The following is a 70,480-nucleotide window of genomic DNA, read 5'->3' on the forward strand; positions in this document are numbered from 1 at the left end:
CTTTGATCCACTTTGACTTAAGTTTTATGCATGGTGATAGATAAGGATCTATTGCAATTTTCTACATGTTGATATCCAGTTATGCCAGTACCATTTGTTGAAGATGCTTTCTTTTTTTTCCATTGTACAGTTTTGGCTTCTTTGTCAAAAATCAGATGTTCATAGGTGTGTGGATTAACGTCAGTGTCTTCAATTCAATTCCATTGGTCCACAGGTCTGATTTTATGCCAATACCAAGTTGTTTTTATTACTATAGCTCTATAGTAGAGCTTGAAGTCAGGGATGGTGATGCCTCCAGAAGTTGCTTTATTGTAAAAGATTGTTTTAACTATACTAGGTTTTTTGTTCTTCTATGAGAAGTTGAGTATTGTTCTTTTGAGGTCTGTGAGGAATTATGTTGGGATTTTGATGGGGATTGCATTGACTGTGTAGATTGCTTTGGGTAAGGTGGTCATTTTTATTACATTGTTCTACCTATCCATGAGCATGGGAAATCATTCCATTTTTTGGATACATTCCTCAATTTCTTTCTTCAAGGACTTAAAGTTCTTGCTTAGTTAGAGTTATTTTGTATTATATTATATTATTTGTGGCCATTGTAAGGATGATGTTTCTATGATTTCTTTCTTAGCCCATTTATCATTTGTATATAGGAGAGCTACTGAATTTTTTTGAGTTAATTTTGTATCCTGCCACATTACTGAAGGTGTTTATCAGCTGTAGGAGTTCCCTGGTAGAATTTTTGGAGTCACTTATGTATTCTATCACACCATTAGCAAATATAGAAAGTTTGACTTCTTCCTTTTCAATTTGTATTGGACATCCCCTTGATCTCCTTTTGTTGTCTTATTGCTCTAGCTAGAACTTTGAATACTATAATGAATAGATATGGGGAGAGTGGACAGTCTTGTTTTGTTCCTGATTTTAGTGGAATTGCTTTGAGTTTCTCTCCATTTAATTTGATGTTGGCTGTTGGCTTGCTATAAATTGCCTTTCTTATGTTTAGGTATGTTCCTTGTATCCTTGATCTCTCCAAGACCTTTATCAGGAAGGGGTGTTGGATTTTGTCAAAGGCTTTTCCCTAATGAGATGATTTTGTGTTTTTTTTTTTCTTTCATTTTGTTTATATGGTGGATTACATTGACAGATTTTCTTATGTTGAATCATTCCTGAATCTCTGGGATGAAGCCTACTTGATCATGGTGGATGATTTTTTTTTTTTATTTTTATTTTTTATGTGTTCTTGGATTCGGTTTGCCAGTATTTTATTGAGTATTTTTGCATCAATGTTTATGAAGGAGACTGGTCTGTAATTCTCTCTTTGTAAATTCACAGATTCTTACCAGCAATTTTAGATCAAGCACATCATTCTATATATGCATTCATGTGAAGTATACAGTCACAGCAACAGATGGGAAGCAACCCAAGTACTCACCACTAGGAGGCAGGAATAAGGGCATGCATCCATAACAGAATGTCAATCATGCAACATTTATTTGTTTACTGAAAATATCTCTTAAGTATATACTATAATCCAGCCATTGTTCTAGGTACTTAGGATGCATCAGTGAATGAAACAATGGTAGTTTGTTGGCATGGAGCTTAGTGTAGTAAACATGATAAAAGTTACAAAGCTGCTCAAAGGTTGCTGCAGTCCTTAAGTAAAAAAACAAAGCTAAGTCACACACACACACACACACACACACACACACTGGGTTTGAACCTGGGCTCTCATGCATGCCAGATAAGCATTCTTATCTATTGAACTACAAGCCCCCTCCCCAGCTTCCCCCAGACGTAAAAGCTATATTATTAAAAACAAAAGTCAGAGGCTGAGTGTGGTGGCACATACCTTTAATCCTAGCATCCTAAAGGAAGAGGCAGGAGGATCTCATCCAGAACCACATAGCAAGTTCCAGGCCAACCAGAGCTACAGAGTGAGAACCTATCACAACAACATCACCAGACAGACATTGTGTATAAAATGTATCTTGGGATTGGAATAGAATTTTTTTTTTCTGGAAGGAGTAATGAGAAACTGAATTAATGATGCCCCCCTGAGAAAGAGGGATGAAGGGTCAGTTTAGGAAGGGAAGAATTACTTTTACATTTTAAGGTTTTTTTTTTTTTTTTTTTTTTTTTAATTATGTGGTTATATTTTTAGTCTCCTTGCCTGTTGAGACCAAGCATTGGATCAACCAGGAGCAGGAGTTACAAGTACCAAACTCAGGTCCTCTGAAAGAGCAGGAAGTGCTCTTAATGGCAGAACCATCATCTCTGCAGCCCCAAGAGTTACTTTTCAGTATGTGTAAAGTGGGAAATTTCTTCCATGCTTGTCTTATCTCAAAATACAAAATAAAATGCAAAACTCAGCCAATTGCCTCCAAACTCTATCTTTAACCCTGGAGGCCAGGATTTCTCAACCTTGATCCTTTGGACATTTGGGACTGGATAATTTTTGTTGTCATTGATAATTTGGCTGTCATTCAGTAGCACCCCTGCCCTCTACCACTAGATGCCAGGAACACCACTCCCTGGTTTTGGCAACCAAAAATGTCTTCTGACATTGTAAAATGTCCATGGGGACAAAAGCATATCTGATGGAGAACCACTGCTTTAGAAGAGCTGGGAACCTGGGAGTGGGGATTGCTGTCCTATTAGACAGGTAAGAAAATTAAGGTTCGAAGAGGCTATATTTTTCTGTTTGTGTGCTTGCTTTTTATTGTCATCTTTTTCAGGTATTATTTTATTTTATTATTTGTTTGTTTTCTTTTTCTTTTTGAGAGTGGTGGTGGTGGTGTGTGTGTGCTGCATGAATGTTTGTATACTCTTGCTTTTATGTGTATATATGGAGGCCAGAGTCTGATGTTAGATGTTAAACTCTTGCTCTCCACCTTACATTTTGATGTAGAAGCTTTTGGCAAGACTGGCTGGTGAGTAACTATCTGGAATCTGTCTGTCTTCATCTCCTTCTGCCCTCCAGTGCTAGGGTTACAGGCAAACATCACCACCCATGGCTTTTTAATGTGTGTTGGGGATCCAAACTCAGGTCCTCACGTTTGTGCAGCAAACACTTTACTCTCTGAGTCATCTTTCCAGTCTTTTTTGTCTTTTATTTTTCTTTGAGCAGGATCTCTTGCATCTCAAGTTAGCCTAGAACTTACTGTGTAGCTATCTAAAGATAACCTTGAACTTCTAATTCCTCTGCTTCTGTCTCCCAAGTGTAGGCACTACAGGCTACATTATTTACTTTTCTGTTGCTGTGGTAAAACACCATGACCAAAGCAACTTACAGAAGGAAGGAATTATTTTGGTTCTGATTCCAGAGGGATAAGGGTCCATCATGGCAGGAAGGCATAGCAACAAGCAGTAAGCAATGGCAGGATCAGGAAGCTAAGAGATCACATCAGGAGGTAGAGAGAGTGAACAGGAAGTGGGGTGAGGCTCTATACTCTCATATGTCCCCAATGACATGCTTTCTCCAAGGCCACACCTCCTAAATCTTCCCATACAGTGCCACCAACTAGAAACCAGGTGTTCAAATGAAGGACATTTCTCATTCAAATCACCATATTTCCACTCCCTGGCCCTATAGGCTCGTGGTTATATAATGCAAATGTATTTAGTCCAGCTACAAAGTCCTCATAGTCTTCAAAATTTTTTAAAAATCCTGTTTAAAAGTACAAAGCCTCTTCTGAGACTCAAGGCAATCTCTTAATTGTAACCCCTTGTAAAATCAAACAGCAAATTACAAACCTCCAACAGACAGTGACAAAACCATACATTACCATTCCAAAAAGGAGGAATCATGGCACAGTGAGGAGAAACTGGACCAAAGCAAGACCAAAACCAAGCATGGAAAACTCTAAATCACATAGCTCTATGTCACTATAAAAAGCACAGATGGCTCTGCCCCTCCTGGCCTCTCAGAGTCCTCATGAGGGGCTCTGCCACATGTTGCCTGGCCTCTGAAGTGTCTAAAACCACAGAGGAGGAGTCCACAACCCTTTCACTCTCAAGTCCTTCATGTTTTTAAAGCCGGCACCATGTGGAGGACATTGCCAAGTTCAGTTGCAAGCATGACATGAACTCTGGCCCTCTTGGATCACATTAGCAGCAGCTTTTGTATTCAGTTGTTGTCTAGGAGCAGAGAACACCCCAGACTTTCAGAACTCAGAAGCTTAGCTGGGTGAGATCTTGGCTTGAGGGTACCCTTCCACTTGTTCTGGTGGAGAGCAGATCCCTCCTTGATGACACTAAACTTTTCAATAATCACAGCCTCTTCCAACATGAATCTTGGCTGTAACATTAAGCTTCCCAGTGCTCTTTTTCTTTCCAAACTGTACATTTATATTTCATTCTGCCCTATTGCTCTTTTCCATTGCATACCTGCATAAAATTATCAATTAAAAAAAACACCACACCATAGACTCAACATTATATAGCCTTGACATTTCCTTCACCAAAGAAATTAGTCCAGTGCTGTTAAACTTAATCTTAGGCAAGTTCTCAAGACACTGGCAGAAGGCTGCCAGATTCTTTGCCCAAATAGCACAGGAATAGCTTCTAACTTAGTTTCTGATATTGTTCCTCTCTGAAACCCATGGAGCTTGGGCCTCCAGAGTCCACATTGCTCTCTTCCAGGGTTCTACCAGAATAGCCCTTTAAACTCTGCTTGTAGCATCCAACCACTTTCTAGTCTGAGATTTCAAAGTCCCCCACCTTTCTCTGAAAAGTGACATGGTCAGGTTCTTCACAGCAACAACCTCCTCTCTGGTCACAATTTCTCAATTAGTTGCCTTTCTGTTGCTGTGCTAATACATTATGATAAATACAACCTATAGAAGGAAGAGTTTAATTGGGCTTATGACTCCAGAGGGACCAAATTCATTATGTCAGGGAAGCAAAGCAGCAAGTAGCAGACATGTCATTAGAAGCAGGAAGCTGGGGGATCACATGTTTAGCTGCAATGCCTGTCCCCAAGGAGCAACTCTTCCAGCAAGGCCAGACCTCCTAAACCTCCCCAAACAATGTCACCTAATGGTGACCAACTGTTAAAATGCCTGAACTTAGAGGGGACATTTCTCTTTCAAACCATCACAGAAGCATGTGCCATCACACTCAGTTTACTGATGCAAACTTTTAAATACATAGTGCTCCACTGTAATTTTCTACCTTTTAACAATCTAGCAATATGCAAGTGTCTGCACAGAAGCAGGATAAATAGGTTTCTTTTGCAACTTGACCAATTGTTGGTAATGCTTTAGCTACACTGAATCGTTTCAAAGGCATTGAGTTAGCCAGCACACCAATCACTTACGAGAATAAATGAAACCACCTCTTCTAAGACTTGAAGGAGAGACTGGGGAGATGGCTCAGCTGGCAAAAGTACTTGTTGCCCAAACCCCAAAACCTGAGATCTATTCTCAGAATCCTCAGTGGGAGGAGAAGACCAATCCACAAAAGTTGTCCTGACTTCCACATGCTGCAGCAGGGTGTGTATGCCCACACACAGTAGGAAGCTGAGAGATCACATCCTTAACTGCAGGCATGAAACACAGAAGGGCAGGGAAAGATGGAGAGCTTGGAAGTACTAGTAAACTGGAAGTGAGGTAAGATTATGAGCTCTTAGGCCATGAACACTTAGTCCCCAGTGGCATGCTTCCTCCAGCAAGGCCACACTGCCTAAATCTCCCAAAACAGTGCTACCAACTGGGATTAAGTGTTCAAATGCCCAAGCCTATATATACACAACATATACACAGTAATAATAAATAAAATAAATTAAATTAAAAAAGAATTAAAGGGAAAACTCACTAAGTAGATAAATGGTGTCTGAACAATTCATTAAGCACGTTAGATTATCAAGTCTCTTGCTTTGTTTCTAATATCCACTTTGCCCTCCAACATTTGGAGTTGGCTCAGCTTGCTTTTCCAGTTGGATTATCACTCATCATTAGGGTATGACTCAGCCTTCTCATTCTTTTGTATCCCATTGTGCCCAGTGTAGTTCCCAAGGATGTTTACAATGAAGGTACTCAGCAAGATATGGACAGAACACAGTCTTAGATCTGGGACACAGATGGAAACTGGAGGGCACTGTTGACAACCAAAGACTTTGAAAATATGAACTTTAGGGGCTGGAGAGATGGTTCAATGGTTAAGACCACTGGCAGCTCTTCCAGAGGTCCCAGATTCAATTCCCAGTACCTACAAGGTGACTCTCAACCATCTGTAACTCCAGTTCCAGGGGATCTGACTCTCTTTTGGCCTCTGTGGGCACCAGGTACCCTACTGGTGCACAGGCATACATGTGGGCAAACCACTCAGACAAATAAAATAATAAATGAATAAGTAAAAAATAACTTTAATGTGGCATTTCCTCCAAGCCTCTAATATGTTACTTGGCCTTGGAGGCTGGCCAAAGGAATAAGGGGGGCAGGTTATGTTGGCCAGGAAGGGCTTTGCTATGTTGCATGCAAGCATCACAGAGACCAAGTAGTGAAGCCAGCCTTAGTAGTTCCAGTGGTGGGACTGGCAGACCCATACTAGGCAGTGGCAGGTTAATGTGGTTAGTGCCATGATAAGGTATTCCGGGGCCCTAAAGGGGTTGTAAGGACTTTCTGGCAGAAATGATGCAAAAGCTAGGCCTGAAAGTTTGACAGGTTTGTGCCCATCTTTTTCCTGTCGTGCACTTGGCTCTGTCTAGTCATTCTGGTACAGAAATCAAATGGACATGTTGTCATGACAGCCTTCCATGACCATCTCACAGAAAACAGACCTCTGCTTTCATGCAGTTTATTTTCTTCGATGTGCTTCTCAGTGGCTTGTTCTCTTTCTGTATTTCCCACCTGCTTGTTTGTGTGGCCTCCTTCAGAGTCCGGAGTCCTCTGTTTCTCACAGCTGCATCCCTCAGTCCTACAGTGAAACCTAGTGCTTGCTAGCTCCAGTGAACAGCTTGCTAAGAAGAGGGCATTCCCAGGACGCAGTGGCCTATCAAAGGAGAGATCTCTAGCTTGGACGCTTCTGTGAGGGTAGATGAGAGGCTGAGCATGGGGAGAACTAATATAAACAACCCCTCTGGAGAAGGTTGAGACAGGGCAGACAAACAGGTAGGAGCATCAGTGTCTTTATCAGGAATAGAATGTTTTAGACAGAGTCAGTAGCTCTTGAAAACCATGGACAGAGGAGGATTTCTGGACTGAATCCCTTGGGGGAAAAGGAGGGAGAGGGTCACAGAGCCCCAGTGAAATCGTTTTTTTCCAACACCGCAAAGTGCCTGCTCTACATGTCCAGAGGAAGAGAAAGTGTCAGTTATAGGCACCTTTGAGCAGGATGGGAGGTGTTGGGGAAGATTTCCTGCCACTGACCAGCAAAACCTGCAGCTATCAGAGGTGGGGAGAGATGGATGGTGGGATAGAAGAGGCTCGAGGGTGGGGAGAAGGAGGATGACAAGGGACTAGAGGGGAAAAACGAAACAAAAAACAGTGCAGAAGGTGAGCGAACAGCACGCTTCTCATGGGCAGAGTTCAGCCTGAGGGATGGCACTGCCTCCTGTGGTCCAAAGACCTGAAGGAACTGAGGCGGAGTCTCTGGAGATGACTGTGGAGCTAGTAGATGGTTATGCATTACACAGGTGCCCCTGGGGGCCAAGAGAGCTGGAGTGCAGAGAGATAGAAGTGAGGTCTTAGACTTCAGAGAGACCACAAACGAGCTGTGCACCTTGGTGGGCTACACCAAGAGTGGCCAAGGGGAGAAGCAGGATCATACAAGTCCATCACTCTCAGGGAAAAACCAGGCTTAGTTAAGGCAGGAAGTAAAGGTGTGTGTGTGTGTGTGTGTGTGTGTGTGTGTGTGTGTGTGTGTGTGTGTGTTTTCTCCTGAGTCTGCTCCTGGAAGTATATAGGCTAAGGGGGGGGGGACATAGAAGCCAGAGCAGGGGTGGGGAGTGGGGCCCAAGGACAGAAGGCAGGCATTTGAGATGGTCTCATCTGGGGGACAGGAGGCAGAGTTGGCTGGCCTCAGGCTCCCAGAGCCCCTTCCAAAAGTCAATGGGTACTGTCTGGACCCACCAGAGTCTCCCAGCTGTTGGCTGAATTCCGTGCTGATTCTAGGGGAACAGACACGGGAAAGCGGAGTCAGTGGCCTCTACCTTGAGTGGGAAACTGCTGCCCAGTCTATGAGGGCCTAGGCCTCTCTGAGTTGACTTTGGACCCCAATCTAGAACCCCCAGGCCCTGCCTTCTCACTGTGTGATCTCGGGACCTTGGGAGGTTTCCAGCTTCCCTTTTCAGAAGGGCAGGCCTGCCTGTCCTGGGAAGCATATCCTAGGATGTCTCCTGAAGCACAGATTAGTGGCAAGGCAGAAACTGCAGGAACTCCAGATTCTTTGGGGGACCTCGCAGGGTACAGGCGGCCTGGGCCTGCTCCACCACCAGGGGACGCCTGCAGCCCTGCAGGCGGTCAGGAGCCTGAGTTGGTGGGGTGGGGACTGCGGGTGCGGTCCCCTACTCGGCCCAGCAAGAGGTGGCCCGCCCGCAGGGCTCAGAGGCCCTGCGGGGGCGGGGCGAGGCCGGCGGGGGCGGGGGTAGGAGCTCGCCGGGCGGGGCGGGGGTGGGCGCCCTGCTCCCCCTCCCTCCTTCCTTTTCTTTCTTTCTTTCTCGGCTTCTCGCTCTCTTTCTTTGCCTCGGCAGCTGGCCGAGGGGGCGGTCCTTGCAGTCTTTGTTGCCGGAGGAGCGAGTGCAGCTGCCAGCCGGCCAGAGTCGGGACCTGGACCTTGGGAGCTGCATGCGGCCAGGCGGTCCTGAGTCGGACCCCGGCCCGGGCTAGGACGCAAAGGCGACAGACGAAGGCGTGCGCTAGGGATCGTCCCGCGGCCACCCCACTCTGGCCATGCACCGTGGTACGAGTCTCCTCTTGATCCTGTGCGCTCTAGCGTCCGACGTCCGGGGACCTGCATCAGGTGGGTGGCTGAGCCTCTGGGACCCGCCTGACCCTGCTACCTTCCCCGCATCCCCAGGCGCTTCTCTGTGCACCCTGCGCGGGACGGGCTCCCCCTGGGGTTACTAACGGGCCAGGACCGGTAGGCAGATGAGCGAAGCTGTACCCACCGGGAGCCGTCCCTCAGTCTTCGCCTCAGTTGGCGTCTGGGACTTCCCCTGGAGCGAGCTTGTACTCTTTGGGCTCCAGCTACCCAGCCGCGCGTGCAGCGATACGCGCATCTCTCCGTAGAGAGCGCTCCTCTGATGGGGCTGGAGGAATCCTGAGAGACTCCTGTTTCTCACCCACTGCTTTGGGGGACTCTCCTGGAAAGCAAGCTGGCCAGGACACTGTCGGGGACCGCGCCAGGTCGCAGGTCTACTGGGGTGCGTCGCCGCGCCTCCCAGCTTAGCGGCGCGGGGGTCCGAGTCCCCACCGCCCTTGCATTTCCTGCCTCCCCCTCCCCCAAGTGTTGAAGGCACAGGGAGGCGAATGGGGAGCCGGAGCTTCTTCCTCCGCCCAGGGTTAACTCTCCCAGCCCCGCCCGGCCGGCCGGCCTCAGACGAGCCTCTGGCGAGCGTCCAGGCTCTTGTTTGGCTGCGACCTGCGTTGCAGCGCGCTTCTGGAGAGTCCCGAGCAGCGGGCCTGGGACTATGCGAGTCAGGGATGTGGGAGACTCCAGGCCTTGTGCTTAGGTAGCTCCAGATCGGCTGGGGGCTGGCCAAGTATTAGGGGATGTATCTGCAGGTGAGGGATGCAAGGGTATTGCCGGGTAGATGGACTGGAGGGATGGGTGAACTCTGGATAGATTGGACCAATATGGAGCGGGCAGGAGTGACCTCGAGGAAAGTCTGCCCTGGGCGGGGTTAGGCTACTTGCCTTCCTGGTGAGGATACTGTATCTCTGGGCCCCGAATGTCAGGAACATTTAAACCACTGAGCGGAATGGCTGGGAGAGCAGTGTTTTAGGGTTGAGCTAACAGTAACCTTCAGGAAAGGCGGGGTGCGGTGTGTGTGTGTGTGTGTGTGTGTGTGTGTGTGTGTGTGTGACAGAGAGAGAGAGAGAGAGAGAGAGAGAGACAGAGAGAGAGAGAGAGAGACAGAGAGACAGACAGAGAGAGAGAGAGAGACAGACAGACAGAGAGAGAGAGAGACAGAGAGAGAGAGACAGAGAGAGACAGAGAGAGAGAGAGAGAGAGACAGAGAGAGACAGAGAGAGACAGAGAGACAGAGAGAAATCATTTAGTGAGCACCTACTCGGACCCGGCCTTACTCATTCTTATTTCTCACCATCTCGTAGTAAACCTGCAAGAAAGCTGACACACACATGAAAACCTCTTCTGTGAGGAAACAGGTTCAAAGACTAGCGTGAACTGCCGGTTTGGGCGGTGGAAAGAGAGGGCAGAAACGGGCTCTGGGGAAGTGTGTGTGGTCAGGGAGAGGTGTGCCTTTTAGGATTTTTATGAGGACTGAAATACTGAAGGTCAGTTGCTCACTGCTGGGCAGTGACTGCCATGCAGCAGTCATTATCTTTTATTACTCTTCCAGACAGACTCCATCGGATTTCAGGATGCTTTGATGAGGCCTGCTATTTGGACTTGTTGCCCGGGGTACCAGCAGGCCAGCCACCCTCCCTTCACTAATCTGGGGACACCCCCAGGGCAGAGTGTATGTCTCTGGATTCCCTCTAGATATGTAGTGTGGGGCCCTGCTGTTTCTGCTCTCAGAGTCTCTGACTCTGAGGCTGTGAACCTCTTTGTCTTTTTTTTTTTTTTTTCCTAAGCCTGGACTCTTGCCACTGAATGGTACCTTAAAGAGCATGTCCTAGGCTCACTTTTAGAAAAATGTATACTATTTTTTTTTTCCCTCCTGGACTCCCAGGTTGCTAGGCTCAGTCATGACTGCCCCATTCCCTCACAGAGGCTATATTTCGCTCTGCAAGCCCCGGGTCAATGTGCTGTGGTGCTGCAGGTCATTTGAAGGGCTGGATTGTAATTTAGGTTCTTGATAGGGAGGTGAGGGTTAGTCCAAGGTTGGCATTTCTCTGGCAGAATCCTAGGAGTGATATGAAGAGCCTTTATCACCAGAGTGTGTGTGGTGTGGTAGGTGCTCAGTCCCATCAAGGCAGCAGACCTTCTGACCTGGCAGAACACTTGGCCATGAGCCACTGGCACCCTGCCGGCTGGTGCCAGCTGCCATTCCAAGGGAATTTCAGCTCTGATGATCTGCTTCCCTGTAGGTCCACGTTGGTGAATGTATTTGAACCTGCAATTATCCCTTACTGCCAGTAGGTGCTGATGGTTTCGGCCACCAAAGTCTCTACGGGGGTCTTCCGGTAGGGAGGCATTACTGAGAATTGCTTATCTTTTAGCTCATCGTGCTTATCTTTAAGATGGCTTAAGGTTAGAGAGATGGCTCAGTTGTAAGATGCTTGCCCAGCAAGATTGAGGACCTGAAGTTTTCAATGGGCTGTCTCTGACGAAGATCTCTTCATCCCAGCCAATCCCAGTCTAAGCAAGCTGCGTCTTGGGGGCTGTGGATGCCTTGTGCCAACCCCTCTATTTTGGGTGTTTTTTGCATTTCCCTGGACTTTAGAACACTAAATGATTCCAAACAGCTAGTAGCCGAGGGCACTGTGAGTACACCAGGTACTGTGAACCTGGCATTTCATAACAGAAATGAGCAAACAAGGCTGGTGGAGAGACATTTTATTTTATTTTATTTTTTTTTAAAGAAACAATGGATTCTTAGCCTGTTTATTGCTTTTCCTAGTTTGGTTAGAGATGAAGTTTTTTTATTGAGTGAAGAAAATACACACATGATGGCTAACAGGCAACCTATGTATACTCAGTCTTAGTAGTAAGCAGTGGGGACAGAGACAGATGGGGAACACAGGTCCTCCAAAGAGGACTTCCTGCTTTCCTCCAGCCACTTTTGACAGGTGGAAATTTAGGTCTCATGTGTGTAGATGACAAGATTTCAAGGAAGGCTGGGAATTGAAATTTTTGTGTAAAGATCATATAATTCTTAAACATTGGATATTGACTAATTTTTTCAATATATGTGCCAATAAATAGAAACAGGCCTGCAGTCTCTGGTCATGGGGTAGTAGTCTCAAAATACTCCTATTAGGATGCCAGCGTAGTAAGCATGCTATCTCCCAAAAGAACCCCTGGAAAGATATGACTACACACTATATGCATCTTGGGACCCTCAAGCTCAAGACTTACAGAATAGCAGTCTGTGGGCTAGGTCCTAGGTGCCTGTAGCTTTTCAAAGCTCTGTAGGTACTTGGTCAGTTAGCTAAGTTCACTCCCAGTGGGAGTGGGAGATTTCCATACTTCCTCAGAGTCCAGTTCCCTGAAGCTTTTTCTAAAAAAAAAAGAAGCTTCCTCCTCATCCTCTTTCTTGGAGATGCTGATTCAGTGAGCCTGGGATGGGGCCTGGGAATTTGTTTTTAAGAAAGTCTCATCCAGGAAGTCTGGGAACTCTTTGCACTTACCACCCCTGAAGTTCATTGATTGGAAATACTTGCTCAGAGCTACACAGCAATTCTTCCCAGGTCACTCGAGCCATGACTCTCAGAGAAGGCACTTGCTAGCAGGGCAGCCATGGGCAGAGGGCAATGTCTTTTTTTTTTTTTTTTCTTTATTAAGAAATTTTCTACTCACTCCACGTACCATTCACAGATTCCCCCCTCCTCCCTCTTCCCCCCCCCAGCCCTCTTTCCCAAGCCACCCCGCATCCCCACATCCCCCAAATCGAGGTCTCCCATGGGGAGTCAGCAGAGCCCAGCACACTGAGCCTAGGCAGGTCCAAGCCCCTTCCCACTGCACCAAGGCTGTGCAAGGCGTCACACTACAGGCACCGGATTCCCAGAAGCCTGGAGGGCAGTGTCTTGAGCAGAGGCACACCACTGGCATGTGAGGGCACCCTGCATGAGTTCTGGCAGCAGACAGAGGGAGGATTTTGGTTCTGTAACATGGCCATAGTCAAGCCTCTGAGTAGGCATAGCCTCCCAACTTGGCAGGTGGTAGCAAAGAGAATTCAGAATATATCTGCAGGACACTTGAACCAGAATATTTCTGTGGACCTGAGGGGTCACTGCTATGATCAGCCAGGTATCTGAGGAGTAGCACCTGGACTGGATGAAACCTCAGTGAATCAGAGCAGTAAGTTTCCTAGCTGTGCCTGGAGTTCAGTCACTTCAGAGATGGGTAGGGCTAGAGGACAAGAGCAAGGACCCAGAGCACCAATGTAAGCAGGTATGCACAAGAGGTTTTTGTTCTGTTATTGTTGTTTTGAGAGTCTCAAATAATCTAGTCTGGACTCAGCCTCCTTATGTAGCTAGGGATGACCTTGGATTTACGATCCTCATTCCTTCCCTTCCTGAATGCTGGGATCTGTGTATGTCACCAGGACAAGTTTTGGCAAAGTTGGTGATTGCCAAAGGGCTTCATATATATGCTGCTCATCACTCTACCATCCAAGCTGTACCCTCAGCCCTCTGAGATTTGTTTTGAAGTCTAGTTATTAACCTCTAGGAAATGTATCTCATCAAATTTCTTTGTATTGACGGTGGGGAATACAGACCTCTGAGAGTACAGTGATGTTACTGAGAAGCCACTTGGGAAATGGGGTCAGGTCTCAATTCTCTCACTCCAGTGTATGGCTTTAGCTCACTTTACCATTCTGAACTCTTGTTTGCTTTCTTACCTGGAAAGTAGTCTGACACACTTTATTTTTGGTGCCCTAACCTAGAGACTTCAGCCTAAGGGACCACAAGTCCCAGGAAGCTGGATTGGAAAATATTATACCTATGGTGTTTTTTTGTTGTTGATATAACCCAAGTGATATTTAGCATTTTCTTTAATTATGAATATGGCCAACACATTTAATTTACAGAGGGTGAATATTTAATTATGAACATTACCAGGGAATCCTAATATTACCACATGTGTGTAGAGGCCAGAGGATGGCCTTGGGAATCATCTTTAGGAATACCATTCACCTCCACTGAGAAGGTGTTTATCATTTTCCTGGAGCTTGCCAACTTAGCTGGGCTGCCTGGCCAGCAAGACCCAGGAGTCCTCCTGTTTCTACCTCTCCAATTCTGGGATTACGAGCATGTATCACCCAGCCTGGGTTTTTATGTGGCTTCTGGGGATTTAACTCAGGTTTGTAGGGTAAGCGATCCTCCTCAGCTCTACAAATAGTTTTTTGTTTTTAACTTAAAAAAAAAAATTTAGTTGGGGAGTGGTAACTCATGCCTTTAATCCCAGCACTTGATAGCACCTGTAGAGACAGGTGGATCTCTGTGAGTACAGGCCAGCCTGGTCTACAGAGTGAGTTCTAGGACAGCCAGGACTGGCTACACAGAGAAATCCTGTCTGGAAAAACAAAAAACAAAACAATAACAACAACAAAAGATTTATTTTATTTGTATATTCTAAGTGTGTGTATGTGTTTATGTGTGTAGGAGTCTGAAGAGGCCAGAAGAGGGTGCTGGATCCCCTGGAACTGGGATCACAGGTGGTTGTGAGCTGGTATGTGGGTGCTGGGAACTGAACCCGGGTCCTCTGCAACAGCAGTATATACTCTTTTTTTTGTTTTTGTTTTTGTTTTTTTTCGAGACAGGGTTTCTCTGTGCAGCTTTGTGCCTTTCTTGGAACTCACTCTGTAGTCCAGGCTGGCCTCGAACTCACAGAGATCCACCTGGCTCTGCCTCCCGATTGCTGGGATTAAGGCATGTGCTACCACTGCCCAGCCCAGTGCATACCCTTAACTAAGGAACCTTCTCTCCAGCCCCACATTAGTTTTCTTGTCTCACTGATGCAGATACTTTGAAATAAACCCTAATGCTCATTGCTGCTTCAAAACTACTACACCATTGTTAGACCTTGCTTAATGATCCGGTGAATGACCACACAGTTCTGCGCTCCACTTTCAAGGTTATCTTGATAGCTGTACTTCCATACAGTGGACTTTCTTGGTTTTCCTTGTATCTTATGCATTTACAAATGTTTCTCTGAGAAGGGGTGCCTGGGAAACAACTAAACAAGCAAGCAAGCAAGCAAACAAACAAAAACAAAATGTGAAGAATCATTTTCCTTTCTGGGCAGTGTAAGAAGACGGAGTGATACAGAGAGTGATTTTCAAACCCTGAGGGCTTGAGCTGCGTGAGGTCTTTGGACATTCTTCAGCTCAGGAGCCCTTGCTTCCACATGGACTCTTTCCAAGAGAGAAGTCAAGGATGCTCGACCGAGACAGGAGTAGAAAGGCACCAGAGAGCCCCATCTGGGTGGTCCTTCTCCCCATCCCGGGAGGCCAATAGACACTGGCACATCCCACAGGCATCTGAGGACACATTTTCTAATCCACGAGGCTAGTAACAATCCTAACGGTGTCTGCTGAGTCCAGTGGGCTAGGCACTGCTGTTGGTGAAATTATTAAGGCCACTCCACGTAGTTAAAAGGGAGGTTTATTTTGTGGGGTAACTTACAATTGAAGGGGTAGGTTGCAGGGTCTGGCAAAGGTATAGCGCAGTCCGGCAGTGTTCTCTGGAGAACGTCCAGGGTCCCGGAACCAATTGAGAGACCTCTTCCCGATCCTTGGTCTTCCGCTTCCTCCTCTGCTCTGCCTTGTGGGCGTGACCATTACCGAAGCCTCAGTGGGGGTTGGAACTTCCAGGCCAATGCTGGGATGGCTATCCACTACACACTGCTGTGTGTAGGGTGGCTCAGTACATTCAGTCCTCAGAACAGCTCCTGACATGTAAGTTCTGTTGTTATTTCCTAAAAAAAGAAAAAAAAAAAACGACTAAGTTCCAACCACTCTAACACTTGAAAAAAATTTCCTCAGCGAACAATATAAAGATTCTTACCTTCTTGGAAGTGATGATATGGGAAGGAGAGAGAAAACAAAAGAACACATAATAAAAAAAAGTTAAGCGATGGCATGTATCATCACTGCTGTGGGGGGAAATAAGGCAGGAAAGGGGGACAGAGAAACCCAGTGAGTCACAGTAGTAATATAAAATGGCCAAGAGACCTCACAGAGAGATGTTTGAACAAGGGCTTGGAGGAGGCTGTCATGCGTGAACCATGGCAGAAACAGACACAATGCAAGAGGTTACATCAAGTTTGCTGGCTGCAATTCGCTGAGCATTCCCAGTTTCACTTGGTACTCCTGGTCCGCAGCAAACAGGTTTGCTGTCTGCATGGTGGGTGTGCACTTGTTAATGTATGTGTGCACACTTGTCTGTGAATTCACGCATGTGGAGGTCACAAGTAGATACTGTCTTTCTTTGATTGCTCTCTACCTTAAGAGACAGAGCTTTCCACTGAACTCAAAGCTTGCCGATTCACCCAGTCTGGCTGGTCAATGCCCTTCAAGGATCTGCCTTTCTTCATACTCCTTTCCTCAGAGTTGGGTTACAGGTATGTGCCACTTCACCTAGCTTCATATGTGGGTTCTGGGGATTTAAACTAAAGTTCACACTGTTGTGCAGTGGTCTCCAACTGAGCCTTCTCTCCAGCCCACAAAAATTGTTTGTTTGTTTTTTTCTGAGACAGGGTTTCTCTGTGGAGCTTGTCCTGGAACTCACTTTGTAGACCAGGCTGGCCTCGAACTCACAGAGATTCACCTGCCTCTGCCTCCCGAGTGCTGGGATTAAAGGTGTGCGCCACTGCTGCTCAGTGAAATAGGTTATTTTATTCTTGTTATTTTTTAAAACATGTAGGTGTGTGTGTGTGTGTGTGTGTGTGTGTGTGTGTGTGTGTGTGTAGCATGTATGTACATGTGTAGAGGTCAAAGGGCAACCTCAGGTGTCATCTTAAGAACTACTGTCCACTTCCTTTGAGACAGGGTCTCTTCCTGGTGTGGACCTCACCAATAGGCTAGAATGGCTGGTCAGGAAGCCTGTTTTCCTGTCTGCCTGTCCAGTTCTGGGATTACAGGCCACCACACTTGGTTTTTTAAAACCTTGGTTTTTGAGATTGAACTTGGGTCCTTGTGCTTACATGGCAAGTACTTTGCCAACTGAGCCACCCCTCCAAGCCCCTATTCTCACCTTAATTCCTAATATTAACTCTCTGCTGGCACATTATACTTTGCCCAATAATGTCTAAATGTTACAGAAAAGGTTAAAGAGGCATCCAGCTTCAAAGTGGGACCAAATTAGTTTCATGAACTGCAAGACCACAAGTCACAGAGCTGTTCAGGGTTCAGAGTTAGCAAATACAGGTCCAGGTGGCAGAGGTCTTGAGTGTCAATTTGAAGGGGAGCATATGTCCCAGAGATGTTCAGGGTTCAGAGTTAGCAAATACAGGTCCAGGTGGCAGAGGTCTTGAGTGTCAATTTAAAGGGGAGCATATGTCCCTGACAGGAAAAAAACAAAAACCAAACTTCTTGATCTGAAGTCCCAGGATAGTTGAAAGTCTCTCATCATGGCAGTTTTCCTAGACAAGGCACATGACCTACCTGGTGGTAGGCTAGAGTGCCTGCTACATCTCAATCTTGGGGATCCTTTAAAGTTCAAAGTGAGAGGATTCCATCTGGTCTGAAACACGTCTGGTGTTTCTGGTATTATTTTGGTATAGCCACATGTTTCTTTATTGGCACAAATAAGTTGTCAGTTAGTCCTCATGATGGGCTGGCAATAGCAGTTGTTCACTTGTATAAACAGGAGGTAGAGTCATTCTATCTTGACACTTGAACTCAAGATGGTGTGACTCTTGGTGAAGACTGTTGGACTAACTGAGGGCCAGGTTTGGCTTGAAAACTGCTGTTCTGACATCATGGTACTTCCGAGTAGAGGTGAAGGGAGATGATGGAAGAACAATACAAAATCCTGAGGTGACACATCTGGCCTGCTGAGGGACATCAAGGGACGGGGGGGGGGGGAGGGTGTTCCAGTAGAGGGAAGTAAGGAGTAGGTGGAAACGAGATTGGAGAAGTCTCCTTGCCTAGGGTCTCATGGGCCACTGCTATGAGGTTATGTTTTGTTTTAAGTGAGATGGGAGTAGCTGCAGTATTATGAGCAGAGTGAGATCGTGAGTCCTTCTGGTTGCCATGTTGAAAGTGAGTTGACAGAGGGCTCCTGAGATGTAAGCAGGGAGACAGATGAGTTAAAAGTCACTGTAAGAAGCCGGGTGGTGGTGGCACACACCTTTAATCCCAGCACTCGGGAGGCAGAGGCAGGTGGGTCTCTGTGTGTTTGAGGACAGCCGGGACAGCCAGGACTGTTACATAGAGTAACCCTGTCTTGAAAAAAACCACTAACAACAAAAAGTTACTGTAGGAATTCAGACAGAGAAACTGAGGCATGGAGTGTGGTAAGAAGCATAGTGAGGGGTTTAGTTTTGCTCTTCTGAGATAGGGTGCTGTTATGTAGTGGGGACTGCCCTCCTACTTCCTGTATGGTCTCAGTCTCTTGAAACTCCTCAGTGCTCAGGTTACAAGCCTGCCTCACAGTGCCTCGCCATGGAGGGATCCTGACCCCAGCTGTCATTTCTTAGCCGCCCCCTTCTCTAGTTCCTGGTGATCGTCTAGTACAGTAGTTCTCAGTCTGTGGGTTACAGCAGGAGTCGCCAAAGACCATTGAAAAACATAGATATTTATGTTACGATTCATAACAGTAGCAAAATTACAGTTATGGAGTAGCAATGAAAATAATTTTATGGTTGGGCGTCACCACCACATGAGAACCTGTATTCAGCGGTTGCAGTATTAGGAAGGCTGAGAACCACTGGTGTAGAACTTTGAGTCTGACTTGGACCTGGATGCTGCTTTCTCTCTGCAGGTCTTGCAACCAAGGGCCGGTCGGCTTTGGATATTGTGCACCCAGTGCGGGTGGATGCTGGAGGCTCCTTCCTGTCCTATGAGCTGTGGCCACGGGTGCTGCGCAAGCGAGACGTGTCTGCCACCCAGGCCTCATCCGCTCTCTACCAGCTGCAGTACCAAGGGCGGGAGCTGATCTTCAACTTGACCACCAACCCTTATCTCCTGGCACCTGGCTTTGTGAGTGAGATACGGCGTCGCAGCAGCCTAGGACATATGCACATCCGAACCCGTGTCCCCACCTGCCATTTGCTTGGTGACGTGCAGGACCCAGAGCTGGAGGGCGGCTTCGCAGCTATCAGCGCCTGTGATGGCCTAGTGAGTTCTCTGGGATACGTGTGAGGGAGGGCCTGGGGTTGGCATGCCGTTGACGCTGCCTGGTGGCTTTGGTCACTATACTTTTCCTCTTCCAGCTTCTGTGTTCACGAGGGGAACAGAAATGACAGGGCAGCCCTTCTTGTTCTGAAGGACAGAACGTTTGAAAGTTTTATGTGAGCCAGATGCCAGTTGGCCTTGGTTTTTGTCAAGGTTTGGACCCAATTCTTGAACTTCTGAAAATGTCCCGGGTAGGATAGAAGCTGCTGCTCCAGAGACAGCCCCCCTCCACTCCCCATGGAAGAGAGATTGCAGAGGCCAAGTAAGCCGCTGGGTGCTTACTTCTCTGGGGGTGTCAGTTATGATGGAATCTCTGCAGACTCTCTTAGGCATGCACCCCTTGCCTTTAGCCTTGCAGCCCAGATTAGGGGATCCCCTGAAACCTCTCTCTTCCTACCCTTGTCAGCCTCTAAGACAGTTCTGCCACTGCTGCCCTAATTGCCTGTGGGCTTCCACTGCCAAAGACTAAACGGGCTTCCACTCCAGGCAACATCCCTCTGCTTTCTGCAACGTCAAGCACCCTAGGGTCTCTAGCAGGACTGGGGGTGTGCACACACAGCAGCCATCCACGGCTTTCAGAGGGCTCGCAGCCAAACCGGCTCAGGTGAAAACTATGGGACCAGCAACAAGCACTATGAGCTGCAGAACGCCTAGGCTTGAGAGGCCTGTCAGTAGCATATTCTGGTTTAGGAGCCCATGCCTGCTTCTCAGGTTCAGTTCCTCTCGTTGAGCCTGCCTGGCAGCTGAGCAGAGAGCTCCTTCCCATTCTGTAGATTAAGACACAGGCTCCCAGAAGACCTTGCCTGAGGTCACCAGTCATTCAGGGATTTTGGAGGCTGATTCAAAACCCCTAAAGCAGGGGTACTTTCTAGTATTCTGGACTTCTTGACTCTGTGTGACCCAAGGGGTCTCATTGGTGCTAGTGGGAAAGTCTAAAGGAAGTGACACCTTCTCTACTGAAGTCCCAAGCTTGCTCCGGAAGTTTCGGGTGCCTGGCTGCTTCCCATGATCCTCTATTCTCTGATCTCTGTGCCAGGCAGATGTGCCCAAAGCGCTCCTGCCAGCTTCATTTCTCTGGCCAGCTGTGGATCCAAGAGACAGGCTATCTTGGTGGTCATGGCAACTCTGCGGCTTGGGTATGACAGAGCTGCCTTTGGAGTGATTCATTGCCTCAGGGAGACTGAAGAGGTCAATGAGAAGTAATGGCCAGCTGGGAGGGGGCATGGTGGCTGGCAAAGGAGATGCAAAACATCTCGAGGGCCTGGCCATGGGCCACCGACTCAGGAGGGCTGTCTGGGACTGTGTAAAATGTCATCTTGTCAGATTCTGATGCAGACCTCTTTCTCCCTCCTAATTGTGGTGCTGGTGGAGCAGAATCCTCGGAGATGTCTCAAGAGGCTTCTAGTAAGGGTCAGAGCTTTGCTTTGAAGCCTTTGGCTGTGTAGAACGGCAAGGAAAGAATTAGCAATAGACCAGCAGGAGGGAGCCGCCCTATCTGTCTGTGGTGGGTTCAGGTTGGGGAGGTGGGGCTTGGCTGGGCCAGCCAGGCCTCTGGAGTATGTGGAAAGGGAACCAGGTACCAGTCCTTCTTCTGTGACCCTGGTGCATCGTCCCCAGAGAGGTGTGTTCCAGCTCTCCAATGAGGACTACTTCATTGAGCCTCTGGATGGAGTTCCAGCTCAGACTGGACATGCCCAGCCCCATGTGATATATAAGCACCAAGTCTCTGAGCAGCGGGCCCAGCAGGATGACTCAAGGGCTCCAGGCACCTGTGGGGTGCAAGGTATGTACCTCCCTATGGAGTTGTGGCTAGGGATGACCTACAGACACATGTCCTTTCTAGAAGCCTCTCTCAACATCTCCATGCCCAGCTTCCTTGGATTAGAGGGACATAACATTCGAGCAGACACACCACTATAGCCTTTGATGTCTCATTAACCTGTGGCATGGACTTGACAGTCCCCTGGACTGTCTCTCCTGCTGCTGCTTACCTCCTTTGCCCACTTTGACAGACACTGCATCTCCCTCTGCTCTCTCTACATATTGCTTATGGTGTCTCTGGCTCCATCAATCATTTTTCCTCAGGTGGCTGGGCTGTCCATAGCCAATTCCAGCAGGGGTACTGGTGAGGAGCCTCCTGCCTCTCTTTTCTGCTTCCACTCCAGACTAGCCAACCTGTGCTATTGGGGCCTTACAGCTCAGTACCTGGGGGGAATCTCACCCACTCCATCTCTGCCCTTCAGTGTCCCCAGAGCTGGAGCGTCGGCGAGAGCGTTGGGAACAGCGGCAGCAGAAGCGGAGGCAGCAGCGATCAGTCAGCAAAGAGAAGTGGGTGGAGACCCTGGTGGTGGCTGATGCCAAGATGGTAGAGTACCACGGGCAACCCCAGGTGGAGAGCTATGTGCTGACGATCATGAACATGGTGAGGTTGCTACACTTGCTGCAAGGGTGGTGGGGGTGCATGGGAGGGGGCATTGAAATGGGACCCAAAGGGAGAGCTGTGTAGCAGTGCCGACAGGCTGGCTTCCAGACAGAGGGGCCGATTCCAAGCATGAAGTAGGTTTCCAGGCTCCAAGTCTAGAGAGAAACACAGCGTGGCAGGATCTCTAGAAGAGTGCTGTGGCATAGGACATGGTTGTAGGGCTTCTTGGACCTTGAACTGCATTTCAGTACCCCTCCCTTGCCCCAGACTATCCAGAGTGCTGAACAGTAGGTTGTGCCACCCGGCTGGGAGGGTGAGTGAAGGCTGGGCCACCCCAGCCTTGTGCCTGCCTAAGAGCGTGTGGTCTGGTTGTTTCACACGCTCTGCCCCGAACAAACCCCTTCCTGCCTTATGTCAGGATGTGTACTGAGTGTTGAGAACAGACACACCCCATTAGAAAAGCTCCACCTGAGACACCTACATACCTTAGAGATGGGAATGTCTGCTCAATTTAAGGTCTTCTAGCTGGTGACCTTGGGCAGGTCTGTGAGCTAGGGAGGACAGAAACACTTGGTGGACTGGACACGCTACTCTTGACTCCACCTAACAGTTGAAATGACAGGGCCTCTGAAATGATGCATGGGCTTAGCAAGTCCAGGTAGGCAAGACAGAGCTATACAAGGTAGTCTGGGTCTCTAAAGGCCCACCCAGTGGGGACTGTGGCTGATCCTCCTGCCTCAGATCCCTCCTTGAAGGGCAGATAGGAACCTGCAGGCCACCTTGTAGCCCCTCAGGAGAAATGATCTCTGTACTGCTCTGTCTGTCCCCTAGGCCAGGGCTCACTTGATGCCACCTTAGAGGAAGTGCCTCTGAGGTCAGCTAGGATGGATGGCTGTGAAGCCAGGGCTCAAAAGAAGGGGCTGCAGCTGTGGCTGATGTCCACCTGCTAACATCACAGTCCCATTGTGTGAGTCTGCGTGAGCGAGTGGAGTCCTGTCGTAGCCTTTCCTGGCTTGGATACCATCACTGGCTCCTTGCTCTTTAGGGAACAAAAGGCCTCTGCTTCAGGGGCCTCACTCAGGCTTTTTTTTGCTGAACCTGGTCTGCACAGGGAGGTGACCACTGAAGGCCAGGCTGTAGGGGGCTATTGCTGAATAACAGGGCTTGGCCTCAGGACAGGTGAGGAAGGGCAGGGTAGGGTTATCAGCCCCGAGGTCCTGTTCTTCTCAGTGTTACCTCTTACAGAGTCAGCTATGGTGGAACTCCCTATAGTCAGCAGTAGAGTCTCCTACGGTCCAGACTTATGCACAGTGAGACCTCCCCAGACTTAACAGGCTCCCACAACACCTTTGGGTGACCAAGGATCAGGCATTTTGCTTCAGGGCTCAGCAGGTTCTATTGGGAAGAGGTGGGGTTGGCCTTCACATTCTCCTGTAGGTAGTTAAGGGACTGATACCCAGTCTGAATACGGGGTGACGGTAGCCCCTGGCATCACTGTATCTTCATTTTTGACTTCGGGAGGCCATCTACCCACAACATTCCTCCTTTTCCTTAAGAATTATGTCTAGGGCCTAAGAGATAGTCCAGTTGGCAAAGTGCTTTCAACCCCCCCAAACTCACATAAAACGGCCAGATAAGGTGACACGTGCTTGTCACCCCAGTGCTGGAAGGCAGAGATGGGTAGATCCCCAGGGCTCGCCAGCTAGACAGCCTAGCCTAACCAGCAAGCTTCAGGTCAAAGAAGAAGCTGTCTCAAAGAAGGCGGGGCTTTGAGAGAGAGCCTAGCAGGTAAAGGCACTTGTCTGGAAAACCTGAGCATCTGAGTTTGATCCCCAGAGCCCATGGTAGAGGGAGAGAATGGACAGATCCCTGGAGGTTGGCCTCTGACCTCCTCACATGTGCATGCTACACGAGTGCCCACATGCACACATTGTGTCTAAGCAGGCTAATAATAAATCAATTAAACAAACAAAATAGTTTCTGAGACATGATAGCCAAGCTTGACCTCTGACCTCCACACACATGCACACTCCTTCCAAGTCTCCCTTCCTATTTAGATACTATTTTTCTTTAGGTACTATGAGAAGTCACAACCAACCTGCCATCTGCCCCCTGCGGACTTGATAGCTGACCCCAATTGTGACCTGGCCTCCTCTTTTCTGTGGGCATTTTAAAGGGGCTGGTGGCCATTGGTATTCAGTTCTCTGCACTCTGGTACACTTTCTGTCGTTAGGGGAGGCCCTTAGAGCACTGTCAGTAGCCATTGGGGCCTCTGACAGATAGGAACATACTCACCCTCATTTCTCCAGAACTACCACCGTCAGAAAGCACAGGAAAGCAGAGTGGTGGGGGCTCCATGTTGGCACCTGACCCCCACCTTAGCTCTCAGGATCCGTTCATATCTGCTTCTTGAGAAGGCTGGTCCTGGTTTCCCCAGGATAGAAAGAGAAGAATCAGAGCCCATGTTATGCAGCTGATATTCAGTGCTCTGGGCTGCTATTGGTTTTGTTTCGGGGGAAGTGTGTGTGTGTGTGGGTCAGTATCTGCAAGCAGATCTCAAGTTAAATTGTTCAGAACAGTCCAGAGCCCTAGGAAGCTACCTGGAAGGATTTTGTGTGTGGTCGGTCACTGCTGAGTGGGGGCGGTGTGAGTACAGGTGTGGAGTTGGGCAGGCACAGCACACACACACACACACACACACACACACACACACACACACACATCCACAGTAATGTGAGCAGCTGGTGTGCACCTGAGAGTGATATTGTGTGTGATCAGATGTGCCTGTTCCTGGGTGCCTGGGGTGGGCACTGGGTTCCATATCCCACATCCTAGTTGTAGCCTGATCCCCTCTCACGCCCTCTCGGATAGGTGGCTGGACTGTTTCACGACCCCAGCATCGGGAACCCCATTCACATCACCATTGTGCGCCTTATCCTGCTGGAAGACGAGGAGGTGAGACATCATATAGTCCTAAACTGTTCCCAGCAATGGCCAGAGCTCTCCTGCCCTGTGCCTTGAGTACCCCACATGCAAAGACATGCTGAGGCCTCCTTGGCCATCACAGTATCCTCCGACACCTCTGGCCCTTGAGACACTTTCTGTCAGGTCACAGACAGAGGGGTGGAGGCTGGAGAGCCTGGTTGCTCTGTCCCTTACCTCTCTGACGCCTGTCTCGGTGTGGAGGCAAATCAGGCTTGTCCCTCCGAGCTCCGTATGAGGCATGAGCCACCACTCTTTCTGTCCCCAGAACGACTTAAAGATCACGCACCATGCAGACAACACTCTGAGGAGCTTCTGCAAGTGGCAGAAGAGCATCAACACCAAGGGGGATGCTCACCCGCAGCACCACGACACTGCCATCCTGCTCACCAGGTACCTCGCCAGGAAGGGAGGGAGGGCCTTAGAACTGAGGGATCTCACGTTACTGTCATACAGAGACACCCTGAAGCCACCCAGGCTCCCCACCGTAATGTCTTGCCCAATGAAGCTTAGATAATAGACACTCTTATGCTGTTTATTTTCTATTGCACTCTCCCACTCTCTGGGGCTCTATTTTATTTATTTTTTCCCAACTTTTAAAAGTTATATATATTTATTTACGTGTGTGTGTGTATGTATGTGTGTGTGTGTGTGTGTGTGTGTGTGTGTGTGTGTGTGCATGCCATAGCACATGTGTGGAACTCAGAGGACAACTTGCAGGCATTGTTTCTTGTCCTCCATCGTGTAGATTCCAGAGATCTAACCTAGGACGTCAGGCTGGCCACCAGTGCCTTTACCCACTGAGCTGTCTCTTTGGCTCAGAGCCCATATTAGCGTGTGTTACCTTCCCTCTACTGGGCTATGGCAGCTGGAGTCGTACCAACATTGTTTGTCCTAGGCACACATCCCTTTCTGGGGTCCCGGTGTGTTGGAAAGGTTGTATGTGAGCAAAAGCACCTGTTTCTAAAATGGCTGTGTGTGGGTCCGATGTCAGAGTGGTGAGAAGCGCCACCCTTGCTACCTGACCTGGGGTGGCCTGGGCTGCTCCTGGCCCTCTTGGCATTGGACTAAGCCAGCCTGTGACCGCTTCTTTCTTTGCAGGAAGGATTTGTGTGCAGCCATGAACCACCCCTGCGAAACCCTGGGCCTGTCTCACGTGGCTGGCATGTGCCACCCTCACCTCAGCTGTAGTGTCAGTGAGGACACTGGCCTGCCACTGGCCTTCACTGTGGCCCACGAGCTAGGACACAGGTAACTCACCTGCCCCCACTGCCAGGCAGAAACCCGACTTTACCTTCCCACTCTTGGGCACCAGCCAGGAAGGATCATGGGTCACAAAACCCCAGGGGACAATACTGTCTGAGATGGTAGTCCCAACCACAAAGCCCCAGGACTGCCCCTGTTTCCTCCCGTAAGCGGGAGAGAGGCCTGCTGGGGCATCTCTGAGGCCCATCTGCAGGGTGTCATGTGAGAGGAATGGAGATGGCCGGTCAGTGTGTGGAGCCTTGGCCACCCCCTTTACTGCCCTCAGTGCTGGCATCTGTGACGTCACTTGGCTTCCATTCCTGCCCACTCTGTGACCCTGGGCAAGTGCCATGTCCTTCCTGGGCCTCTGTGTGCTCCTCATAGACAGAGGCCACTGGAGTCAGAGTAATGTCACCTCTGCCTGTGGCTCCTGTGTAGCGTGGCCTATGCCCTTCGCCACCTGTGCCGGGGTTGGTTATCTGCTGAAGTGGCTTCATGGCAGGCTCCCAGAGAGCTCTGTGAGCCAGAGGATTTGGGCTGGGTCACAGCCATGCCTGTGTTAGTGGCCCTAGCCCTTCTGTTCTGGCTGTGTTGTTGCTCTGGCTAGTTCCTTGTCTCTGAGGCTCTCTGGGGGTGATGAGGGTTAAAAGTGAGTTAGTAGTTGGCATGGTTCCTGGTTCATAGCTGCTGCTCAGGACTGTTTTCTTGGGCTCTTCATAGGGTAGGGATGGTCTCTTGAGATCTTCCTGGGAGGTGGTAGCTCAGACCTCTTGACTCAAGTTTACAGCCTGAAGTCATCCTGGGGCCAATGAGGATGTAGGGCCACAGTAGATTCTCATCTCTATCTCCTGGATTGCTATTCTTGGCTAGCTCTGGGTGCAAGGATGGGGCTGTGATGGTCTCAAAACAGGTTCATTTCAGGCTCAACCTGGTACATGTAGATGGGAAACCCAGGGCATTCCACTATCGTCCCCATATTGTGTATTAAAGAAACGGGCTCAGAGAGGGTGTGTGGCTTTCTCAAGGCCACATAGCTATGACGTGACAGAGCTAGCCCCGGGAGTTGGGATTGTACCCCTTGCAGACCTCCCATGGAAGGAGGCCTGGTGGCCTCCCGCTGCTCACCTGCCCCTGGGGCCTGTGCTCTCACGCAGTTTTGGCATTCAGCATGACGGCAACGGCAATGACTGTGAGTCCATTGGGAAACGGCCTTTCATCATGTCTCCACAGCTCCTGTATGACGGAGGCATTCCGCTCACCTGGTCCCGCTGCAGCCGCGAGTACATCACCAGGTTCCTCGAGTAAGTCCTTCCCGGGGCCTGGTGGTCTCTGTGGTCATTGTCCCATGGCGGGGATGCAGTGCCAGGTAGTGGGATGTATGGGGTGCCTGGTAGATGCGGGGCCTCGAGTCCTCTGGAACAGTGCACCTGCGCTGTGGTGCTGTGCCTTGGAGGACTGGCAGGGGCTCCTGGGGGCCCAGCTAGGAGAGGTGTCAGGCTCCAGGGCAGGGAGGTGAGACCGCTACAGACAGGGAGGGCTGTTACTGTATGCAGTCAGGAAGATGCTGGCCGTCAGGGCCGGCAAGGGATCCTGGAGGATGGGTGGCCAGCTTCACAGCCTAGTGAGGCCAAAGAGGAGCAAAAAGTAGAAGGCTTTTCCTTCAAGCTCTTACTTTGTTGAGCTGTTCTGTATTCCTTCTTAATAGTCTAAATAAGAAAAGGGTTTAAATCTAAATTATTTTTGACACTTATTTATTTATTGGGGTGCACATGGGTGAAGGTCAGTGGACAACCTGTGGGCACGGGCTTTCTAGATTTGTCAAGCGTGTTCTGGGGCTTGAACTCGGGTTGTCAGACAAGTGTCTTTACCCGCTGAGCCATCTTCCTGGCCCTAAATTCCCCCCCCCCCCCCACCTCTTTCTTCCTCCTCTTGTTTTTAAAGTTAAGATCTCTCCCTCCTCTTCCTTCCTTCTCTCTGTCTCTGTCTCTGTCTGTTTCTGTCTCTGTCTGTCTCTCTCTCTCTGTCTCTCTCTCTTTCTGTCTCTGTCTCTCTCTGTCTCTGTCTCTCTCTGTCTCTGTCTCTCTCTGTCTCTGTCTCTCTCTGTCTCTGTCTCTCTCTCTCTCTCCCTCGACAGGGTTACTCTATGTAGTCTGGCTGTCCTGGAACCCAGGCTGGCATCATACTCACAGAGATCTGCCTGCCTCTGCCTCCTGAGTGCTGGGTTTAGAGGGGTGCGACACCACACCTGACTCACGATCTCTCTTTTTAAAAATTATCAGGGGGGGGGGGGTTGGGGATTTAGCTCAGTGGTAGAGTGCTTGCCTAGCAAGCGCAAGGCGCTGGGTTCCGTCCTCAGCTCAAAAAAAAAAAAAAAAAATTATCAGTGTGTATATTTGTGTATATGTGTGTGTGTGTGTGTGTGTGTGTGTGTGTGTGTGTGTGTGTGTGTGTGTGCATGCACATGGAGGCCAGAGGACCACTGTGTGCAGTCAGTTCTCTCCTTGCACCTCTATGTGAGTTCCAGGCATTCAGTTCAGGCTGCCAGGCTTGCATGGCAAAAGCCACTTAACCTGCTGGACCACCTCACTGGGCCCCTACCCAACTTCTGAGCACACATTCTACCATTCACTTTTGCTTTGTGCAGGCCACATGTGTGGTACTGCTGTTCAATCCCAGAGCCTCAAGCATGGCCAGGCACGCTCTTGGAGACCTTGCTACATGCCCACCGCTGGTACCAGTTTGATCTTAAATGCCACTGTCAGCTTTTAACACGCAGAATGATCGCAGCTGCACAACTGGCCTTTCTGGGTGATCTTCACTAGGGCAGCAGAAATAGTGAATGAAACTGTTCAAACTACTTGTTATTGTTCTGAGTGCTTTCCTCGATATGTGCATTCATTCCCGATGGGCCTCCTTCTGCTTACTGACAGGGAACAACCCCAAAGAAAAGATCACTGTGGGGCCCATCTTGTCCTTTCCTCTTCTTGCATCCTCGCTGTTTGCACAGTCATTGGCCGATGCAGGGATGTAACCTGAGCAGGAAGGGACGTGGGGGCTCCTTAGTTGGCCCTGTTTGCAGCACCAATGCTTCTTTCTTCATTGGAAGCAAGTTGGGGTTGGAGTGACAGTACAGCCTCTGGGGCTGTCCATACTCCTCTCTCTCTGTAGGCATGTCTGCGCCAATTCCCTTCCCCTTTAGCGGTGGGTCCATCAGGAGGATCCTGTGCTTATGAAGAAGAGTGAATGCCACATACAAATAGAGTGACAAAGAACATTGGACGCAGACACTGTGCGTCTCTTTGGCTCGTGCACATGCTCCTGTGTCCTTTCAGATCTCGCTTATGACGCTGAGGTTCAAAGACATTGAAAAATTAAAAATGTCAAGAGTAGAATCTTAAGAGGCCTCCTCCTTTCTCTCAAGACAGCTGCTTTTAACCCTAAATCATGCAGCTTCTTTCCCTAGCTGTACTTTCATGGAAGCATCTCTAGACTGTTGTTTTTGGATTTTTCATTCTAGATCTTAGCAGGACAGTTAGCTCTCTTGCATTAATTCCTGTATTCATACTTGTTTCTCCTACATCGGCCCCAAATAGCTGTAACACATTTCCATTAAGTAGTGTACTGCTTGTCTTATTACTGTGAGCAGATCCCTGGTGAAACAATGTAAGGGAGGAAGGATTAATTCTGACTCACTCTTTAAGGATGCAGTCCACCATGGGTGGTAAGGGGTGGTGGCTGGATTGTCTTTGTCCAGATAGGTGAGAGCCTGAGGCAATTTGGGATGCTGCAGTGGGTTGAAGACTGGGTGGATTATAACCCTCAGGACACTCACCCAGTGGGCTATATGCACCCTGTAGACCCAGTGTCTCAAGGTTCCCTAATATCTCCAAACAATGCCACCTGCTGGGGACCAGGTGTTCAAAGCCATAAGCCCATGAAGGACAGTTCAAACCATAGCAAGTACATATTAAATGTTTCCATTATTATGGCTTTATGCTTATTTTTTTCTGAACCAAGTATTATAACAAGATGAAATAAAAATTTTTTAATTATTGTATGTGTATAAGGGTTTGTCTGCATGTATATCTATGTATCATATGTGACCTGGTACCTGTGGAGGTACGAAGGCATTGGAGCCCCTGGGACTGGAGTTACAGATGGTCGTGAGTTGCCATGTATGTGCAAGGAATTGAACCCAGGTCCTCTGGAAGAGCAGCCAGTGCTCTTAACCACAAAGCCATCTCTCTAGCCCCTATATAACAAGTTTTTTTGATTTGCCTGGTTTTCTTTTCTCTTTTAAGCCCTTCCACATCTAACCGTGCCTCTTTTGAGAATGTGGCTTTTCAGAAGGTTATCCCTGTCACACAATTTATTATTTTCTGTCTTTTCCACATCTATAACCTCCCCACCTGTCTTAGTTAGGATTTCTATTGCTGTGACGAAATACCTAAAAAGCATTTTAGGGAGGAAAGGGTTTATTTGGCTTATACTTCCACATTGCTGTTCATCACTGAAGGAAGTCAGGACAGAAACTCAAACAGGTAAGAACCTGGAGGCAGAAGCTGATGCACAGGCCATGGAGGGGAGCTGCTTACTGGCTTGCTTTCCCTGGCTTGCTCAACCTGCTTTTTTTTTTTTTTCTTCAAGACAGGGTTTCTCTGTGTAGCTTTGGAGCCTGTCTTGGATCTCGCTCTTTGACCAGGCTGGCTTCGAACTCACAGAGATTCATCTGCTTCTGCCTCCCGAGTGCTGGGATCAAAGGTGCACCACCACCGCCTGGCTCAGCCTCCTTTCTTATAGAACCCAGGACTATGAACCCTCCATGGGCTGGGCCCTTCCCCATTGATCACTAACTGAGAAAATGCCTTACAGCTGGATCTCATGGAGGCATTTCCTCAACGGAGGCTCCTTCTCTGATGGCTCTAGCTTATGTCAAGTTGACACACAAAACCAGCCACTATACCACCCACAGCTTCCCTGTAGACTGGATACTTTCCTAGACTATCCCTAAAATTGTCATAGAGAGGCTTCCTGTTTCCTGGATTCCTTGCTTCTGAGGGATTATCTTTTGTTGTTGTTTTGATGGAGCACACCCTCAGGCATCTATCCAAAGTGGGCACATTGAGGTAAACCGTCTGTCTAAACATGCCTTTGCTCTTCTTTAACATAAGCTTGATAGTTTAATTTGGTACCTAGTCACTCTTGGAATGTGGGAAGGCATTTTTTTTTTTTTTTTTCTGATATCTGCTAGTTCCCAACATTACTGTTGAGACACCCCATACCTACCATTCCTATCCTGACATCTTTGAATGTGACCTTTTAAACAGTCTGAAAGCTTTTAGGAATCTGTGCCTTGGTCTCTTTTTATTTTGGGGACATTCATTGGGCTGTCTGCATCTAGAAACACATGTTTTTCAGTTACTGGAGATGTTTTTGTATTATTCATTTTTGATAATCTATTTTTTTCTTTCTGAAACTCTTTTAATATTGAGCTGTTTTTTCCTTAATTTTTTGGCTTTTTCTATCTTTTCTTTTCAGAGAGGTGTTGCTTTGCTTTCATATACTTCTTCTATATAGGTTTTGTTTGTTTAGAGATGGCTGCCTCATGCAGCCCAAGCTAGTCAAGGCTGATGTTGAACTCCTGATCCTCCTGCCTCCTTCCACTAAGTGCTGGTATTATACATGTATGTCTCTACTCCATTAAAATTTTGACATTTTGTTTATTGTTCTTTTTACTTCCTTAGCTTTAATAGTCCCTAAATATTCATTTTTAAGTTGTCTTACTTCATAAGTGCATTGTCTGCTCTTTCTGAGGTTCAGCTTTACATGAATTTATGAAATCTTTTTTTCTTCTTCTTTTTTAGTGTTTTAGAGACAGGGTTTTGTAGTTGGATTTTTCTTTGGGCTGCCAGGTCACAAATAATGACATGGAGACTTAAGGCCAATCTTGTTCCACTAGCTCTTGTAACTGAAACTAACCTGCTTTTGTTAATCTATGTTTTACCATGTGGCTCTTTACTTTTCTTTTATTCTGTATGTCTGACTTCCTGTGTCTCCATGGCATTTCCTGCATGTTTCAATTCATGCCTTCTTCCTTTCTCTCTCGAAAGTTCTGCCTATACCTCCTGCCTAGTTTTTTATTACACTAATCAAGGCAATACATCTTCACACAGTGTACAAATACCCCACATTTCCCCCTTTTTGTCTAAATAAAAAGGAAAGATTTTAACTTTAATACAGTAATATTATATACAATAAGAATAATTATCAAGTAAGAATTACATTTGCAATGTCCAGTCCAGTTGTATTCTATCATAACTTGTCTTACCAACCCAAAATTATCTTTTTAGATCTCAGATAATTTTCTTAGATAAACAGTTTAAACTTTCATGTCTCTCAATCTTATACACTTTACACCTCTTTTGTGAGTTTTTTTTCTGAATTTGGTAACAAGGAAAACTGTAACTACAACTATCTTGTTTTCAACTCCATCAGAGACCTGGGTAGGATATAATGTTATCTGAGTAAACAGCAAATTCAGAGTAAACAACTTCTAAAACCATAGACACGACAGAAGCAGCTGATGGCCAGACAGTCACCCAAGGTTCCTCTGCAATGTCAGGGTATCCATCTTTGGCTTATGGGCCTGGAATATCTGGCAGACTTTTCTGTGAAGCGGGATTTTGAAGGACTGTCCTATCTTGTCATGGCAAAGTTTGGAAGTTGCTTTTTGTGTCCTGCTTCTTCAATTTGGAGAGCATACCATCAGCAGTCGAGGCAAGGGCAGTTTCTTGGCCCGGTGGCTAACTGCACAACAAAAGCAAACCCCATATGGAGGTTCTTCAATGTTCATTATTCTTTTTTGAAGAAAATTGGTGCTGCCAGGAGCAGATGTGTATCACTGTCATGAAAAGTCTTATGTTATTAAAACATCTTAAATACCATATTCTGTAGGTCTCTGAAGTATTTGAAGACCATCTATCTATCTAAACTATATCTCTGTTTAATCTTGAAAACATATCCAATATGACTACAATTTTGATTATTATAGATGTCTAATTTCTAACCTCCATTTCTTCTTTTTTCTTTTTCTTTAAAAAAAATTTTTGTGTGTGTGTTTTTTTTTTGTTTTTTTGTTTTTTGAGACAGGGTTTCTCTGTAGCTTTGGAGCCTGTCCTGGACTAGCTCTGTAGACCAGGCTGGCCTCAAACTCACAGAGATCCACCTGCCTCTGCCTCCCGAGTGCTGGGATTACAGGCGTGCGCCACCACTGCCTGGCTCTTTTTTGTTTTTCAAGACAGGGTTTCTCTGTATAGTTTTGGTGCCTGTCCCAGATCTTGTTCTATAGACCAGGCTGGCCTCGAACTTACAGAGATCCACCTGGCTCTGCCTCCCAAGTGCTGGGATTAAAGATGTGCACCACCACCACCCAGCTTAACCTGTATTTCTTAATTATCCTAAATAGCTTTCAAGAACTAGAACTTTACATTTTTAAATGAGCTGCATGGGGATAATACCTTAAACAAGAATAGAAACACACATACAGTATAACAAAAATAACCTTGAATTTGTATTAACATATAAAAATTCATTCCAATGTAAAATATTTGAGATTGATAGTTGCTTTTTAGTTAAAAGTATATTCAATCTACCCTTTTATCCTATCATTCCTATATCCCCCTTTTTTTCTTTTCAGAATGAGATCCTTGAATCCAACCTCCCTTGTTTAGTTTCCTCCCTTACCATGATCATTAACAACTTGTAACCAACCCCCTCCCCAAATAATGACAGATATTCATAACCCACCAAACTTCCAAAACCACCCACCCTACTTCTTAGGAATGGCTGTTGTGTTCTCTAGTCTGCTTCCTGTTGTCTGGGGGTGATGGCATTTTTAGAGACCCTGAGAAAAATTAGGATAGTGGTCAAGCCCTGGAAGAGCTAGCTGTATTATTTTTTTGTTTAGCCTCTATTGATGGGAAAGAGTAGAGCTTACCTGAAGTCTCGGCTGGATAGTCTATGAGACTGGACCATCTCAGTAAGCAGCTTTGAAGTTGTTCTGGATGCAGAATTTTGAGGAAACTGCAACAGATGCATTCTGAGAGGCTGGATCACCTTGGCTACTTATCTTTATTGATGTCTGGTCCTTTTTTTCTTTCTGAAAACACAAACTTTTAAAGGTAACATATATATCTACATTAACACAAGTATGGAATGTGTGATGTGTACAAGTTAGCTAAAGATAATCTTTTGTTCTATGTTTGAGCAGGTAAAAAGGCATCTATTAACTTGATAAATCTGTTTGGACTGTATAACCAAATCTCTAACCATGCCATATGAAAAGATGGCATGTAATAATAAGTCATGAGGTTTCTGTAGCCAACAAGATTTATCATGTCTCATCCCGTCTCAGAGCTGTTCCCATGTTGAGGGATCAGCATATATTGAGGGATCAGCATATATGTCACCTATCCTGTAGCTTTTCTTGGTTTCTTCATGTTTGTAGCTAAGATTTTCAGGAATTCTCTCCTCAGTCAGAATTTGATCTTCATTAATTTTGAAGAGAACCATAACTTTTGTTACCTGTGGAAACAAGGAGATAACATCTCTTCTAATGCAACATATTTTCTGACTTCAACTTTGAAGTTAAGACATTCTTAAAATATGTAGGTTGGTTTAATTTAGCAGTTTCCATAATCCAGTGTCTCTCAACAGCTGTTTTTTTTTAACATTAGCATTTAAAAAATTCAGTCATCAAAGCACCATGCAGAATCCAGACACCCGTGTATTTCCCATCTTTACATGGCATATACACACATATATATTACTTTACTCTCTCTCTTTAAACACTTTTAAACTATTTATTTTTTCTATGACTGTCTATATCCATTTTCTCTTCTTTCTTCAGCATCTAAGCACATTTTTAAACACAGTGTACCCTTTTAGAGGTTTTCTGTGTCTGGACCTGGCTTTACTAAGGGCCTGCAGCATTCTCGACTGTGTGAGACAAATCTTTTTTTTTTTTTTTTTTTTCCGAGACAGGGTTTCTCTGTGTATCTTTGTGACTTTCCTGGATCTCTCTTTGTAGACCAGGCTGGCCTCAAACTTACAGAGATCCACCTGGCTCTGCCTCCGAGTGCTGGGATTAAAGGCGTGCGCCACCACCACCCGGCCTGTGTGAGACAAATCTTAAACGGCCATGTCAGCTGCTGTATGGTTCAGCTTAGTGCATGGTGCTGGCACATGGTGCTGGTGGCTGGCTCCAGCCTGCTTCAGGTCAGTGAGAGTGAAACCTCATTCCTGTGGGCCCTGGCCTAGCGCTGGTCTATCTTCCCCAGCTCTAGTAGGCTTCTACCTAGTCTCCTGCCTCCATGTAGTGCATTGCCTACTGCTCATAACCCTCATTCAAGTGCTCCATAGCAGGGTCTCTTAAAAGGCCACACCTATGTACACTGTAAGCTCCGAGCCTATTCAGAACTTTTCTTCAGCTTTCTCAGGTCTTATGTGGATTTGTATGCCATGCATTGGGCACCAAATGTGGTTGGGTTTTTCATTAGGCTGCCAGGTCAGCTCGCAAATAACAACATGGAGACTTATTATTAATTATGAAAGCTCAGCCTTAGCTTAGGCTTGTCTCACTAGCTCTTACAACTTAAAGTAACGTGCTTTTATTAATCTACATTTTATTATGTGGCTTTTTGCCTTTCTTTTATTCTGTATGCCTGACTCCCTGTGTCTCCATGCCATCTCCTGCCTTCTTGGATTCATCTCCTTTTCCTGTCTCCCCCCACAAGTCCCGCCTATACCTCCTGCCTAGTTATTGGATGTCAAATATCCCACAACAGGGTTTCTCTGTGTAGCCCTGGCTGTCCCGAAACTTGCACTGTAGACCAGGCTGGGCTCGAACTCAGAGATCTGCCTAGCTCTGCCTCACGAGTGCTGGGATTAAAGGCATGAGCCATCACCTACCTCCTGGTTTGAAATCTTTTTCTTTGGGTTACTTATTTATTTTTTTAAAGACTGATTTTATTTATATGTATGTGTCTCCATGTTTGCACATGTGAGTGCAGTACCTGCAGAGGCCAGGAAAAGGCATTGGATTCCCTGGCACTAGAGTTAGAGGCTGCTGTGAGGCACATGATGTGGGTGCTAGGAACTGAATTCTGATCCTCTGCAAGAGCAGCAAGTGCTCTTAACTGATAAGTCATCTCTCAACAGCTTGGTTTATTCTTTCTAAACATATTTCTTTCATGTTAAAGATTTTCTTTCAGTGTGTTGGTATGTTTTGTATAGAGATGGAGAAACAGCTGCCTTCTGGGAGATCTTTCTTGGTGATGGCTTTCTGAGTCACTGATGAAGGGCTTATTGGGATTCAGCTTTTTTTTGGGGGGGGGTTGCATCCTTAAATGCCAGAAACTGGGGTCATGTTTCTGAGTGACTTGGGATACCCATAGAAGACTCTAGTCTCCTGGGAGCATGTCACGTTTCTCAGCTGGCATTCGATAGGACAGGGCTGGCTGATGACTTAGTGTTCACTGTGCAGAGCATTACTGGCTCTTTCTGCATAGGTTCTTCTGCTGTGGGCCTTTGCCTATGATTGCAATTCCTAGGCCAGATCCTCCTGGGTCTCTTTTCTTCTGGGTAGGGTGATGGTAATCACCTGGCCACACAGGGTTGGAGTGGAAACCTTCAAATTAGCTCCGTCCTCAGCCCTACTAGCCCCCAGATATCTGAGGGTCCCTGAGCTCCCGATTCCTGAGTCTTCTAGGGTTCTGTTTCTCCCTTGTTTCTCTGCACCGGCTTTAGCTCTCAGCTTCTGTCACTTTACCAAGTCAGCTACTGATCCACCATCTGCTTTGCAGCTTCCAGAAGTTCTGTTGACATCATTCACTTGCTGTCATCATGTCCTTCTTACCCTCTGCCCGGGTGGAGTTATGCTTTGTTTATCCTTCAAATGTCAGTGTAGAAGAGCTTTGGTGGAGAGCAGAGGAGACAGGCCTGCTTGCTCAGTGTGCTGTGGTTCCCTGGAAGCCCGCTCCCTATGGCATTAGGCTGTTGCATGCCTGGAGGTCTGGGCTGGTGACAGCATGGACACAGGCCTCCCCTCGAAGAGGGATTTGGGTGAGGGGTGACAACTGGAAACTGGAGAGTTCAGTTTGGTGGTTAAAGCTTGGACCCTGGCCCAGTCTCCTTGTGTTGGCAGATGAGTTACATTAGCCCTTAAGCCTCCAACAATGCGGATCATGATGGACAAGCTGGGTGTTTGCTTTGAGGATTAACCAAGAAAACAAGAGGCCCACTTAGCACAGCGCCTACCATAGTACACAGTCAGTCCATGGCCATGGCTGCTATTATTCTTTCTACAGTTACCAAGTAGCTGACCAAGTGCATTTGAACCAGAGAAGCAGCCTGGGTTGGGGAGGAGGTGAGCCTCCCAGAGACGGGCAGAGGATGAGATTTCTTGGGAAATCAGAATAGTGGGTACCCTGAAACACCCACAGGGCTTGTTCCCAGCTGCCCCACCCAGAGTGCCACCCAGCACCCTGGCTCAGGGACAGATAGCGGAACAGGCAAGTCTCTGTGTTCCTTTAGCTGCTGGAATGTATGAGAGCCTTGGCTGGGGGCCTGGGCTCAGGGTAGGAGGAGAGGCAGAGAGCCTGAGCCTGAGGCATATCTTGCAGATGGAAATGGAACCCACCACCTGAGGGTGCTTGGGAGGGAGAGTCACCCACACCAGGTCAGGGCACACTTCTCTGCTCCATCTGTGAGTGAGCAGGCAAGGGGTGCAAAGTCCAGGAGGAGGGAAAGCAGAGGAACCCTCTACAACAGGCAGAGTGACTGTTCCATCTCCCATCCACTAGCTCCTTGCTGGAGTAGGATAGGAGACAGTTTCTGCCAAAACCGGGTGGGGATCTGAACGAGGGGGTGCCGAATGGGTGGTCCAGCAGGCTTTCCACAGCTTGTAGAACTCTCAGCATCATGTACAGACCACCCACTATCCCTATATGGCCACGCCTCTCAGTTCTCTGTGAATATCTGTTTCCTGAGCCAGTAGACTGAGACATGGCTTCCCCTGGCTGGGTCCACAGGCACATATGTAACTGAGGCCAGGGTCACACATAGAACCTGTCTGCAGGCCCTCACCCATACTGAGATGAAGGCACAGTAACTCAAAGTGGTGAGGGATGGCAGCAGTCCTGGGTGTGTATGGGGTGTAGGAAGATGTAGAGGGACAGAGATCTCTTTTGGAGTCAGGGACATGCTCTGAGGGCTTTTAGAGCTGACACTGAAGCCGGGTAGGAGAGGAAGCTGGGCATAGGGGAAGCCTGGCAGAGGCAGGACCTAGGGAACCTGACGGGGTGAAGGATCAGGAGGTGGTTGGTTGTGGGGTGAAGGGGCATCTGCAGCTAGTCTAAAACAGCTGACCTGAAGAACTCCAGGCGTCTCTGGGCTGAGAAGTGCTTAGGTATGGTGGAGAGGCTGCAGCATCCATGAGCCTCTCCTGTGCAAGGCAGGGAAGCCCTGCTCACGCCTCTTCTTGAAGTTAGGGGTTTTGCAGAGTGGGAGGCAGGCTTGATGGAGTGCAGGGCTCTTTATTTCACCTCCAACAACCTTCTGTGCAGCAACTCTATGACCAGAAACTAGGACCAGGGAGGGAAACTGGCAGTTGACAGCTCTTCCCAATACTGAGGTGACAGTAAGGCTTCCCACTGGAGTCACCCCATGTCTACTCTGACCCTATGTGGGGTGACCCGGCCCTGCCATAATTAGCACAAGGAAGAACCCTGAGGGGATGGCTGATGGGTGTGGGGACCTTGGTGTGTGTCCAGCTGTGTGAGGAGCTTGGCCATGAGCCAGCCAGCCAGCCAGAGGAAGGAAAGGCTGCCCCTGACTTTTCCTAAGCAGACACAGCTCGGAGTACATCTATAGCTTGGGGCCAGCCTCTTACACACAAGGATGTGAAGGTCCAGAGAGGGTGGGTGGTAGCCCAAGGTCATACAACATTCACAGAGGAGGGGAAGGCCAGCTGGCAGCTGCTTCTGTGACTTCCCAGGCACTGCTGTGGGTACTTCTATAGCTTGGGATTGGCCCCTTGGACATGAGGCTGTGATAGTTCAGAGAGGATCAGGAGTAAACTGAGGCCACATAACATCCTCAGCCAATTAGAGAGGTACATCGCCAGCTCTCTAGCTGTCCAGCATCAAGTCCATAGGTGCCCTGCCCCCAGCAGGTTGGCACAGAGTCACAAGGGACTAGTGTCCCCTCTCACTCCCTTGGCCAGATTCTATTTCTTCTTCTTCTTTTTTTGTTGTTTTTGTTTTTTTCTTTCCTGGAACTTCTCCCTCTGCCTGCTCCAACAAAAACCATGTTCATCCTGTCTCCCTGGCCTGGTACCGTCTATCCTCAAATTTACTTTGCTTGAGGTTGTACTCACCTCCCACTGACTGGACCTGTGTCCCACCTGTTATTTCCAATTAAGTCCTTTCTGTCTGGTGACCTATTTTTGTGGCTCAACCTAGTTGCCTATCTTTGTGGCTCAATTCTCCTTAGGCTGTGGGCTCTGGACCCTCCTCCCATCCATGAAGGACCAAAATGAGCCCTAGGGGACTGGCAGCATGCTGTCACCCTCCTGCTTCCAGAACATTTAGAGTTGATCAAGGCATGGGTGGTTGCAGGGGACTTGAGATGTCCCTCCCATGCTCTGTTGCCTCCCTGCTCCTTGCCTGCTGGTGGTGCTGCATGGCCACCTTCCTGGGCACCACATCAGAAGGGGTGTGTGATGGACAAGGGCTGTATCTGCTCACATTGGTCCATTCTCTTGTCACTGCCTTGGAATGCTGGCTAGAGGAAGGCAGGAAGGAACAGGGAGTAAGGAGCAGGGGGCAGGCCCTCAGGTCAGGGTGGGAGGTGGCTGGGCAGCTGTTCCTCCAGAGGCCTTTTGTTTTATCAGCTGTGGTGTGATGGTTTCCAGAGCCTGGCCCAATCCAGCCTGGCCCCAGGGTCCCAGTAAGGGTAGAGGCTGCAGGAGCTAAGAGCATAACCGCTTGAGGGTTTGGAGGACTCAACCTTTGGGAGAAAGGTGCCAGAGTGTCTGTGCTGGGACAGTGGCTTGTGCCAAGGGCTGCATTAGGGGTGGTGTGGGGGGACCATCCCTCCCCTTCCCCCCCATATATTCCCAGAGTACTCTTGAGTAGGAGCAGCAGAAAATATTACTTAGAAGGATAGAGGGGAGAGAAACAGATAGAAAATACAGGATAGCTTCTAGAGGGCCTGGATCCTAATCCATCAGTCCCTGACTGTCTCTGCCCTAAGCTATTAAAAGGAATGCCAAGGAGTGGAGCAAAAGACCTCCTCATAGCACAGCCAAGTACAGACCATCTCAGACACCTGCCCTCAGGCCCATGGTCCAATCATCCTTTCTATGCAGACCTGCTGGGTAAAGCCACTAGGAAACCTAAAAATGGGCTCCAACAGGTCCCCCCTTCTTAATATATAAAAAAACAACTCCCCATTAAGAGCTCACAGCAATCTCCATAGCTGTCACACTTCTCAGTGAAGGAGTAAAGGATGAAAAAGATGGCATTTCTTTGTTGGAATGGGTCTAAGGTGACTATAGCAGTCTTAGCTGCTTCCAGCCCTTTCTAAACCAAAAAACTCCTGATGCAACTGCATCAAACTTAAAGACTCTCTTAGCTTCATCATTAACATTAACAGGTTAACATAATTCTAACAAATATTTCTATACATAGTTATAAATCTCTCAATCTTACAACTTAAAGCGATTTCAATAGAACCATTTGAATCTCTTGCCAACAAAACACAGGATAAACTTCTGATGTATTCACATCAAACTTAAATATTCCCCTATCTTCACCAAACAAACTATGGTGCATCAATATCAATAGGCTAACGGTACTGTACATAATTATAATTCCTACAAACCTACATTCAAAAACAGTTTCTTAGTAGCACTATACAAAACATAACATTAATTTACTCAAGCCACACTGAAATATTTTCAAGTTAAATAGACCGAGGAATATTAACACTCCCCCTTTTCTTTATAACTTTTTTAGGGGAAAAAACACACACACCAAACTTCTCTATTTACACAGTTCCATTTTTACATAACAGTTCCATAAATCAGCACTGATAGAGTCTATATATATAAGTAAATTCAAAATTATCCCATTGCAATGAAATTATTCCTGTTCAATTCATTTCTTAAGTCCCCAAATTCAAATAATAAATTCACCAGCCTTCCAAATATGCAGAAACCCATAACCAAAACCTTTTTGTAGTTTTATCTCATTTTTTTTTAAGTTCAAAAAGTTCAAATAAATTCTGGTACTAGACTTCCACTTCCAAATATAAAGAAATGTTCCTCACAACCAAAAACTTTTTGCGGTTAACAATTTTAGTTCAAACAAGTATCTCTGCAACTTTTGTTCTCAGGTCAGAGACATTTTTAGTTACAGTAGCGTTTTATGGCAATTTTCCCCTCAGGATGGAAGCTATTAGTTCCATAAGAGCTGGTTGGTGCAAAGACTTTCTTTTAGCCATCAAACAGAAAACTGCAACGTTTTTGCTGCTAGCTTAGATTTTTCTGCACTGTGTTGATGTTCCATGGGTCTCAGCTGTGGATACCTGGCTGTGGTTGTTATGCTGGTTCTGGCATCTGCCATTCTTAGCAGCTTCTGAGCTTCTGAAACTGCTCAGACTGCCAGCTTGCAGTCTACTATGGACACTGTTTTCTGCATCCCAGGTTCATTCACCTTATACATTAAGCATAGATTTACATTCAACATTTACACTTTTTCACAAACTCACATTCAACATATACTTATTTATACTTCTTACAAGTTTATTACTACATGTCTTAAAGAAATTCTAAAGATATATTTTACAAACTTATATCCGTAAGAAAACTCTATAGGGCTACCTTAGCAAAGATACTTCTTATTCTTAACTAATTTACACTAGGTAGAATAGAATCTCTTAGCAAACTCTCTATAGGGCTACTCTTAGCAAATATCTAACTTAGCAAACTCTTAAAAGATTTCTTAATGCTTAGAAGAAATTTAAAGATTTCTTAACATTTAGAAGAGATGTTACATTATCTTCCAACAACACAGAGAGTAATTTTCTTTGGACTTCGTTTCAAACCCCAAAAGAGAACCAGAAGAAAAACTTTGTAAGGAACATTCTGTTTCTGAATTGCTCAGCTAGTCATTCCATAACAGTCAATTTCCCATCACGAGAAGATAATTGTCTAAGTTGGAGTGGGGTTCCAGACCTGCATCATTTAGCAGGTCCCCTTGCTAGACTTGAAAGCTTAATGTATTTCTAAGTAACTTCATTGCCCTTATAGGTAACTCTTCGTCATCCAGCTACTGTAAAAAACATACCGTGCAGCTATTAGGCAATATAAGGCATTTTCCCAAAGGAACCAAAAGTGGCAAAGCTCTGAGCTCTGTTTCCTTACAGTTCTTTCTTCCTTCTTAATTTTTTAGAAGCTGTATATTAAGTTTACTATGAGCGACTTTTAATGCTCTCGATGTTTCTTTGGAATCTTAAACACAACTCAATCTCATAAGCTTTTTTTGTTTGTTTGTTTTAAGTATCTCCTGTGAGGCAAGCTGTTTGTTTGCTCTCAACTTTTTGGGAAGTAAATCTAAGCTTTTCAGCAATGTTTAGGAAAAAAATTAGTAAAATCAATTTTACTGGGCAGTAGCCATCTTAGCAGAAAAACTATCTTTCCCAGAATGCATTTCTCTTATATCAGCCTGCTGTTATGAGCTACCTTTTGGATTATTTCCCATAATTCTTTTCAGGTCTGAGAGTCAACTTCTGGTTCCCTTTTACCAGGCTTGCTTTCTATTGAAAAATCAAGAGTAAATGAGCTTTCCTCTTCACTATGGGAGGTTTCTTGAGTCAAAAGAGTTCTGGCCTTAAGCGTTTCTCTTTCATCCGATATTGGTCTGGGATCAGAATCGCACCTGCCCCATTAGCGCACATAGAGGCCGGCATCCCTAATACCAAAATTTCCTCAGGGCTTGTTCAGGAATGAAAGTACTTAAAGCAAAACTTTCCTACAGCTCCTTCAGGGAGACTTTCCCTGACAGAACTTTATCTAGTCCTGCTTGTTCCTTCCTCCCAGCTGCAGAGCTTCAGATGCCTCAGGCTGCAGCTCTGTTCCTCTGCTAGCTGCTTCTGGAGAGAGGTCAAACTCTAGCAGTTTTCCCCTAAGGTCCTGGACCTTAGAGGGAGGAATCTGTCCCTTCTCCATTTCGGTTTTCAGAGTCTGTGGTTTGTGCTCATAAATCAAGCTTCTCCTTTTTTTTTTTTTTTTTAAATTATCAAATGAGGTTTTTGTTATCCTTAAACTCACATTAGGACAGGTGTTATTTCCCTAATCACGCCTTTCACCTGACCCAGTCCCCAAACTGGTTGCATGCATTCCTTTGTTCTGTGGCTTATTGCTGGAGGCAGCATCCCTTCAGGGCTTTACCAGGAGTCAGTAGGGGAAACCGAAGGTGCTTGAAACAAAGCTTTTTTTCAGAGAGATTTCTTTTTGCAGCCATGGATGCTGCATAGCCCCACCTACCAACTAGGGGCTTGCAGTCTCGCAGGTGACTGTGCCATTTGCTAAGCTAGCAGTGTCGCGCCCCCCCCCCCCCCCCAAGCGCACCTTGACCTTTCTGTCTCAGCTCCATGAGGAAGCTGTTCACAACTGCAAGAACCCTAATATCCCCAGAATACACTCAAACTCGGGCGCTGGCTAGTCACTTCTCAGTTGTTGGTTAGAAGGGAGGATACAATGCTAACAGAGAGGGTTTGCATTGCTTTGGGGATCTTTGCATTAGGGCAATTATGAGCAACCTTTTCATTCTGATAGACACCCACCCAGAAACAAAGTCCCTGATGCCTCAGTTGCACCCGCAGCTGAGAGGCTTGGCTTTACTGCCTCTTTGATACCAGCAGCTTCCTGCCCCATACTGCTGTCTGTGGCTCCCTGCCTGAACTTTCCCGAGTTCTATGGCTAGATTCTAGTTACGGAGAGAATTTCTATTGGCTAGATTCTAGTTACGGAGAGAATTTCTATTGGCTAGATTCTAGTTACGGAGAGAATTTCTATTGGCTAGATTCTAGTTACGGAGAGAAGTTCTATTGGCTAGATTCTAGTTACGGAGAGAAGTTCTATTGGCTAGAGTCTAGTTACGGAGAGAATTTCTATTGGCTAGATTCTAGTTATGGAGAGAATTTCTATTGGCTTGAAGAGACAGAGGTCAGAAGAGAAGTTTTGTCCTGTTCCAAGAGGGCTTTCTGTGTTTTCCTTAGAGCAAACTAAAGGTGAATCCCACACTTATCCAGGGGAATCTAATTTTATCCTTACAGAAAGAGAAATGGAGAAAGTAAGTTTTGAAAGCCTTTTAGTTTCCAAAAAAGATTAAGTTGTTTTATTTTTATTATTATTATTTTTTTATTTTTCGAAACAAGGTTTCTCTGTGTAGTTTTGGTGCCTGAACTGGATCTCACTCTGTAGACCAGGCTGGCCTCGAACTTTCAGGGATCACCTGGCCCTGCCTTCTGAGTGTTGGGATTAAAGGTGTGTGCCATTGCTGCTGAAAGATTAAGTTTTTAAAAAAAGCTTTTAGTTTAAGAGAGACCATAAAGTTTTCCCAAGACTTCTAAACTTTGGCTTATTTCATCTGCCTTTTGCCTCGGGGAGACTTACTTTCTCTCCTGCTGCTGGACAGCTTCCCACAGGAATCTTTTTTCTGCTCAATAAACTCCAAGAGGATAGATTTTCCCCAGTTTGCATTCACAGCCACAAAGTTAGAAAATTAAAGACCTAGTTTCTCTGTCTAGTTGCCTATCTAATCCTGTTTTCTTTATGCTATTTTTCTAAATTTTTTCTATACTACCTTACTCTAAATTTCTCCCTGCACTAAATTATTATACTCTACCTTCTTTATTTTTTATAGATAGAAATTAAGAGAGAGAGAGAAAGAGAGAAATCTTGATAAAGAAGATTCTACCCTGCAGCCTTATACTCGGACATCCGTCCAGTCCATTTTTTCTTTTTCTCTCTAGGATAAAACCCCCTGCCCCATTTAACTTTTTCATTACAAAACCAGACTGGTTCCTCTTTAACTGGCAGGATCTCACTCCCACTTTCACCAACTACTCAGGATATAAATGTATATATTATTATTTTTTCTTAGTTCCTGTTCAGCGGTGCCATCTATGGGGGACCATCCATCACCCCCATATTTTCCCAGAGTACTCTTGAGTAGGAGCAGCAGGAAATATTAGTTAGAAGGATAGAGGGGAGAGAAACAGACAGAAAATACAGGATAGCTTCTAGAGGGCCTGGATCCTAAACCATCAGGCCCTGATGGTCTCTGCCCTGGAGTATTTAAAGGAATGCCAAGGGATGGAGCAAAAGACCTCCCCAGCACAGCCAAGTACAGACCATCTCAGACACCTGCCCTCAGGTCCATGGTCCAATCATCCTTTCTATGCAGACCTGCTGGGTAAAGCCACTAGGAACATGAAAATGGGCTCCAACAGGGTGGGATATTTCTTGGCTGGCTGGAACTCCAGGCAGCTGAGAGAGGTCTGCAGGGCTGCTTTGCTGGGCTGGCAGGGTCATATGACCTGCTGGCCAGGTGGAAGATTGCCATTTTCCTCCCATTTCTACAAGTCCTACTTGCTCTGTCCTTCCACCCAGGCCTTTCTTGTGGGTCTCAGGCTGCATTCTTGCCCCAGGGACCTCACTTTACCTTCTCATTCCATTTTTTTTTTTTGCAGCCGTGGGTGGGGACTGTGCTTGGATGACTCTCCAGCCAAGGATGTCATTGACTTCCCCTCCGTGCTGCCCGGTGTCCTGTATGATGTGAACCACCAGTGCCGCCTTCAGTATGGGGCTTACTCAGTCTTCTGTGAGGACATGGACGTGAGTATGGTATGGGGGGCACAGATGGTGGCCCTCACCAGCCTGAGAATGCCAGGCTTTGAGAAACTCTGCCTGGCTTGGGCTGGGCTCTCAGGGGCATGGTGTTACCTAATGTGACCTGTGGCAGAGGCCTGGGTTTGGGTGACCACAGGCCCAGATCTGGATTCTGTATCAACTGCTAGGAGACTCTGGACAAGTCCTTCAGACCTCTGGATTTGGCATTGATGAGAAAAAAAAATGTGCCCTTCCAGGGTCCTACAGTGGATCCTTTACAGACATGACATAAGCTTCTACCTTGAGTGTTTCAGGAAGGTGTAACTGGGGGCTGGAAGAGGTGACCAGCTGGAGACAACTCTCAGCATCAACCCAGACTGGAGGGTAGCCCCTCCCAAGGACCCCATGATATCATGTGGTTGAGGGGAGGGGCCAGAGGAGAAGCAGACAGAGGACCTCACACTTGCACACTCACATGATATACCGTCCCTATGGAAAGTGTCCAAGGGGTCCTTAGGGGATACTAGGGCCAGAGTTATGAGGGTAATGCCTCTTTGCAGAACGTCTGCCACACGCTGTGGTGCTCTGTGGGGACCACCTGTCATTCCAAGCTAGATGCAGCTGTGGATGGTACAAGATGCGGGGATAACAAGGTAGGTGGGAAACCTCAACCCTGGCTGAATCTGGGGGTGGGGGGAGGCTGCCGTCCCTCTGACCATGCCTAGCCAGACTTTGCTGGGGTCAACCTTAGCTTATCATCCTGTGCTGTTCTCCATTGACCCTCAGCCTTCTCTGGCCCAAATTGCCATCACGAAATGGGAGCATGAGTCTCACCCTTGTCTTTATCTCATTATTCATTCAGCTTCACCGTGGTGTCCGGGTTGTGGGTGACCATAGAGACTATCTTACACCTTCCATCCTCCTGTCTTTTGAGGCTATCTTGCCCACTTTGTCCTCACTGCGATGAGGATGACCGATAGGTGTCGGGGTTGGGTTGCTCTGCCTCCATCTGTCTCAGTAGTGGTGTCTCAATGGAGAGTGCGTCCCTGAGGGCTTCCAGCCCGAGGCGGTGGACGGTGGCTGGTCCGGCTGGAGTGCCTGGTCTGTCTGCTCGAGGAGCTGTGGCATAGGTGTACGGAGTGCTGAACGACAGTGCACACAGCCTGTGTGAGTGTGGGGCCCAGGCTGGGATGAAGGACCTGAACGGAGCCCGCTGATCGCAGAGACTACCTCTGTTCCAGCATCCGGTTCTCAGGAGTATCCCTAGAATGACCAAGTCCAATGTCTAAGTCACCATGGGCCACTTCCAGGGAGTGTTCTGGAAGTATTTCCCCAGAGCTGACACCATTGCAGGAGGGGAGTGCTCTCCAAGAGCCTGGGGAGATGCACCAGAGACCTTGCGGCAAAGGCAGTGGCTGTGAGGAGAGAGCAGAGGCAAATGCTTGGAATCTGGGCCCTGGAATGCTCAGAGTTCAGGTCCTCCACCCTTACACAGGGCCTTTCTCCCTCATTGCTCCTCTGGACGTCAATGTGCTAGACTCTGTAATGGGGTGCCAGCAGAGCCTTCTAGTTAAGTTGCTATTGGGTAAACTCAGGCAACATGGGTAAGGCACTGAACCCTCCCAGTGCTGTGGGAAATGCCCAGCACGAGCTGCTTTAGGCATCTGAGGAGACTGGCAGCAGCTGGGAGAACTGGGCAGCATGGTGGGATAGCTGTGGCCTGGGGTGAGCTTTCTCAAGGGGACAGTGGAGACTCAATGAGACAATGGGCTGTCTGGCTCCCTTGGACAAACTTCTTTGCTTGGCTGCCAAGGAGGTAGAATTCACAGCCAATTCCATCTTGGGGCTGGTACTTCACCAAGCCTGTGGTCTCTACCCCTCCGCATGTCTCCTCCTGCTCAGCCAGGATGGGGCTGGCCTGGCTTAGATGGGGTGCAGGTTAGATGCCAAGCCAAGGCAGCACCTCACTTCGACCTGGCCCAGGGTGCTGCCCCCAGGAACAACTCTAATGACATAGTGCTGGCCTATCAGCTCACCACATGCTCCAGCCTCTCAGCATCCCCCTTAGAGGCAGTCCAACTTCATTTTAGAGATGAGAAAACTGAGGCCTAAAGGATGGCAGAACATTTGCCCATGATCATACAGCGAGTCTAGGCCGAACTCAGGCCTCTTGCTGCCACTCTTCCGTAGATCCTTGGAAACAGGAAGGATGTGTGGGCCAGAGAGCAGTAGCCCCTGAGGGCAGGGCAGCATGACTGAGGACCGCAGGGGACTCTGGGTGCAGAGGATGCAGATGTTGCTTGGCATTGGGTACTAACAGCATGCTCACAGCCCCATGGCTTTTCTCATAGGCCTAAGCACAGAGGCAAGTACTGTGTAGGGGAGCGGAAGCGGTTCCGGCTCTGCAACCTGCCAGCCTGCCCTGCTGGACGCCCCTCTTTCCGCCAAACTCAGTGTAGCCACTTTGATGCCATGCTCTACAAGGGCCAACTGCACACATGGATGCCTGTGGTCAACGATGGTGAGTCCTGTGGACACTGAGGCCCAGGGGTGGGGGATGTATGGGCCCCAGTGACATAGGCCCACTTATAGAGTCCAGATATCACCCTCAGCCCTTGGCTGCTCCCTGCTGTTGTTTGAGATAGCTGTTCATTCCCAGCTTCTCAGTCTGCAGCTTTGCAGGTAGCTATCAGTCCTGCCAGATGCCCTTGGCCTGCTACTGATGTGTTATGGAGGATGAGGGAGTTTTCCTGGCGGCCTCTGTGACGCTTGCTCTTTGGCTTTCGCTCCACGAGTCCTCCCCTTGTCCCCTCAGAGAGCCCCTGTGAGCTGCACTGCCGGCCCTCCAACCACTCCAATACAGAGAAGCTCAGGGATGCTGTGGTGGATGGCACCCCTTGCTACCAAGGTCGGGTCAGCCGTGACATCTGCATCAATGGCATCTGTAAGGTGTGTGGGGTAGTAAGAGGCTTCCTAGCCTCGCTGGCAGGCTGTGGATCCACCTCTAGGTCTTTCCTGGCTTTCTCCAGGCTGCATGCCAGCCCCTGCCCTTGCCCCCTGACTCTAAGACAAAGCCTCTATGCCCTGTTGTCTCTGGCATTGGACACCCCACAGTTGGCTCCATATTCTCAGCCACTACCATCTTACCCCTTTGTCTCCATCAGCTGCCTACTGCTCATCCCAGCATGCCTGCCTATTCAGCCCCAGCCGTGAAACTAGAACCTGGATGGATGCAGGCAACTGCCTCCTCTCTGATAGGAAGGGGCTGATAAGGTGGTGCTGGTGCTGTGCCAGGCTCTAGGCCTGCAGAAAGCACTGTGTTTGGAAACAGTTCTTCTGATTTCTACCCTTTCATGCCCAGTGCCCAGCCACCTTCCTTACCCTGCCTCTTGCCTTTAAAGCTACTGTGCTAAAGACCTGGGTTTTGAAGAGGCCTAGGAAAGAGGTGCTAATCCAGTGTCTTTGATATTGAATCTTATTTCTGGAATATTCCACCATGTGCCAGACTCCATGCTTATCTGTGGCCTTATATGAGAGAGACTTTGTGCCTTTTGTCTCATGTGATGCTCTTAACACTCTTTAAGGCATGAACTGATGTCCCCCTTTCCCATCAGGGGAAGAGGAGCTCATGTGTGTCAGGCAGGATGACTGTGATAGGACCCAAGCAAGCGCTCTTGACCTTCACCTAGGGTCTCTCTTCTGGACCCTGGTGGACACCCAGAGGGGGCTGGCAGCCAGCACAAAGGGCCTCCTCTCTGTTTCAGAATGTGGGCTGCGACTTTGAGATCGACTCTGGTGCCATGGAGGACCGCTGTGGTGTATGCCAGGGCAATGGCTCTACTTGCCACACCGTGAGCAGGACCTTCGAGGAGGCTGAGGGCCTGGGTATGGTTGGGACTGCCGGGCTGCCAATGTGTGCCTGTAATCCTATGCTCTGTCCCCGTGGTCATTGCCTAGACTAGACATGGCAGACAGGGGTCTCCTTGTCTGGCCAGGATCCTTAGAGAAGTCAGTGAGACCCTGTGTCAAGTAAGACCTGTCTTAGGGTCCTTCTATTCTAGAGGCTGTGAGTGGTCTGTAGTCCTTTCAGAGGGCTGCTATCTTCTGAAGCTTCAGAGACCTTCCCAGTACCATACCTCAGCCTTGGAGTCTGAGTTACAGATATAACTCAAGTGCCAACTGTGTGTCCAACTATGGGGGACACCTAGGTGAAGAGCTTACAGGATGACGGATCCTTCACCATGACGAATGCAGTAGGCTGTGTATTTCAGGGAGGGAAGGAAACACCAAGCTACAAGGTCTTACCTGGGGAGTCAGGGAAGGCTTTCCATAGGAGGTGGAGACTCAGCTGGATGATGATGGACTCAGGAGACTGGGTGAGGAGAACCCCAGATAGAGCCTATGGTAGAGCCTGGCCCTGCAAGGCAGGTGGGCTGTGAGGGTATAATGCTGGGCTCCACAGCTTACATTTCTTTCCCAGAGCTGACTTGTGTCCCCTAGAAGCCTGTGCAGAGCACCTACCTAACCTCAGTGCTTCTTTTCCTCATCTGTACAATGGGGATAACAATAGTGTCTATTTTATGGCATGGAGAACTGCTGAGCATACCCAAGAGTGGGGTTATACAATGGAAAGAGAGAAGTCAGGTTGACTAGAGAAGGGGAGAAAGGCCCAAGCATTTTGGCTTTCCAGGATAGGAGAGATGATGGATAAGGCTGTGAAAAAGACCAGTTCAGTCTTCCAGGAGAATGATGCTGGGCCATGGGTTAGAGGGGAAGGATCTGTGGGCCTTTTCAGAGGCCTCAGTGACCCAGAGTAGATACAATACCTGCTCTTTGGGGGGGACTCAGAATCCTGAGCTGATGGTGGAGTCATCAGCAGAAACAAGAGGAAGCAAGAAGGTGGGGGAGAGCTGACTGCTTATCCCGGGGCCAAACACTGTATACAACCACTGCCAACAGGGTACGTGGATATAGGGCTGATCCCAGCCGGAGCCCGAGAGATCCTCATTAAGGAGGTGGCTGAGGCTGCCAACTTCCTGGCCCTGCGGAGTGAGGACCCAGATAAGTACTTCCTCAATGGAGGCTGGACCATCCAGTGGAATGGGGACTACCAGGTGGCGGGCACTACCTTCACCTATGCACGTACAGGCAACTGGGAGAATCTCACATCCCCAGGCCCCACCAATGAGCCTGTCTGGATCCAGGTACTTGTCTCTCGAGGCCAGGATGGGAGGAATAACCGGGGTGGTCCCCAAGGTAGGATAAACATGGGAAACCTTAGGGCTGACATAGGGTATAGTTCTGGGCCAGATTCAGCTCCTGGGGCCTCTGAACCTCTGCCTCAGTTTTCCCGACTCTAGAGTAGGTCTCCAGTATGGCTGAGTTCACAGAGGTGGCTGGGGATGACCTTCGGCGCAGGTGCTAGGCAGATGGAGAAGGGTCCCTGGGCTAATAGGCCCCATTTGCCTGTTCCAGCTGCTGTTCCAGGAGAGCAACCCTGGGGTGCACTACGAGTATACCATCCACAGGGACAGCCATGATGAAGTCCAGCCACCCGAGTTCTCTTGGCACTATGGGCCCTGGAGCAAGTGCACTGTCACTTGTGGCACAGGTGAGACCCACACTCGCTGAGCCCTAGGCTGAGCTTGCGTATGTGTGATCACGCGTCATGGTCACCCCAGGGCTTTAAAGTGGGTCTTGTTATTTACTTCCATTTTACAGAGCTGGAAGTCCGAAGCCACTGCCAAGAAGCAGTGGGGTGGGCCGCCTAGCCCCTCTGTTGCCTCCAAGGACAGGGTGTCATGGAGGGAAGGCTGGGAGGGTGTGGGAGGAAGTCGTGGAGGCCTGCTTTCACCTTGACAGAGGCAGTGGAACCCTGTTCTGTGGGGGTCTGGGCAGAGCGGATGTGTGTATGTCTTTTGAGGCACCCTGGTGCCAGGCCCGGGCTGAACCCCCATGGCTTCCAGGTGTGCAGAGGCAGAGCTTGTATTGCATGGAGAGGCAGGCTGGAGTTGTGGATGAGGAACACTGTGAACATCTGAACCGGCCGGATGACCGCCAGAGGAAGTGCAGTGAGGAGCCCTGTCCCGCCAGGTAAGCCTACGTCCCCAGCCAGACTTCCAGTTCCTAGGTGTCCTGCTCCTGCCTCTGCATCCGGATCCCGATAGCTACTGCTTGTGGCCTCTTTTCCCAAGTCAGAGGCATCAGTCCATGGACCTAGCACGGCCCTGGAGTGCCCTTGGGCAGCTGGTGCCAGCACTGACACTCTCGATCATTCCTTGTCCAGGCCCCTGGGGTGAAGGGGGTGGGATTGAGGGGCAGGGCACCAGCCTGGGGCTTGGTTCTCTGGAAATTATTCTCCCTTCAGCCCTGTCTGCACCCAAATAGCCTGAAGCTATGCCATGGCCACTTTTGCTCATGACAGATAGGTGCTAATGTCACACTGTCACCACGTGTGCCCCGTTCCAGGTGGTGGGCAGGGGAGTGGCAGCTGTGTTCCCGATCCTGTGGACCTGGAGGTGTCTCTCGCCGGGCTGTGCTCTGCATACGCAGTGTAGGGCTGGATGAGCAGCGAGCCTTGGAGCCACCTGCCTGTGACCATCTTCCTCGTCCCTTGGCTGAAACTCCATGCAACCGTCATGTGACCTGCCCTGCCACCTGGGGTGTGGGGAACTGGTCTCAGGTAAGTGTCAGGAGGAAAGAGGACCTGACTTTGGTACCACCATTGCCTTAGATAATCTGCACAGAATCCTTACTGTTTGTTACCTGGGGTGGGAGGGAGTCCGGGGCATTCCTGGGACAACACTGTTCACAAAAGCCTTGGGGGTCAGGAATTCCCAGACATGCTGACGATCATCTTGAACTAAGCATGGCCATAGAGGGCTGGCTGGGACCTCTGCCACTATGATACCAGCAGTAGGCAGGCTCTGCTGCCACGCCCCAGCTTCCCCAGAAGCCCCATCTTGGCTTGAGCTGTGGCCTCCTTTTCAGTGCTCTGTGACATGTGGAGCCGGCATCCGGCAACGAAGTGTCCTCTGCATCAATAATACTGATGTCCCCTGTGATGAAGTTGAGCGACCATTGGCGGAGGCCATTTGTCTTCTGCCTCCCTGCCCACGCCCCATGTACATGACGGGCACAGATGGCTCTGGCAGTGGTTCTTCCAGCCCTGAGCTCTTCAATGAGGTTGACTTCATCCCACATCGGCTGTCCCCACGCCCTTCACCGGCATCCTCACCCAAGCCAGTCAGCATCAGCAACGCCATTGATGAGGAGGACCTGGAACCGGATCAGCCGGGGCCTGTGTTTGTGGATGACTTCTATTATGACTACAATTTCATTAACTTCCATGAAGACCTGTCTTATGGACCCTTTGAAGAACCCCATCCAGACCTGGTTGATACAGGGGGTTGGACGGCACCACCCCACATCAGACCCACTGAACCTACCTCAGATATTCCAGTGCCTACTGCTGGGACTTCTGGAGTTAAGGAAGAGGGGGTCCAGAGAGCTTGGTCCCCTAGTCCTTCACTCAGCCAGGCTAGCTATTCCCCACCTGTATTCTTAGAGCAGACCCCTGTGAGCCCCTTGGCCAATTTCTTGTCTGAGGAAGATACTCCCATGGAGGCCCCCGAAGTTGGGATCCCCAGCTTGCCCTGGCCCCCTGCTTCAGCTGATGACATGGTGACACCTGTTGCCCCTGGAAACCCTGATGAGTTACTAGTGAGAGAAGACAGGGAGGGCCAGCCACCCACTCCATGGTCTGGCAGGAACAAGGTTTCCAAAGATGAGAACACCTTGGGTCACACGTCACCAGCTCTGCCCCAAAGCCCTATCCCCACACAGCCCTCTTCATCCTCCATCAGCACTAATGAAGCCTCTCCTGGTCCTGGTATGGTGGAGGTGTGGACAGGAGGCCCTGTGGCCTGGGACCCAGTGTTAGAGGGTGGCCTAAAGCCTGTGCATGGTGAGCTGTGGCCCACTATAGAGGTGGCTCCTCCTCTCCTTCCTCCCGTGGCCACTGTGCCAGGCATCTGGAACAGGGACAGCCCCCTGGAGCCAGGGATTCCAACCCCAGGACTAGGCTCACAGAACCTGAGAACTCTGGCATTTCCAGGGACCTTCCTTGTGACAGCATCAACTGATCTAAGGAGCTCGGGACCAATGGACCAGCCACAGGAAACTAACGCTGAAGGGACCCTGAGCCCTGTGCTGCGGCCTAGTCCAGCTCAGGAGACTCATACTAACAGTAGCGAGGACCCCGAGGTCCAGCCTTTGCAGCCCAGCCTAGTGGAGGATCGCTCCCCTACAGATCCACTGCTTGCCAAGAATGCCAGTTGGCAAGTGGGCAACTGGAGCCAGGTGAGTTGTAGAGCACCAGGGATGGTGGGAAGTTTGAGTCGGACCCTGGGACTCAGTTTTAAGCAAAGCAAGACCCAGCTGTGTTCATCCTGCCTCCCTTGGAGAACAGCATAATGGTTCCTGGGATTAGTTGACTGACAGCCATGGTAGGCTGAGGATCCACGAAGCAGAAAGAGTATTATCCCAGCTCTCCAGTAGCCTTGAGGCTAGTCTGTCTCTCTCACTGGGCCTCAGTTTCTCAACTGTGACGTGGAAGTGAAGTGAGGGGCCCCATCTGCTTGAGTTTTTGAGTCCTTGGAGGGCCATTCCCGGGCCACCTTCAGAAAAGTCAGTAACTATAAATTAAGTGCAGCTGGGAGAAGTGTCCTCAAACTGACCTGCATGCCCCAGAAATGGAGATGTCATATTAGTAAGGTTAAAGAAGGCCTCCTTCCATGGATTCCAGACCCAGCGCTGCCTGGGAGGGCTTGGCAGGTTTAGCTGAGACATAGCCAGGCCTCTCCAGATGCTTTGCCCTTTGTCACTCTTCAAAGCCTCCCCCTCTTTTGTTAGGAATCCCATAATAGTCAGAGTTGTATGGAAAAAAGATGACCCGTGCCTCTTCTCTAGATTCTCATTGTGAGAGATCCATAATCTGTGGGGGAGAGAGACAGGCTGAATTCCTACTCATTTAGCTGCTTGGATTAGGGCCCAGACTTCCCTGGTTAGTGAGAAGCCACAGGATAGCAGGGTAGGTAGGTGGGTCTACAGGGCTCTTGGGAGCAGGGATGGTTAACTGCTGGTGACATTTGACTTGTTCTTTCACAGTCTTCTTGGGAGGTGGGTGGAGGATCTGTTTTACAGATAAAGATGTGGGGTCATCTGAGGTGGGGCTGGCCCGGTGAGGGTCTGCTGGGCTTACAGACAGCATCTCTGGCCCACAGTGTTCCACCACTTGTGGTCTGGGCGCCATCTGGAGGCTGGTGCGCTGCAGCTCTGGCCGTGATGAGGACTGCATCCTTTCTAGCCGTCCCCAGCCAGCTCGCCATTGTCACCTGAGGCCCTGTGCTGCCTGGCGTGCGGGCAACTGGAGTAAGGTAAGGAGGGAGCCCTGGGTCTTGTGGATGTGGTTTGGAGACCAGCAGGGCACGGTGAGCACCATGCAACCATCTGCACCCTGATCCTATCTGTCCTCGTCTCCCTGGGCCCTGCTCATGTTGCTGACCTTCCTCTCTATTCCTACCACCCACCATTGGCTCACCCTAATTCCATCTGTCCTGTCCTCTGGGGTTGTCACCCGGTGTCCAAGTCTTCTGGGGCTGTTTGGCTCAGGCTGGAAGGTCTACCCCTGCTGTACCATAAACCTCACTGGGTTGTATTGCATACATGGGTTTAGACTGTGTCTACACCCGTGTTCTTTGGTCTCCAGTGCTCTCGCAACTGTGGTGGAGGTTCCTCTACAAGGGATGTACACTGTGTGGACACACGGGACCTCCGGCCACTGCGGCCCTTCCACTGCCAGCCTGGACCTACCAAGCCACCCACCCGTCAGCTTTGTGGGACCCAGCCCTGCCTCAGCTGGTATACCTCTTCCTGGAGAGAGGTGAAGCCTGGGTCTGGGGGGTAGGGACTGGGGACACCCTCAGACCCTGGCTATACTTGATGCCTTGCTGTTCTCCCAGTGTTCCGAGGCGTGTGGTGGTGGTGAACAGCAGCGGCTGGTGACATGCCCAGAGCCAGGCCTCTGTGAGGAGTCGCTGAGACCCAACAGCACCAGGCCCTGCAACACCCACCCCTGCACGCAGTGGGTGGTGGGGCCTTGGGGTCAGGTGAGCGGGGTTCCTTGGGGAGGAACTGGGATCAATCCTTGGCAGATAGCGCCTGGTCCTTAGGCTTCGAAGGATGGGTTGTAGGGTGTGCTGTGTGCTGGCTTCTCTGTGGCCACTAAAGATACAGTAGTGGCCGGGCGGTGGTGGTACATGCCTTTAATCCCAGCACTTGGGAGGCGGAGCCAGGTGGATCTCTGTGAGTTCGAGGCCAGCCTGGGTTACCAAGTGAGTTCCAGGAAAAGGCGCAAAGCTACAGAGAAACCCTGTCTCAAAAAAAAACCAAAAAAAAAAAAGATACAGTAGTGACCAGATGAAGTCCTTACACTTTGCCAGGGAAAATCAGATGGGGAAAATGGCTATGTGGGGTAAATCTTCTGAGGAGACTTTGGATGGATACCTAAAGGAGTCAGTCAGCGATGCCAAAGAGAGGGATGATGAGAATAGAGTGCTGAGCCCTGATGGGGACACTTGGGGGGGGTTGGCACAAGGACAAGTGTGGCAGAAGCAGAGTGGAGAGGGGCCCCAAGGGCAGGGCAGCTCTCTGCTGGGCCTGCTGGGAGCTGATTGGTTCAGGAACCTCAGTGATTCCTTGTCTGGGCAGGAGCGTGGCCCTGCGGGGCCGTTTTCTTTTCACCTTTAAATTGGGGGCAGCCTAGAGGAGCAGTGAACAAATTAAGTGAAGAACATGGAGCCTAGACCGTGCCAGCACAAATTAAACCAGAGGACAGGCTGACTCGGGGTGGGGACCCTGGCGGAGACCCTCTGCTGCCCATGGCTTGCAGCACATCTCCTGTGTCTTTTGGGTACTGTGGTCTCACTCCAGTCTCTGCCCTCTCTGCCCAGGCCTCTTGGGTGAGTTTGGCATTCCTTCTTACTTTCTTCTTGCCCTTGATGCAAGAGGAGATGCCTCCAGGGATAGGGGGGCTCAGCACTATGCTTTACTGGATCAGAGATGGCTTCCGGGAGGGTGGTGCTGTCCAGCGATAGCCAGTCCCTGACTGTGATGGCTGGTCCTGCAGACCTTCTGCCCTCTCTCTCCTGTGCAGTGCTCAGCCCCCTGCGGTGGTGGTGTTCAGCGTCGTTTGGTCAAATGTGTGAACACTCAGACAGGCTTGGCAGAGGAAGACAGTGACCAGTGTGGCCACGAGGCCTGGCCCGAGAGCTCACGGCCATGTGCCACTGAGGACTGTGAGCTGGTTGAACCCCCACGTGAGTGTCTCCCTACCCCTGGGGATGGTGGGGTGGGGGTGGGGAGGATGGCTGGGACCTGGAGAATCATCCGGATGTCAGTCCCACAGTAGCTGCTGTTCTATTTACAGTTCGCTCAAACCACATAGTCACCGTAACTGGGAGGCCACAGGGTGCCAAGGTCCAAAACTGGGAATCAGCCAGGGGGAATCCCAGCCACATAGGCATCTTGCAGGCAGCCTTGGGGAGTTGAAGGAGGCCCCTGACCTCTCAGTTGTGGATTGCTTTTCTCCCTTGGGGTCTTGGTCCCCACAGTGAGGTGAGGATGGCCTTGGGCTCTGGGCACTGCCTCTTCCTCAGAGGATAACTGCCTGCAGTGAGCAGTGGAGCCCCAGGAAAGACTCCCTCCCAGGGTCCTGCTGCCGCTGTCTATGGGCTTCCTGGCCAGCTGGGCCAGTATGGAGCAAAGGTCTGAGCCAGAGGTGGCTCTGAAAAAAAAATCACCTCCTTCCTGAGGCTCCAGCTGTCCCCAGCAGTGAGGAACACAGGAAACAGTGTGGCTTTTGAGTCACATCTGGGCGCGCCCATTCACCAGCTGCGTAGTCTTGGGCTCTATTTCCCTACCTGGATTGTCATTTCCTCTTGCATAAAGGGGCTGGCAACCCTTATTTTGGTATTGGTGGGGTCTGAGGGTGAAGGGCTCAGTCCTGCCAGGGCCCCTGCTTAGCGCAGGCTAGGCCACGTTACCCTCCCCACGTTCAGCAGCCACTGTTGTCCTCCATTGCAAAGGCAGGGGAGTCTGAGGCCACCTCTGACACTTGAGGGAACCCAGGAGCTTGGCATTTACCTACTGGGTTGCCGCATCTATCCCCAGGACAGTTGGTGGGTGTCAGCCCTCATCTGCCTCTCCCTGCTCTGCACAGCCTTCACTACCAGCCTTCACTGACCCGAGTGGCCACGGCTGTGCCATTCTGTCCCAAATCCCATTGCCTCACGGGGCTGAGGAAATGCGAGCCTGGGTTTGTCAAGCCATTCCATCCCTGCTTGTCTTGCTCTCATAAATTCCCCGAATCTCTCCCTCTGAGACACATCAGCACAGCTATGCCGGGTGCTGTACCACAGGGCTTTGCCTTCGGGGCTGATGGTGCCCATGGCTCTTCTGTCTCTCACGCCACGCTCAGGGGTGGCTATGGTCCCAGGTGGTGCAGAGCAGGAACTGAAGCTCCCCCAGAAATAGTGTGGCTTAGGAGGCTGTGGCCTTGAAAGGTCTCCCAGGGGGACGGTGAGGGTGGGCTCAGCAGGGGCTCGTGGAAGTGGCTAGGCTGCTACACAGTGCTCACCCACGTGAAGAATTTCTTGCCCCTAGCGAAGGGAGCCAATCAGGGAAGCATCTTGGATCCCAAGCTCCTGGAGCCTCCAGGATGTTTTGATGGTTTGTGGGATTATACAACAGGACATTTGGAAATTCTGGAAACTCCAGGGTGTGTGATCACTGTGGCAAAGGAGCTGATGTGCCTGGTCATGTGGCCTTCCCCACGGAGGTGGGGGCTGTTATCAAGAGGAAACCTTCACCTAGTAGTTCGGCCTGCCTGAGGTCATTCAGGGGAACTAGTGTGCAGGCTGATGGAGTTTGTAATTGCTGCCTATAAGGTAGGGCGGGGAGCCTTTCTGCAGCCCTGTGCCCTCTGCTGCACCTGGGGATGTCCCAGCCCAGGGCTCAGCCATTCGCCTGCTCCTCCTCCCCAGGGAGTCTGCTGAAGTAGGCAGGGGTCTGGGCAGCTGTGGCTTCAGCAGCAGCAACAGCAAGGCAGTAGCACTGGGAGAGAAGCCAAGGGTCTGGAGGCAAGCCACTTCCCAAAATAGCTTTCCCAGGAGAGCCAGCCAAGCCCCAGCTCCTGACAGTCAGGGCTTGAAAAGTCACCCTCTCCTGTGCCGTCCGTCCCCAGAGGTCCACACCCAGCCTTAGGTGCCTACTGATGACCTTTGTGGCCCTGGCCAAGTCCAATTTTCTGAGCTTCATGACCCAACCAAATGGGTGGCTGTCCTGCCACACAAAAGTTGAGGATGAATATGGCCCACATGGGGGAGGGGGGAGTGGTGGCAGTGGGTAGGGTGGTGTGGTGCAGTGGTGACCGCAGAGGCATGTGGCACTAAAGATGGCAGGGAGGTGGAGTGGATGCATATTGGCACAAGTGCATGAGATAAAGTTGTGGGCCTGGTCCTGTTGGGTTCCATGATTGAGCAGGGATGGAGATGCTGGAAGGCACTCCTGGGCAGGCTCTTGGGCATCTCATGGCCTCCTGAGGTGCTCAAGCGTGGGGTCTCAGAACCTTTCTTCTAGAAAGTTAAGTCCAACGGTGTCAGTAGTCCAAGAGCAGGGGAGGCAGGGACAATAGCTAAGGACTTGGGGTTCTGATTCTGGGGACCTCCTTCAGAAACGGGGTCTCCTGCTGGCTGCTAGTCTTCTTAAGGCTACTGAGGTGAGGGGTCTTTCAGCCCGATTTACTGGGTGATTAGGTGTGGTTCAGGGTGTCAGACCCCCTGATTTCTAACCATCTCCCTGCACCCCTTCTCATCTCTTCCCATTCCCAGGTTGTGAGCGGGATCGCCTGTCCTTCGGTTTCTGTGAGACACTGCGCCTCCTGGGCCGCTGCCAGCTGCCCACCATCCGTGCTCAGTGCTGCCGCTCATGTCCCCCACTCAGCCGTGGTGCCCCTTCCCGGGGCCATCAGCGGGTGGCCAGACGCTGAACAGAGGCCTGGCTTCCACCAATGCACATCAGAATGCACAGACAAACTGACCCATGACACACAGACCTCAGCACCCCACCACAGGCTGCGGTGGAGGCCTGCTCCCCGTGCCCTCATGGTGCTACCCCATCCCTGTGCAAGGCAGGCTGGGGACCCCCTTCCTCTCAGAAAAGGTATTTTTTTATTCTAACAGTTTGCACATTTGTTATTGTTTTACATAAATGAGTATCTACCCTTTCAAAGCTGTTGTTCGAATTTCTAAATGGTCTTATAGTAGAAAACCCAGAGCCAGGTATCGGGGTGAAAGCTGAAAGATCGGAGAAGCAGAGCAAGCCACCGCCACCACCTCTTACCTCACCAAATGCACACATCCTCAGACTGAAAGCCTCTGAGTCCTCACCCGAAAGGGTCTCAGCTGAACTGTCTTAGTTCCTGTCTCCTCAGCCTTACATACCTTTCTCTGCCCTGCCATCACTTCCTGGGATTGAAGGCATGCGTGCTTCCTAGTACTGGGATTAAAGGCGTGTGCCACCACTGCCTGGCTCTGTTTCCAGTGTGGCCTTGACTTCACAGAGATCCAGACAGATCTCTGCCTCTTGAGTGATAGGATTAGAGGAGTATGCCACCACTGTCTGGCCTCTATGTCTAGTGGCTGGCTCTGTCTTCTGACCCTCAGGCAAGTTTATTTGGGTTCACAATATATCACCACACAAAGCAGTTTGGCCTTGTCTTGGATTTGGAGACTCTCCAACATGACCCCTACCTACCACCTACCTCTCTTATCAAATGGCTACTACCCTGTCCCTTGTTGAGGCCTCAGAAGACAGCAGCTTCTCTGCTCCTGTGGGGCAGATGAGCATGGCCACCACAGAGGCCATGCAAAGATGCCTAATGTAGACAGGGAAGCTCCTGAAGTGGGTGGAGATGGCTTCTGGGGAAGGCACATATATCTACAGAGGCGTACACAGCAGGAGCAGCAAGGTCTTTGCAGGGGGCACAGGTTGGCAGAGGCCCAGGGAGTCCTGTTCACTGTTCCCACTCATTCCACACCCCTGCCCACTATCTCCCGTTAGGGTCCTCAGAGACCTGGGTTTCACAGGGATGGACCCAGACACACTCATGTACCCGAGGCTGTCTTGTCTCACACGGGGACTACCTGTGGCCCGACAGCAGGCACATGCCAGGTCTGCTACTTGAGAGCAGCTGGGCATGCAGGTCCTTTGAAGAGGGTTCTGGACCCTGGTCAGTGACGGGAGAACTAGGCCTTCTCAGCTTTGGCCCCCATCTGACCCTTCCTTCTGGCTGTGAGTCATCTTCTGGAAGGCATTAGGCTCTCCCTCTGAGTGAGGCACTGGAGTTGTAAAAAAGGGCACTTGTCACATTTTGTTCTCCAGAGTGAGGCGAATGTGGAAGCATGGAGGGATCTGATGACCGAGAATGTGGGTACAGTGGAAGTCACTGCTTGAGACCGGGAAGTGGTGTCACAGGGTGGAACCAGTCAGTGTTGTGCCTGTCCCAGGACTTGCTCTACCTGGGAGTGGGGTGGGGGTGGGGGTGGAGCAGGGGCTGTTGCTCTCAGGAGTAAAGGTTTTTGTCTAGCTCTGGGTTTCCTATTCTCCCACCATCTCATCCTGAACATGAGCAGGTGAGAAGTTCACAGGAGGGAGTGACCAGAGATACAGGCCCAGTAGAGACGCTGGGCTCCAGGCAGTCCTATACATGGCTTGGCCAAATTTAGGCAGTCTACTGGGTAACTCAGGAAAGCAAGTCACTGGTGGCTTGTGTGTATCCAAGCTCTACCGTGCTGAGGTTGAGAAGCATTGGGTTTGCTTCCTGCCTATGTCTGCAGCAGCCCTGTGGGCCCAAAGAGGCCCTGGAGACCCACAGTCTGAGTAATGGCTTCCTACAACCTTGCCCAATCTACTCCCCATGGCAACCCCTCACAAAGATGGGAAAAGAGACACATACACAGCAGGGGTTGGCACTGTGGTTGAGACCTAGAGTCCCTGACCCAGCTCTGGCCTCTGCCATTACTATAGTGCTGTGGGACCTCAGGAGCTCCCCCCCCCCCCCCCCCCCAGCCTTACTGAATAAATCCATGTCTCCTAAAGAGCAGCAGCTTACCAGGTCCAGGCCTACACTGATGAGTCCTGCCCCCCTCTGCCCCTCCCCCACCTCGTGGAAAGACATTTGGTCCTAATCATTCTTGTGTTTTTCCAGAGATGGCTGGGGGAGTCCCTAGCGTCAGCTGGGCCTGAGCTGTCTGCCCAGACAGGAGGCAAACAAACCATGACTCAGGCTGGGCACGCACAGCTGGCGCGAGAGGGTACCTGTCTCCCAAGGGGTGAGGTGGGGGGAGCTAGTAAGGACTGCTTCAAACACAGGCAGCATCTCACTATGGCTCCAACCTGTCCTCAGCCCTTGCCCATAGTTCATCCTGTCTGTCTTATCCCAACGGAACCAAGGGCAGGGACATAAGAATCAGCAGGCTGGCAGATAGGATAGCCCCCCCCCCCTCCCTCCATAATGCACACACCATGCTCCAAGACCATACAGAGGCCTCCATCACAAATGACTACCACTACCTTTCAAGGCAGAATGCAATACAAATTAGTTTATTTCTCCCTTTACAAGTCTAACATTGAACTCAAAGATCAGCATAAAAGCTGCTATGTTACGTAAGGACGGTCACTGGTAATGTGCCCTCAAGTCTTCCAGTTGCCCACAGGGGAAGAACCTCACACACTGGGCACACATCCAGCCTCTATCTTCAAGGATTTCCCTGAACAGGCCCACCAAGAGGTGGGTGGGTCAGGAAGACAGCACTGTACACAGTGAGAGGGGTGTGTGCAGTCACAGATAACAAACCTGACTGGGTGCTACCTTGACTACTTCCTGGATCAACACAACACAGCTAACACCAGAGAAGTAAACAGTGACCAGCTACTGTCCAGCTGTCGGCATGGCTACATGTAGCACCAGAGGCTACCTGGGTGAGCGGAAGTAGGGGACGGCCAAGGCTAACGGGAGAAGGCGGAACAGGAGGGATCTGTGATTTGGAAGGCTCAGGTTGATATAAATACATACAAGGGAGTTGTGCACACAAAATAGAACTTGTTATATAAAAGTCGTACATAATCTAGAAAAACCTTAATAAAATAAGTCTATAAAAATATAAAATGTAGTGAAAATATAAAAGTATTAACAGTTGAAATATTGGTAGGTCCCATTAGATGGGGCACTGAGGGCCCTCCCCTGTCCCCACCATGGCATGTGCATGTGGACCCATATGTTGGGAGGCTATGCTTTGGGTTTCCCAGCCCACAAGGATCACCAGGCAGGAGCCATGGGTTGCATGCTGGGTAAAGGTTCAAAAGAACAGCAGCTGCAGGAGGCAGCCCCTGACATTAGGGGTGCCTGCCATGGTGGCCGGTGTAAGTCTGGAACCTCAGGGGCACTGGAGGGTAAAGACAGGTCTCAGTGATGAGAGAGTGGGAGGTGATGGCTCAAATCTCTGGAGTTATGCCTGGGGAGGAGTCTGTGTCATTCTGTCCCCAAACTAGAGAGAAGGCAACTATGCCTTCTCAGCTCTGTGGACGCCTGAATCCTTTATTCCCAGGAGAGCCTGCAGGTGTGTACATTTCCTGAGTTCTCTTGTGGCTTTACCTGACCACTGACGTTAACTGGGAAACTAATGCTGCCTCTCAGGGGATGGCAGCACAGCATACTAGGGATTTTTTTTTTTTTTTTCCTTTGCATTGCTGAGATGGAACCCAGAGCCTCACGTGCCAGGCCCCCATTCCACCACTGAGCCATGTCCCCAGCATTACCAGATCTTTTAAGATGCCTTTACTGGGCACACAGGACAGAAGCAGCCCAGTGCTGAAAGAGCATTTATGCCAAATACATATTTGGACTGACTGGCATCTTCCAGTGGGGAAATGACATGGCGAATGAAATCAAGGCAACTGAAACTGAGCCATGGGGCTCCAACCCCATCCTACTGCACCTCCTTAGCAGCTGTCCCCAAGGCTGACAGCCATCATTTCACAGGGGGCGGGGATTTTTCCGGCATTTGGTTTCAGGGAGGCCCTGAGAACAGCCGTAAGACAGACCACTGTCCAGCTCAGACAGCATCCTGAAGAAGCCGCGCCTTAAACGACCATCCTAAAGATACAATGCTGACATTTTTCATACCTGAAGAGCCAAAGGTTATTGGCTAACTACAGAGACCAGCTCCTTTTCCATGGTACGAAATGAAGCAACCTTTAGAGAGGTTGAGCACAGTCTGGGGGCTGAAAAACGGACTCAGACATTCAAGTGCTAGAAAGCAGATAGCGAAAACAGGAAAACCGGTCATGGAAAAAGCACTTCTCACAACTGCCCTGCTCCGATTCTTAGTCTCAGTGTGTTTACACTAGTTAAGGATAGTTTCCGAACTTTTTCCAGGTAGTGTAAGGTAGTCCACTTGAGACTGTTCCCCTTGTGTTCCGATACTACTGTTAGAAAATGTTTTCTCATGACAGTCACTCATCAGGGATGCTTAGGACTGAGCAAAAATAACCTCCCTTGTTCAGATCCTCTCTAGGCTTCAAGAAGGAAGTGTTCCAAGTCCCCAGAGTCCACTATGTCCACCGTGACCCCTGCTCTCTGCTGAGGACAAGGATGATCCAGGCAACCCAAAGGCTGGGAGAACTCCTCACTCTTGTCCTCAAGCAAAGGTGCTTCCAGATCTAGGAAGCTGGCAGTTAGCCTCACTCCCCACTCAGCCTCTGGGCACAGAGCTGTCAGAACCCTGGCCACTGCCATCCAGGGGCCCACACGCCACAGCACTGCCACATGGGGAAGTTTCCCACGTTTCTTCATGCAGGGGCGGGCCTACTGCAAGGCTCATTTGGAACCCCGATCCGGCCACACTTGGAGAACGGCATCTCCAAGTCACCTCCCAATGACAAGAGCTTTCCACAGCAGCTCTTGGAGGTGTGCCAGGCTCCCTGCAAGCCGGGACAGAGCAACTGGCAAAGTCGCTGGCAACAAGAAGTGTGGGGCTGGCAGCAGGGCAGGGTGAGTGCTACAGTCTGAACGGCCATGCATGAGGGCAAAGGCTGGTCCAGAGGGGCTGGGGCTGGCAGTGTGAACCCACCAGCAGAAGGCTCCCAGGCTCTCTAGGGAGGGTGGTTCTGAGTAAGAGTCGTGCTTGCTTTTTAAAAGGTCCCTCTCTTTTTTTTTTTTTTTTTTTTTTTGGTTTTTCGAGACAGGGTTTCTCTGTGTAGCTTTGGAGCCTGTCCTGGAACTCACTCTGTAGACCAGGCTGGCCTCGAACTCACAGAGATCCGCCTGCCTCTGCCTCCCAAGTGCTGAGGGCGTTCACCACCAACTGCCCGGCAAGAGGTCCCTTTTCTTATGATGACCTTTTGCCCCTGGAAGCAGCCACGCTGAAGCCCCATATGCATTCCTCCACAGTGCTGTCCTTGAATAAAAAGAGATGTGGGGCAGTTTTTGTAGGGTGAAACACTCACACGATTGGCAGACGCTGTAAACAGGCCCTTGGAAACAGTCCACTGGGGAGTCACCAGTCGGGAAGCAAGCATGACTGCAATGCATGTGACCGAATGCCATGATATGGAAATGGCTGTAAAGCCATCGGACCTCTGCCCCCAAATGCGAGGTGAGAAAGTGAAGCTTAGTTCTGGACATCTGCCCAGCAGATAGCCAGAGGCCACAGATGTTACATTTTGGCAGCTGAATGAGCAGAAACGTGCCTAGAGTTAACCCCTTTGCTACTTTTGGTTATGAAGGCAAGAAGAGCAGCATCCTAGTGGGGGTGGGTTCATTCAAGTGTCTTCCTCCTCATCGCTGACCAGCTCGCCTTTGTCAGGGCTAGTGTCCCGCTCACGCAGGAAATCCTCTCGGATGGCCTCCAGCTCTGTCAGCTCCAGCCGGACCTTCTCCAAGTGGTAAGTTCGCCGGTTCCGAATCTGGCGCAGGGGGAAGGGGTTCAGATCCCCAAAGGAGATGCTGATCAGCTTCCTGGTGGGACAAAGGGCAGAGGCAAGCATCAGCGAGGTCAGGTGAGTGCTCAGAACACTGCCTGGAGACCAGGAAAGGGAGCAAGAGACATGTGCCATGCTGAGAGCCTGACAGGGGAATGTCACCCTGGGAGCCCAGGCCTATCTTTTTTTAAAAAATGATTTATTTATTAATTTATTATGTATACAGTGTTCTGTCTGCATGTATGCCTGCAGGTCAGAAGAGGGCACCATCTTATTACAGATGGTTGTGAGCCACCATGTGGTTGCTGGGAGTTGAACTCAGGATCTCTGGAAGAGCAGCCAGTGCTCTTAACCTCTGAGCCATCTCTCTTGCCCCAACCCAGGCCTATCTTATGCAGAGAGGCAAGAAGGTTCAGTGGCTAAGGGGATAACCCTAAGCTCAGAACCCTTTTTGACCTGGTTCTTCATCTGCATACTGGGAACATCAGAGGGGTCTTCCCGCATGGTTTCCACACATAGGCACTAATATAATAACCTGGTGCTCGCTTGGTGGCAGCAGGTATCAACGAGTATGACTCTTCAGGGCCAGTGTCAGGCAGGGCATAGTAAGTGCTCAGGAAAACTGTCTTGACACCAATGACTAGGCACGGTGATGACATCAGATCCTGACATCTGTAGTGTGACCTGTGCCAAGACACAGTCCACAGAGGCGCACACAGTGTGCCAAGGCACCAACTGAAAACAATGTTGTAAGTTTGTTACTTTAGTCACCGGCCAGTGTTTAATAAAGAGAGTAAAAACCGTCTGGGTGTCTGGCTTTGCTCTCCAGTACTCATGGGTCAGACACATTGCTTCAATTCTGCCATGCCCACAGCCTTGCTTCCTGACAGCAGGGGCTCATTCCCTCGTCAGCCACAGGCCCTATAAACTTGCAGGAACAGCGTGTCACCAGAACGTCACCTGTTTCAAACCATTTGTTCTTCTGCTCCTTAGGTGTCTGAGGTCCGTTCAGCATAGAAGAGTTCTCCTTTTTATATTTAAACAGCTTCTCTTGCAAAGGAGTGAAAAGGCTAGACTGGCCGGTTCTCTTCACAGGCCAAGTTCCCCACATGGTCTAGGACGGGCAAGCACCAGAGGTTAAGGCAGACCTGACTGCCCAGTGCTGTTTTAGGTCCAGCTTTGTGATCTAGCTGGGGCACGTCACTGAGACTGGGAACCAGGAGCCCACCACTGTCCCTTCTCTTCCGTGAGGCCCAGGCCCGTCAACCAGAAAACCCATTCTTTACTAGCGGAAGTGAAAAAGGGGAAGCTAAATTACTGACTTACTCCTCTGGTTGGAAAGAGCCGACTGTGACAGGCCCAGGCTGCAGTACAAGGGAACTCAGATATTTGCCCTTGGATGCTCAGCCTCTCATGGACCCCCAGAAGTCCTGCCACAGATACCAACCAGTTCAGTCTTGCATCATCCAAAGTCTCCTGAGTGTACCTGGCTATGGAGGCCCCCGTCCCTCTTTGTAAGACCTATCAGCTCTGCAGAACTGCCTCTCTTCAGACCACTAGCATGGGCAGCTCCTTAAAGTACTGGAACTCCAGAGTGGAGGTGGGGCCAAGGCACGTGCAGCTTCAGCAACCTCCCAGTGCAGGAGCAGGGGCTGGTGGCACTGATGCACACATTGGGAGTCCAGTGACCTTGACTTATACAGCAAAGGGGAAACTGTTTCAAGAGTCATTCACAAGGTGGCGCTGTAGGATCGGGCAAGATGGGAGTGCCCAGTTCTTTCCTATGGTGAAGCAGAGGAGGGGACTTCTCTCCAGGCAGCCCTGACACTCCCCTTAAGACTGTCAGGGTGAGGCAGAGTCTGTCTCTGAACCAACATGCTCTCAACACAGTGTCAGCTGTCATGTGGGAATTCATTCAGTCATTTTTAATCTTGACCATTGTGAGATGAACAAAATCCTTATTCTAAACTTTTCATCAATCTTTCTCAGATACCCTTCTCACTAGGCATACATCAAGTATTAAGCCTCAAGCAAAAGATCCTAAAAAACAGAGACGACCTCCCAGAGGCCTGGCATGGCTTCTGCCAACCACTCCCACTGCCAATGTCCACGCCAGCTGCCAGAGCCAGAGCAACCACCAACTGTGGCCTAGGGAAAAATGGCAGCCCAGACAGGAAATAACTATGTGGCTTGAGGGGTGTGTGTGTGTGTGTGTGTGTGTGTGTGTGTAAAAAGATTCATGAATATTCCAGCTATTCAAGCTGGAAACCTAGGGTTCTTCCAAGTTCAAAATCCCAAGTCTCTTCAATCTGTCCCACTTTCTCCAACTCTCTGGACACCTCTCTCTGGCTACCACCTTTCTTTCCTGGATCCTTCTGACAGTCACTGTCTACTCTCCTAGTGTCCAGTCCTGTCCCAACGCCTTCAGTGACTTTCCACTGTTTAGAAGGAAGCTCAAAGTCCTGAGCATCATCTATAGGATCCAGGCTAGGCTGTAGCCATGAGCCCCAGTACCCTGGCACAAGCTGAGTGGTTCCTCCCACTGTCTCTAAATACACTTGTTCCCACACTTGTGCCCGGAAGCATCTTTGTCAAGCACAACTCCTGCTATTTCCTCCTAGCCTTCTTCTCCTCCAGACTGGCTTCTTCGCACTGGGAGGCATCAAGTTCAGGGCTATTTTTATCTACCATCCCTCCTCTACAGGTTCTGCACTATCACAGAAACAGAAATGCTTTAGGCATGGAACATTGCTTTCAGTTCCTAGAATTTATTTATTGAATAAAAAACAAAACCATATTCATCTCTGTCTCCTCAAATGACTGGAAGGCCGTAGCCCTTCCCATTTCTCTCTCTATAAAGCAATGTCCCTCTCGCAGATGGCACCCTGGACAGCTCTGAGTCTGAGGACTCCTGGCAACTCACCTGGCATCAAGGATAGTCCGAGTGAAGTAACGGAGATACTTGAATATGGACATGGAATCTTGCAATTTCAGGATCTCCTCTTCCTTGTATTTGAAAAGTGCCAGGGCAAAACGGAAAATAACCTATGGGAAAGCCAGGGAAACTGTAATTGAAAACACACTGTGGCTAGGCAGGAGTCCAGGCATGAGGCTGGACTCTGGCGCTGGGGGCTGGCTAGAGAAGTATCCTGAAGGCCCTGCCCTTGGGCAGACACCTGAATTGAGGGGTGACTTCCAGGACTGGACAAGGACCTTTGGTACAGAAAAACAAATACTTGTGGTTTCCAACAGTTCAGTCCAAACCAGAAATGTTCCTAAGAAGTGAGAAGAATTGTGGAATCCTTTCACATTTGGCTAACCTTTGTATTCAACAAGGAATACTGACCTTGGAAGCAGTTTCACATAAGATCAAAACCCAGGCTTTTTTGGGCTGAAAATGTGAAACTGCAACTCCTGAGGCAGGCACAGTCTTGGCTGGTGAGCAGGAGTCTGAGCGCCTTTCCATTACAGTGAAATAATCAGCTGATTTTGCTGATGTTTTTGGAGTGCTCTGGGCAAGGCTGGGGGAATGAACTCCTGGTGATCTTACAAGTTGAGGCAGCTTTGGAACAAACTGCTTTTCCACATCTAAGAGCCCTGAATGGCCTGTGCCAACCTACACTGTACCATATTTAGAAAGCAGTATTTATAGGGTCAAATTGTTCATGATTCTCTTTCAGACTCATCTACAGCCCAATAGGAACAGTGTTGATGATTCTAGTTGAGAATTCTTTATATTAATGACACATTAAGACTATAAAAGTGGCAACACCCTATGCTGGATACTTAATCTACATATGGGAAAATATATACACTCAACTGCTGTGGGAGTGTAAACTCTTAGGGCTTTGTTTGTTTGTTTGAGACAGGGTTTCTTTGTGTAGCCCTGGCTATCCAGGAACTCATTGTAGACCAGGCTGGCCTCAAAGTCACAGAGACCCTCCTGCCTCTGCCTCCTGAGTGCTGGGATTAAAGGCATGCATCACCAGGGCCTAGCCCTCACAAGGTCCTTGTGAGGGACAATCTGGTGTTACTGCAACACTACTGGTGAACTAACCCTTGATCCTGCAATTCTAGGCTAAATCTATAGGGCACATGCATATGTGTGCAAAGATGGAAGTCACAGGAGAGCTGGATGCAACTTGTTCTGAAGTGGGAAGAGATTGGAAACATGCAGAGCAGCCACCATCAGGGGCTGCTGTGTTCATTTCTGACTCCTGTACAAGAAGATGCCACCAGGCTACAACACAGGTCCTGTATGTGCTGCTGCAGAACTAGCTCCAAGATACAGTAAAAGAGCATACTTTAGATCGGCTTAAGAAACACAAGAGAATGTATAAATGGAAGAGAAAAGAGGATATAGGAGGAGAGAGATTGCTTTCCTACTATATATCCTTTTTATGTTTTGTTCTTATTTTTACTTAATTAAAGATGTTTTGTTTGATGTGTGTACGTGTGTGGGCATATGCTTGTGTGTGGAGCTCAGAGGAAAACTTGGGGAAGTTAGCTCTCTCTTGCCACCCTGTAATTCGAGGAATTAAACTCAGGCTGGAGGATGGTTGTGTAGTCTCACCAGCCACTT

General features: G+C 49.2%; 2 protein-coding genes across 2 annotated transcripts in view; one reads left to right on the forward strand and one right to left on the reverse strand.

Moving 5' to 3' along the window:
• Positions 1–8,643: 8,643 nt before the first annotated feature.
• Positions 8,644–60,145, forward strand: Adamts7 (ADAM metallopeptidase with thrombospondin type 1 motif 7). The gene is made up of 24 exons (XM_036191713.1): positions 8,644–8,961; positions 18,780–19,135; positions 20,810–20,975; positions 21,436–21,614; positions 24,486–24,569; positions 24,865–24,989; positions 25,698–25,847; positions 26,996–27,142; positions 45,660–45,804; positions 46,359–46,451; positions 46,820–46,965; positions 48,150–48,319; positions 48,614–48,747; positions 49,563–49,683; positions 50,758–51,002; positions 51,274–51,409; positions 51,765–51,891; positions 52,267–52,480; positions 52,789–54,159; positions 55,083–55,235; positions 55,568–55,741; positions 55,821–55,967; positions 57,014–57,176; positions 59,748–60,145. Exons 1-24 carry the CDS (start codon positions 8,892–8,894, stop codon positions 59,903–59,905), a joined length of 4,974 nt encoding a protein of 1,657 aa, XP_036047606.1. The 5' UTR covers positions 8,644–8,891; the 3' UTR covers positions 59,906–60,145.
• A 5,077-nt stretch (positions 60,146–65,222) lies between these two features.
• Positions 65,223–70,480, reverse strand: part of Tbc1d2b (TBC1 domain family member 2B) — a 59,184-nt gene continuing 53,926 nt past the window's right edge. Inside the window, exons 11-12 of the mRNA XM_036193635.1 lie at positions 68,822–68,943; positions 65,223–65,935 (exon numbers count right to left, since the gene is read on the reverse strand). Coding sequence (XP_036049528.1) covers positions 65,740–65,935; positions 68,822–68,943 — 318 coding nt within the window. The 3' untranslated portion in view covers positions 65,223–65,739. The remainder of the gene's footprint in view (positions 65,936–68,821; positions 68,944–70,480) is intronic.

Source organism: Onychomys torridus, chromosome 7, assembly GCF_903995425.1.
Source record: "Onychomys torridus chromosome 7, mOncTor1.1, whole genome shotgun sequence".
Lineage (NCBI taxonomy): Eukaryota > Metazoa > Chordata > Mammalia > Rodentia > Cricetidae > Onychomys > Onychomys torridus.

Coding starts and splice junctions, on each gene's coding strand:
- Adamts7 (XM_036191713.1), top strand. CDS start 8,892: ATGCACCGTGGTACGAGTCTCCTCTTGATCCTGTGCGCTCTAGCGTCC. Junction 51,003..51,273: donor ATGAGCCTGTCTGGATCCAG/GTACTTGTCTCT, acceptor TGCCTGTTCCAG/CTGCTGTTCCAGGAGAGCAA. Junction 51,892..52,266: donor GAGGAGCCCTGTCCCGCCAG/GTAAGCCTACGT, acceptor GCCCCGTTCCAG/GTGGTGGGCAGGGGAGTGGC.